Here is a 70095-nt window from a genome sequence, read left to right on the forward strand (position 1 = left end):
GCGTACCTATGCAAATACACTCTCTGAACTTCTTTCCACCAGATGTCAGTGTAGAGCTTATCCTAACTCTGCTTACATCTATATTTTGCGATCAGACAACGAACCTGAAAAGTCTGGGATAGAGATAACCCCGACGTTGGGTTGTTGTGGTTAAAGTTCCTGTCAGTTTTGGCTGTTGGAGCAGTGAAATGCTGTTAGCCTTATTGTGTGGCAGTGGAGCACGCGAACTGTACTGACTGTGCCCTGGACGAGGGGTCACCCTAAACAAAGTTGCAGCCAGTAGGTAGTGGAGCATGGAAGAGAGAACTGGGGATTTGTTTTTTCCAGCGGGGGGGTGCTCTGGGTCTGCGCCTGTCTGCTGCAGCACGGAGTGACTCTGCTAAAGATTTTGCAAAGTCAGAAAACTCTTCACTGGGAGGCTGCACCAAAGTAGCCCTTTGTGAAAGCAGAGACACTAAGGGGCAGGACTGGGTGTTTACTTATTATTCATAACTACAGAGAGGTAAGTTGTTATTGCTGTGCTCTCCCCAGTTGGGTGTTGGTTTCCCTGTCCCTGCTAACAAAGCGCTTCTTGTTTCATACACACTCAGCACTTGTGAGTGAGGAAGCGTTTGCTCTTAAAGTCCCCCCAGGGAAGATATTTAGTGGTCTCAGAAAGTTGTGGGGTGGCTTCAACTGGTATTGGTTACTTTTCAAAAGGAAGCCCTTGACATTTGACCCTGACCTTAATTGTTGCAGAAACCACCCCGCAGACTGGGTTATGCACCCAGAAAACTGGTTTTCAGACCCTCAGTATTTTGACACAAAGCCGACGTTTTCTGGGAACAAGCAGAAGCTTTTTTAAAAAAATTTCATTTGAAAATCTGGTTGAAAATTGGGAAACTGTTGTGTGGCCCTAGCTGTAATTCTGCCTTCCCCCTTTGCCCGTGTGGTCCCAGCCGTGCCAGGGAGTGCTGCCGCAAAGGGGAAATACTCAAAGGTGTCTTCAACAATCAGTTTAATTGCAGCTGGGATCACAAAGCCCAGAATGCTTCCTGCTATTGGTCAATGTTGGTGGACAGAGTTAAGGGGATTTGGGCGTTGTAGCTGTGTGGTGCTGAATTTAACATATCTGGATTGCTTTTGGGTGTGACCTCAGTCTGGGAATCTTTGGGGATAGTGAATTTTGGTTTGAGGATTATCAACATCCCCAGGAGGTATTTAACCCTTGGGTTACTGATTCAGACTGGTCCTTGAGGGAGTTCTTGGCATGGGAACACTTTTGGACTGGTTAGTATCAATGTGGAACAGCCAGATGCATTGTGTGCTCAAGGAGATATTGCTGAATGGGGACCTCTTGCACAGCCCCTTCAGCCCCGTTTAAAGCTGCTGGGTTTGTATTGTCCAGGAGAGAGGAAAAGAGCTGATGAGTGCAGACTTCAATGCTGAGAAATGTGGCAAGCCCCAGGGAAGTGGGGGAGAGAGAGATCCTGGGGAGATGACTCTGGCAGGGTGTGGGGAGGGTGACACCAGAGGTGAAAGTAAGCCTGTATTGTATGGTACAGCATACTGGCAAGCCAGCTTCTCCGGCAGTGATTTAAAGGGCCCAGGGCTCTAGCCACTGTGCGGAACCCTGGGCCCTTTAAATCCCCACCGGAGCTCCGGCAGTCGGGCTCAGTTCTATGCAGTGCTGCATTGTGGACGATGAAGTGGCACAAGCTGGGCTGGTGCTGATAGCCCTTCCTCTCCTGCAGCCTTTACATGGGGTAGTTGTCCGTGGCTGTGTGGCTGTAGCTGGAATAGCCCTGTGCATGCATCTGCTTGGCCATGACATTCATCAGCACCTGCATGCAGCCACACCCCCTGTGCTGGGGCAGGGTGTAGCCGTGCCTCATGAGGCCTAGCGGGTCTGAAATTGTCCAGCTGACAAGGCATCCAGCAGCATCTAGCAGGCAGACACTGGGGAAGCGGCGGATCAGGTTGGTCAGGTACCTCCTGCTGTTCTCATTGCCCCCAAAGGCCTACATCTCATTCAGCAGGACGGTGTGGAAGACATCCAGGGATGACAGCCTCATAGCCGGGTCCAGCCTAGGTGGGCAGAGAGCAGCAGGGCCAAGCCCCAAGGGCCAGTGATCGGGAGTCAGACCCCAGAATCATTAGGTTGGCCCTAAGATCATAAGGCTTTTTTAAAAATTATGCTGTGACTGCTGGTGTCCCTTGATAGTTGAGCTCCTTCCACCTTTGGGTGTTGCCAACACTCCCAGATTTATTATGGTGGTATGGGCCCCCCATCTTTCATACAGCAATTCATCTTGCCCCATCAGTTCTGTCCCCAGCCCCACCTCATAGAATTGGAAGGTACCTCAAGAGGTCATCTAGTCCAACACCCTGCTCAAAGCAGGACCAATCCCCAGATTTTTACCCCAGTTCCCCAAATGGCCCCCTTAAGGATTGAACTCTCAACCCTGGGTTTAATAGCCCAATGCTCAAACCACTGAGCTGTCCCTCTCCAGCCTCCCCTCTGCCCCTCATGGTGGTGTTCCACCCCTCCCAGCCCTGTGGGGGTTGCAGCAAGCTCCCCTCTCCCAGGCCAGATCTCTCAGAGAATGGGGAAACCTAAGCACTGTCCTGTCCCCATTGCTCACAGCAAGGGATGGGGAATGGAAGCATGTCACCCTGAGATGCTGAACAATTCCTGTTGCCTCTCCCCTCCCCATCCCCACCCCATGACATGGGTGTCACATTACTGCGGGGAGGGCAGGGGCAGGGGCAGGGAACTCTTACTGCAGCAGCTCTGAGAGGCAGCCAATCAGAGGAGGCTTCCCCCACAGACAGAGGGGAATTCCCATGAAAGTGATTGTGAGACCCAGTCAAACTCATGGGACACAGGAAAGGGGCGTGCTGTAGCCAAGTGGAGGGGGGAGTTGGCTGCTCAAGCGGTGGGGAATGGGACACTAATCCACACAGTGGCAGCTCTGCCAAATGTCTCATTAGAGCTGAGTGTCTTATTTCCCTTCCTGGTAGTGACTCCCCTTGTACAAAGTGCCCCCGGGAATCGGCTCCTCCCGGGGTTCTGGGTGAGGAGCTGAGGTGTGAACAGGCAGTGGACAGGGAAGGTTCCTCTCCATTCTGGGCCAGGAGAGATGTGGTGAAGGGACACAGTGAGCAGAGTCACTCACAGCCCAAGCCCTGCCAGGGCTGATAGCTTTTTGCAAGAGTGCCCTTCCCCAGGGGCTGCAGGTGGGGCCCCATTGGTGGCACAGAAGCCATTTACATCAGCCTATTCTGGCAGAGGCTGGGACCCTGTGCAGCAGCTGAACAGGGCCCTCCCCATGGCTGGCACCACTCAATGGCTACGCTCCCCAGCCTGGCAGGGTCCCTGAGGAAGGTTGGGCTCAGCGCCAATTTCACTGGGATTCTGCTGGTGGAAACAGGACCCCAGTGCCCCAGGCCCTGCATGGGGAATAGCCAGCCAGAGTGTGGATATCCCAGTACCATGCTGGCCAATGCCCCAGCCTTTCAAGCTGTCCCCTTCCTTACCACATCCACTGTTAGGCCCTGAGATGCAGGCAGACACTGATCAGACCTCGGGCATGGTGCTGACAGGGCCGGTGCAACCATTTAGGCGGACTAGGCGGTTGCCTAGGGCACCGAGATTTGGGGGCACCAAAAAGTGCCCCCCAATTTTTTTTAAATGGTTGAGCAGCCACTGCTGCTGGGACAAAGAGGGAGTCTGAGCTGCCAAGGGCAGCCGGCAGCCCAGGGTGTCCCCTGGGTCAGAGCGCCACCGCGGCAGCCAGCAGCCCAGGGTGTCCCCGGGTCAGTGCGCCACCGTGGCAGCCAGCAGCTCAGGGTGTCCCCTGGGTCAGGCCGCCACCGCGGCAGCCCGCAGTCCAGGGTGTCCCCTGGGTCAGGGCGCCGCCGCGGCAGCCGGCAGCCCAGGGTGTCCCCTGGGTCAGGGCGCCGCCGCGGCAGCCGGCAGCCCAGGGTGTCCCCTGGGTCAGGGCGCCGCTGCGGCAGCCGGCAGCCCAGGGGCCCCCTTGGTCAGGGCGCTGCCGGAGGGGGCGGCAGGCAGCTCCCGTGGAGCTGCTGCAGTGGTGCCTGTGGAGGGTCTGTTGGTCCACGGCTCCGGTGGAGCTGCCGCAGTTGTGCCTGCGGACGGTCCGCTGCTCGCGCGGCTCCAGTGGACCGCCCGCAGACACCACTGTGGCAGCTCCACCGGAGCCACGGAGCACTGGACCCTCCGCAGGCACCACTGCGGCAGCTCCACCGGAGCTGCGGGACCAGAGGGCTGGGCGGTGAAATTGCTGTCCACCTAGGGCGCTCAAAACCTTAGCGCCGGTCCTGAGTGCTGAGATCTAGGTGGAGGTAAGTGAAGTAGCAGGACTCTTCCAACTGGATTCCCTTAGCCTCGGTGATGTCCCTGGAGGCCTGTACACCCCATTCTGGAGCCCTGCAGGCGGCAGGAATGCACTGGGAGAAGTGGGAATGGTGGTGAGAAAAGGGCCCATATGTGTGGGAAGCCCAGCCTGGGACAGGAGTCTGAACTTCCAATCCCCTAGCTTTGGGGCAGGCACAGTAGGGCGGGATCCAGCGGTTGGGCCCAGACATGACCTATATGTTCAGTTGCTGTGGGGCTCATGTTACTGTGGATGCAGAAGGCCTGGCCCCAGTTGACAGCGCTGCTCAGCAGGGCCCGGTGGATGCAGGGGCAGCTCCAGGCCCCCAGCACACCAAGCGCGTGCTTGGGGCAGCAAGCCACTGGGGGGGCTCTGCCAGCACTGCGAGGGCAGCAGGCAGCCTGCCTGCCTGCCATGCTTGGGGTGGCAAAATCCCTAGAGCCACCCCTGGGTAGGTGCCAGGTCCCAGTAGAACACCACATATGTGTTGGTATAGAAATCAGAGTTGTCTGATGCCACCTGCCAGAGGAGACATGGAGCAGAGTGGGGAACTCTCCATGGAATGACCAATGTGCCTGGCCACCCTGGAAAGGCCCCAAATCCCAATCCCACCTCAACCAGCCACTTTCCCAGGTGCAATGCAGTGGCACCTCTCCATGTGGTCAGGTGAGGATAGCTTTGAACTCAGGCCACATATCCACCAGAACCTCATGTCCAGCCGGGTTCATAGATTATTAGGGTTGGAAGGGACCTCAAGAGATCATGTAGTCCAACCCCTTGCTCAAAGCAGGACCAATCCCCAAATTGCCCCCTCAAGGATTGAACTCACAACCCTGAGTTTAGCAGGCCAATGCTCAAACCACTGAGCTATCCCTCCCCATGCATTATGTTCATCACGATGCTGTGAACCTGCCAGAGATACAAGGCCGTTTGGAGGGGAGGAGCTTGAAAAGGGACAGCAATTCCCACTCTCACGACTGTGTCAGGAGCCTCCAAATGTTTGTGTGGTTTCAGCGTCTTGCAGTCTTCTGTGCCTTCTTTGGGTGTTTTTTGCCCTTCTCCAAAATGGCTGCCCTCTCCGTCCCTGCCAATGTAGCTGACACCACAAGCTGCCCTTAGCGAAGATGGCCACTACCTCACAATGATTTCATAGGCCTAGGCCGGAAAGAAGGTTTCCTCAGGCTCTGGGAAGCGGAGACTGGGGAGCAGCAAAGAGAAGCAATAGGGGGTTGGGGGGGGGAGATGTGGGGTGACACTAGGGTTGGGTGTGAGAGGCAGAGAGGGAGTTGGGATGTGGAGGGCATGAACGTTGGGTGGCAATACGTGGCAGGGCCTATGCGGAGTGAGGGCTAGGGGGCTTCTCTCCCCCCCCCCAGTTTATTCTCCTGATTTGGGGTCTGACCCCTGAGTTGTTTTGTGGCTCCTGAGCTGCTTTCTCAGGGGAGTTCCTGAGTGTGGGGGACAGGGGTCAAAGTGGCTGGTGACCCCCACACACATACTTGAGCCATGTGATGGGCATGGAACCATGGAGGGAGCCAGAGCTACCCAGCTCTCTGATTAGCTGTCACGGTGCCTGCCTGTAGTGTGATTGGCTGACACGGAGCCAACTTTCCCTATGATTGGTTGGGAAGTTCCCACTGGCTACGGTGGGTGAGCAGCAGGAATTGGTACTGGGTTTGGACTTTGGGAGGCATGAGGGGTGAGGAAGGAAGTGGCTGGGAGAGCAGCCAGCATCTTCAGGGGAGGGGCCTGCCCCTCCAGCCTGATCTCTAACCCATCTCCCAGGGGAGTCAGAGGGACCTTCACCTGCTCTCTGCCACATGGATGGGGGTGGGGAGGGTTGAGTCCTGGCCTTGGGCTGTGGGCAGTGTGGCTAGGAACAGGCATGTCATCTGCAATGTCTAAAGCAGGTGCCTTCATAGTGTTCCCTCCAGCAGCCGTAGCTTGGAGGAGCAGCTGAGGATCAGCATCTCTTTGGAGATGGGTCCTTGGCAGCTTCCAGTGGGGGGCACCTGCCCAGGTGGAGGAGAGAAACTCGTCAGTTACCTGTGTCTGTCACCACAGCATCACTCCAGAAGCAGGCAGGGTGTGCGTAATCTCCCACCCTGCAATAACAAACTAACAAGTCGGAGTGCAGGCTCTGTGCTCTCCAGAGACCCTACAATAATAAACCAGTCTGTGTGCAGCCTCTGTGCTCTCCAGAGACCCTACAATAACAAACTAGTCTGTGTGCAGCCTCTGTGCTCACCAAAGATCCTACAATAGCAATCCTTGTCTGTCTGTCTGGCTCCTGCCATGCCAGGCTGGTCTGCAGGACTCAGGTGGCCCCAGTACCCCCCACTCACCTGAGAAGTCTCTGTGCCAGGGTAAGGGGCAGCCTCTGGGAAGATAGGGGACAGGGTGTCTGTGAGGCAGTGAGGTCCCTGCCTGGCAGCAGCTGTTTCTGTCCCTACTGGGTCTCTCCCCTGGAGGCTGCTCCACCCTCTTATCCCTGAGCAAATGAACCATTAACAGAGTCTGTGGCTGGCCCAGAGCTGGGGCAGCCAGGTCCCTGCAGTCACAAGGCACCACTGGGTTCCTTCCCTGCACAGGGAGGGGCAAGAGGGTTTCCTGGGGACAGCGGAGTAGAATTCTGAGGAAATACGAGCACTGCCAGGATTGGGGCATGGGCAAACCAGTTCTGCTTGTGCCCCTCAATCCAGACCCACAGCCCCTGCTGTCCCAACGCGGACCTTCCCCACTCCAGCTCTGCTGATGCCCCTCAATGCCTAACCACACTATCTGCTGTCCCAGGCATGGGCTCTCTCATAGCAACTCCTTCCTAACTCTCAGTTTCTGTTTATTCCTTTGGCTCAGGGTTGTGCTAGGAGCTCCCAGGCTGTGCCCTCTCCTTGGCTTTCTGCTTGCCTCTGCTCTGTGTCTTCCCCAGCCTTGTCCCCCAAGCATGTGTGCCCTAGGAGGTTCTGTGCCTCTTTTGCCTATGCTCTGGCTGAGACCTCATACTGGTCCCTATAGACATTGGGGAGTAGCCATGGGCTCCAGGCTGAGCAGGTTTCTACCTCTGATTGAATCTCTTTGACAAGGGGCTGTCACAGTTTGTTACCTGCAGGGAGCAATGCAATTCATATCTACAGCAACTCAGCATCACATTTGTTACCTTAACTGCAATCTGGCATCAGAGAATCCTCAGGTTAGCTTGGCAAAGCCGAGTTGAAGGCAGAGGTTGTGTTGGCAGCAACAACTGCCTCAATACCCCCAGCTCTGTGGGATCTGTCTTGGCTCTCCCTCCTTTTGTCTCTGCATTCCTATTTTATTTCCTGGGATGCTGAGTCTCTGGGGTTCTCACAAACACAGTCACCTCTCTCGCACCCTGTGACTTTGTTCCAAGCTACAGCAGAGCTGTGTCCACATCTCCTACTCCCCTGTATGCCAGGCAGTTAGTGCTAAGTCACTGGCAAACCGTGGAATTAACATTGTGGAAGGGCACATGGCACCTCTAGGCCAGTGGTCCCCAACCTTTTCCGGGTGGTGGGCGCCGGACAACGAGCCACCGAGGACCGTGGCTGGTGGACAAGCATCTGCCAAAATGCTGCAGAGAGGCAGCAACATCAAGAGGTGTTGCTGCGAAAATGCTGCCGAAAATCTCTTGGTGATGCCGCTTTTTGGCGGCATTTTGGTGGATGCTTGTCTGCCAGCTAGTAAGCGGGCGCACATAAATGCCCCGGTGGACGTCATGGTGACCGCCGGCACCGCATTGGGGACCACTGCTCTAGGCAATGTTGAGCCCAGCAAAATTCACACATCTGAAAACCAAGCAATGAGGAGTTAAGGTGCCTGCCAATGGTCCTTATCTCTGTCCCTGGAGCTTCCAAGAACCCCCAGGCTCCAACTGTCCTCAGAGCTGAAAGTGTTGCTGTATTGAATGCGGGAGGGGTTAGCTGGACCAGCTCGGCAGAGCTGTGACTGAGTCAAAGTGATTTTGGGGGCTGTTCCCTCGGTGACAGTGAGAATCATAGAATCATACAATATCAGGGTTGAAAGGAACCTCAGGAGGTCATCTTGTCCAACCCACTGCTCAAAGCAGGACCAATCCCCAATTAAATCATCCCAGCCAGGGCTTTGTCAAGCCTGACCATAAAAACCTCCAAGGAAGGAGATTCCACCACTGCCCTAGGTAACCCATTCCAGTGCTTCACCACCCTCCTAGTGAAAAAGGTTTTCTTAATATCCAACCTAAACCTCCCACACTGCAACTTGAGACCATTACTCCTTGTTCTGTCAACTGCTACCACTGATAACAGTCTAGATCCATTCTCTTTGGAGTCCCCCTTCAGGTAGTTGAAAGCAGCCATCAAATCCCCCCTCATTCTTCTCTTCTGCAGACTGAATAATCCTAGTTCCCTCAACCTCTCCTCCTAAGTCATGTGCTCCAGCCTCCTAATAATTTTTGTTGCCCTTTGCTGGACTCTGTCCAATTTTTCCACATCCTTCTTGTATGGTGGGGCCCAAAACTGGACACAGTACTGCAGATGAGGCCTCACCAATGCTGAACAGAGGGGAATGATCACGTCTCTTGATCTGCTGGCAATGTTCTTATGTATACAGCCAAGACCGGCGCTAGGGTTTCTCGCGCCCTAGGCGCACACCCATTTCGTCACCCCCCGCGCTGATCCCACAGCTCAGGTGGAGCTGTCGCAGTGATTCCTGTGGAAGGCCCATTGGTCCGTGGCTGCGGTGGAGCTGCTGCAGACATGCCTGCGGGCGGTCCACCAAAGCTGCGTGAGCAGCCGACCCTCCGCAGGCATGCCTGTGGCAGGACAACCGGAGCTGCCTGCCGCCCCCCACAAAATGCTGCCCACCGAATAATCCTGGCGCCCTAGGTGATTGCCTAGGCTGCCTAAATGGTAGTGCCGGCTCTGTATACAGCCCAAAATGCTGTTAGCCTTCTTGGCAACAAGGGCACACTGTTGACTCATATCCAGCTTCTCATCCACTGAAACCCCTAGGTCCTTTTCTGCAGAACTGCTGCCTAACCACTCAGTCCCTAGTTTGTAGCATTGCATGGGATTCTTCTGTCCTAAGTGCAGGACTCTGCACTTGTCCTTGATGAACCTCATCAGATTACTTTTGGCCCAATCCTCTAATTTGTCTAGATCCCTCTTTATCCTATCCCTACTCTCCAGCAGTCCTCTCAGTTTGTCCTGTCTATATGTCTGTGGCCTCAGCCATGCCAGGGCTGGTCTGTGCAGGACTCAGGTGGCCCCACTAGCTCCCACTTACCTGGACAGTCTTCCTGCCAGGGTTAGGGGCAGCCCCTGTGAAGATAGAGAGACAAGGTGTCCGTGAGGCAGTAAGGTCCCTGCCTGGCAGCAGCTGGTCCTGTCCCAGCTGGGTCTCGCTCTCCTTCAGAGGCTGCTCTAGCCTCTTATCCTTGAGTGAATGAACCATTAACAGATTCTGTGCCTGGCCCGGAGCTGGGGGCAGCCATATCCCTGCAGTCACGGGCATTCCTTCCATGGGCAGGGAGAGGTGAGATGATTTCCTGGGGCCAGTGGAGTAGAATTCTGAGGAAACGTGAGCATAGCCAGGCATGGGACAGGGGCAAACCAGTTCTGCTGGTGCCCCTCAATCCTGAGTCCGACCCACAGCTCCTGTTGTCCCTGCCCTGGGTTCCCCCACTGCAGCTCCTTCCTAACTTGCAGTTTCAGTCTATTGCTTTGATTGAGGGTTGTGTTGGGAGCCCCCAGTCTGGGCCCCTCTCCTTGGCTTCGTCTTTGCCTCGGCTCTGTGTCACTCCCAGCCCTGTCCCCCCAAGGGTTGTGTGCCCTGGGACATTCTTTCCTCGTTACACCATGCCATGGCCTGGATCTCGCATGGTCCCTATCAGCATTGGGGAGCAACCATGGGTTCTGGGCTGGGCAGGTTTCTACCTATGACAAGATGGAAACCCCTTGGCATGGGGCTGTCAGTTCGTTACCTGCCGGGAGCAATGCAATCTGTATCTGCAGCAACTTGGTGTCACGTTTATTATTCAGCTGGAATCTGGCATCAGACAAGCCTCAGGTTGGCTTGGCAAAGCTGAACTGAAGGCAGAGTTTGTGTTGGCAGCAACAACTGCCTTAGTATGCCCAGCTCTCTGGGATCCATCTTTGCTCTCCCTCCTTTAGGCTGTACTTTCCCATGTGACTTCCTGGGATGCTGAGTCTCTGGGGTTCTCACGAACACAGTCGCTTCCCGCACATGCTGTGACGTTGTTCCAAGCTGTAGCAGAGCTGTGTCCACATCTCCTGCTCCCTTGTGTGCCAGGCAGGCAGTGCTAAGTCACTGGCAAACCATGGAGTTAACATTGCCCAGAGGTTCCGTGTACCCTTCCACAATGTCGAGCCCAGCAAAACTCTCACATCTGAAAACGAAGCAATAAGGAGTTAAGGTGCCTGCCCATGGTCCTTAACCTTGCCCCTGCAGCTGCCAAGAGCCCCTGGGCTCCAGCTGTCCTCAGAGTGTCGCTCTACTGAAGAGGGGAAGGGTTAGCTGGAGCAGCTTGGCAGAGCTGTGACTGAGACAAGGTGGTTTCGGGGGGCTGTTGGCCTTGCGGAGGTGAGCCCCTCTTCCTGCCCCCAGGTGTGTGATCAAAGGAAAGGTGCCTGGGTACCCTGAGAGATCCATTTCACCTCATTATAGCACCGAGTTGTGCACGTTGTCACTAATGGGGCACAGGATCTTCCTGCCTGGGGGATTGTTATCAGTGAGGTGGACACGAATGAAAGGTAAATGACAGGGTAGTGTTAGATGGCATCATGTACCTGAGGGGGACGAGGTTGAAGGGATTGTAAAATTGAGCAGATGTGATATGGAGCAGGATCAAGCTGTGTCTACACTGAAAACGCAGCAGCAACAGTTCTTACGCCTTACTAGCGCTGTCTGCATGGGGACTTTTCACTGGCTCTATCTACCTCAGTAGTGTAGACCAGCCCTTAGTGTTTGTGTTCAGGGTAAGGGTAGGGAGTCAGTGCAATGACAGAGTGTGAGTAGGTGTGTTATGGGTGTCTTGGGGCATTGCTTTCCCCCCTTCACCACACAAACTTGGTAACAGTGGAATGGGAATAATGCTTGTGCTTTGTAATGTTTGGAGCATGTAGTTGTCTATGACCCAAAAGCTTGGTAGCTATTTATTACATGTGTAATTCCATCTCGCCTCCTCCACCATCTCCTGCAACTTACAGCCCCCATCCCCTGTCCTCCCGCCAGAATTTCACTCACCCTCTCCTTCCCATCCCATTAAGGAATCAGCATTTCTGAAGGCAGGTGTGCACAAAAACCATTGGTAAAAGCTGTGAACTTGAAGAAAAGCTGTTTTTTCAGATGGCAGGTGGTTGTAGTTCAGGAACCTGTTCAAATGATCTCACATGTGGGTCGCTACCCCTACGTCAGACCTGCAGGAGGCACCCCAAATTTCAAGACTATCCAAGTAAGCATGGGGATTTCAGAGCACTTAGAAAAACTGGTTTTAAACAGAAGCCTTCTCTATTTTACCCATAGCTGACCTGGGACTCAGCTATAAAATTGTATGAAATTAATCATCAGCAGCTGCTTTGCTATCTCCAGATCCCCAGGCTGGGACAATCCTGAAGGTACAGGGGGCTCTGAGCAGTGTGACGGGATCGATGGATCTCGCTGTGATGGTATCCGCTGAAGGAGAGCACCCAGTGAGACAATACAGCCTGGGATAATAGTTCCATTCATCTCAGTGGGTGTTCTCAGCCCTTCTCCCCGGGTAAATGCTTAGGAGCTTGTGTTATGCAACAAGCTTTCCTGTTCTTAGTTCCTCATCCCGATCTAGTGGTGTGGTTTTGGTGCATGCTCCTGCGATAGCTGTACTCATCTCCCCACCAGAGAGACAGGGCTTTCCTAGGTGCTGGCTTCCACGGGAGATAGGGAAGAACATCAGATACCTCCTAGTGGGGCAGCATCCCCATATCCCAGCACACATGAGAGGAGGCCAGGAGAGGGGCCAGACACCATTTAAAGGTGCATGGACCCCCAGATCTCGGCACACATCAAGGGGCAGGAAGTTGGGCTTGGACATCATCAGAGAGACATTCCCCCCAGATCCCAGCACATGCACTGGGGCAGGGAGAGGGGCTTAGAGCCCCCTAAGCTGGGAGAACCCCGTATTCTGGCTCACATGATGCCTCCAGACATCCTCAGAGGGACAATACTACCTGATCCCAGGGCAGATATGGGAGGGAAGAATGTGGGCGTGACTGAGACCCACTCAGCCTCCCTCCCACCATCACATCACCTGAACCCAATATCCCTTACCTGAATCCCCTAACCCCTCTGATCTCCTCATAATCCCCGTCCCTTTGCTGAAGTCCCAATCCCCTATACCCCATTCCCCGCCCCCCCACCTCCTAATTCCATCTCCCAGCAAACATTCACATATGGCATTTCTTTATTTGTTCTTCAGAGTCTTCTGCCATCCTGCAATTACATTTCCCCCAGTCCCCCAAATAATAAGATTAAAACCCGCTTTGGCAGAGTCATGTTGTAGCAGCAAGAATGGTTTGTTCTCAGACTTATCCCAAGGGTTGGATATGAATTTACAGCCATTCAACCACATTGATAGTGGCCTGTGAGCTGTGGCTGGCATATAGCTTTATTGGTTGGGAGATTGGTATAGTTGCTAGGATGTCTACAAACTAAGGAAGGGGCAGCAAAAGGGAACTGTGCTGCTATGTTTATAGGATTTAGGGTAAGTTCCACCCCAGTAGGTTGTGAAAAATGCATTCGAGACCATGAAATCTGCCCTACCCCAAGAAATTTGGCTATTGTAGGGGAATCATGGAATTTCCACACATAGTTTTATGCAGTTTTATGGCAGCAGTACTGCCTTACAAGTTGGGCGGCTGGAGAGTGGTGGCTGCTGGCCAGGAGCCCATCTCCTAAGGCAGCGCGGCTGCCAGCAACAGCCCGGAAGTGAGGGTTCATGGTATGGTATTTCCACCTTCACTTCTGCACTGCCACCACAAGCAGCTTCCTGCAGCCAGGAGAGGTTCTGGAGTTTGGAGTGTAGAGCCCAGTGCACAGGAGGAGCCCTCGGCTGGGGTGCCCTAGACCTGCCCCTTCCCGGATCTAGAACTAATGCTCAGTGGTTAAAGGGACCTTGCGCTGGCTGTGTGTGCGCCACAGCACCCCAGGGATTGTCCACTCATAAGGCTGGACCTGTACCATCCCCCCAAAAGTGACAACCCTCCCCATACTATGCCACCCTTACTTCTCTGCTGCTGGTGGTGGCAGCTCTGCCTACAGAGCTGGGCTTCCAGCCAGCAGCCACTGCTCTTGGGCCTTCCAGCTCTGAAGGCATCGTCACCACTAGCAGCAGTGCAGAAGTAAGGGTGGCATGATACGGTATTGCCATTCTTACTTACTTCTGCGCTGCTGGTAGTGGCCATGCTCACTTGAGTGCTGTTGCTGGCTGTGGTGCTCCCTTCAGAGCTGGGCACCCAGCCATCAGGCACAGAGCATCCTGCCACCAAGGGAGAATCCCAGAGGTGGGTCTGACCTGGCCCAGGGAGTGGCCCATGCAATGGAAGAGGAAGATCCATCCTTCCCCAGCCTGACTGAGATTAGTAGCTGGAGCTCAGTATGTGGTAGGATTCCCTGGCTGTGGAGCCCCCAGCCCTGCCCATCAGTGACTCTGGTCCCAGCACTCAGGCCTGGTCTACACTACGCGTTTAAACCGATTTTAGCAGCGTTAAACCGATTTAACGCTGCACCCGTCCACACTACGAGGCCCTTTATATTGATATAAAGGGCTCTTTAAATCCGTTTCTATACTCCTCCCCAACGAGAGGAGTAGTGCTAAAATTGGTATTACCATATCGGATTAGGGTTAGTGTGGCCGCAAACTGACGGTATTGGCCTCCGGGCGGTATCCCACAGTGCACCACTGTCACCGTTCTGGACAGCAATCTCAGCTTGGATGCAGTGGCCAGATAAACAGGAAAAGCCCCACAAAATTTTGATTTTCATTTCCTGTTTGCCCAGCTTGTAGCTCTGATCAGCATGAGTGACAATGCGGTCCCAAATCCAAAAAGAGCTCCAACATGGACCATACAGGAGATACTGAATCTGATTGCTGTATGGGGAGACAAATCTGTTCTATCAAAGCTCCATTACAGAAGACGAAATGCCAAAGCATTTGAAAAAAAAATCTACAGGCTACAAAGCGCTGCTGACAGGCATAACGGGAAGCCAGAGACTCAAATGGATGCTCATGGAGGGAGGGAGGGGGTACTGAGTACTCCAGCTATCCCACAGTCCCCAGCAGTCTCCAAAAAGTATTTACATTCTTGGCTGATCTCCCAATGCCTGTAGGTTCAAACACATTGTCCAGCGTGGTTCAGGGAATAGATCATCAATTTACCCCCCCCACACGTGAAAGAAAAGGGAAAGAAATCATTTCTTGACTTCTTTCAATGTCACCCTATGTCTACTGAATGCTATTGGTAGACGCGATCCTGCAGCAGTGAAGAGCAGTATCTGCTCCTCTCCCCTCCCTGGTGGCAGATGGTACAATACAACTGATATCTATCATCACCATCTAGCCTGTGAGTGCTCGTGGCTTGCCTCAGGTGAGGTTGGCTGGGGGCACCTGGGTAAAAATAGGAATGATTCCCGGTCATTCCCGGTAGATGGTACAGAATGGCTGGTAACCGTCTTCATCATAGCAACTGGGGGCTGAGCTTCAATCAGCCCCCTCCCTTTCATGTGAAAAGAAAAGAGTCTGTACTGCCTGGACTATCATAGAAGTGGGATGCTGGGCTCCTCTCCCCCACACTGCTTAATGTTCTGCCTGGACTATCATAGCACCAGGAGGCTGCCTCCCCCTCATTTTATGTCACTAAAAACTCAGTGTTTCTTATTCCTGCATTCTTTATTATTTCATGACACAAATGGGGGGGACACTGCCACAGTAACCCAGGAAGGTTGGGGGAGAAGGGAAGCAACAGGTGGGGTTGTTGCAGAGACACTCCCCATGAATGGCATGTAGCTCATCATTTCTGCAGGATCTGACACAGAGCAGCTGTACTCTCTGATACACTGCTTCTCTAGTACATTTGCCCCATTCTAGGCAGGACCGACTCTACTTTTAGAAACCATAAAGAAGAGATTGACTTAGGAAGTCATTCCCAGTTTTGCTTTTGCATCCCCAGCCAATCTCAGCCAGGGGTACCTATGATAGTAGCAGACAGTACAGAAGGAAAGATAACCATCATCTCATTGCCAAATTACACTGACAGCAAACAGTACAGAACAACTGGTAACCATCTCTGCTATCATACAAAAGCAAATGAATGCTGCTGTGTAGCGCTGGAGTATCGCCTCTGTCGGCAGCATCCAGTACACATACAGTGACTGTAAAAAAAAAGGCTGGACAGGCTCCATGGTTGCCGTGCTATGGCATCTGCAAGGGCAATCCAGGGAAAAAGGGCGCAAAATGATTGTCTGCCATTGCTTTCCCGGAGGAAGGAATGACTGATGACATTTACCCAGAACCACCCACGACAATGATTTTTGCCCCATCAGCCACTGGGGGAGACTGCAGGAACTATGGGATAGCTATGGAATAGCTACCCACAGTGCAACGCTCCGGAAATCAACGCTAGCCTCGGACCATGGACGCACACCGCAGAATTAATGTGCTTAGTGTGGCTGCGTGCACTCGACTTTATACAATCTGTTTTATGAAACCGGTTTATGTAAAATCAGAATAATCCTGTAGTGTAGACGTACCCTCAGAGGTTTAAGGAACTTTGGGATGGCTGACTGTAGGGGGAGTGTCACAGGATTCTTCGCTGACTCTCCCACTTTTGTTCCTGCACCCTGTGTTTAGGCTGGTATAATAAAGAGCCTTCCACGCCTTCTTTTGCTGGATCACCCAAGTGTCTTTATTTACAACGTTTGTGCAGTTCCCTGGTCTCCCAACAGCTAGTGCCCCACAGACTCTCCCCAGGGTCTCCTATCCCAGAGGCTTCCCCCTTTGGTAAGGCAACAGCAATAGTAGCCTCCTGTCTCCTCCCTTTCTAGCCTCCTCTGAGGTTTTTTCAGAGTTTATATAGTCTCTGGTGGCTCAGCTCAGCTGTCAGCGAGCAGACTGCAGCTAGCATTTTGGCAGGGCTTTAAAGAGGTTTTTACCCTTGCCCTGCCACACATCTGCCCCCTTCAAGGAGCCACCAGGCTCACCCTGTCCCTGCCCCTCCTTGGGCAGACAAACCTGCTCCACAGTGGGAGTGCCTGTGTCCCCACTGGGGACTCCCGTGGGCTCTCCCTGGGTTTTACAGGTCCTTCCCCACATCCCTGGTAGAGACAGGCCACCCCTTCATGCCCCTTGGCCCCAGGGGACCCCCCCCTCGCAGCAGCTACCTCCTCTTGAAAGCCCTCCCTCCACAGCAGCTAACCCAGCCCGGGGAGCCCCCCCCCCGTGGAAACTAACCCCTCCCACCTCCGCAGCAGCTAACACCACCCCCTTTCATGGCAGCTAACCCAGCCTGGGCAGCCCTCTCCCATGGAAGCTAACCCCATCCCCCTCCACAGCAGCTAACACCGCCCCCCTCCGTGGCAGCTAACCCCACCCGGGATATGGGACGGGAAGCGGTTCTCCTGTGCGCCACCCCCCGTACTGCGGGTGGCCCTGCGCACGCCTCCCCCATGCCCCAGCTCACCTCCACTCCACCTCCTCACCTGAGCGGGCTTTTAGGCACCCTCAACCACTAGGTGCCCTAGGCGACCGCCTAGTTTGCCTAAATGGTTGCACCGGCCCTGCTTGGCCCAGCAGAGACCACAGACCCTGGGCTTTGGATTACCCAATAGGCAGATTAAGCATGTATTTAGGGCATCAGCAAACCAGGGGGCACACAAAAAAAAGAGATTTTTTTTTAAATTGATATTTGATATTTCAAAAAAGCATCAAAGTAGTCATCATGGGAAAAATCAGAACTTTGTTAGACTTCCTTACACTCCACTACACACTCTTTCCCTTCCCCCTTCTCACTGTCCTCTTTTTATTACTTATCCCCACCTAAACCAGGGGGGCGTCCTACTAACATAGATTGAAATAATGTGAGGAAATCAGAGACTGTAACGGATCATCCTACTCCTGGTGGTAAAACTGACATTGTTATAGTTCTAGAAGGTGTGGATGTGTCAGAGACTGAACCTGCTCATGCTGTAAATAATAGGAGAAAAGATCCTGGTATGTGGGTTGATTTTAGTACTGATGATGTAGCTTACTGGATAGATCATGGACCAAATAACTGTCAACACCACACTGGGCCATTTGAGAAATCACGTTGGACTTTTGCCAATGGCAGACAAATAAGATATTGTCCACAAAAAATATTTTTCGGCATAAAAGCAAATGCTGAGAAATACACTCGCGAATGGCGACTATATTCACCATCAGCAGGGTCTGTGTACTGTTTTGTTTGCAAATTTTTTGAGCATAAACCTTCAACATCCTAGTTTGCTGCAGGTGGATTTAGTGACTGGCGGAATACTGTTTTAATTGTACAACATGAAAATAGCACTACTCACAGAGATTCAATGTTGACATATTTAAATCGAAGACAGGGCTTTGGATTGACACAAAAATTGGAAGAACAAATTAAAGAGGAGTGTGAATACTGGCAACATGTCTTGCAGCATATTATAGCTTTATTCAAACATTAGGTGAACATGGTCTGCCTTCCGGGATCAAATGACACATTTGGATCATCGCAGAATGGAAATTTCTTGGGATTGTTGGAGCTTGTGGCTCAGTTTAACCCATTTTTAGCAGGCCATATTTAAAAATATGGGAATGCTGGCAAAGGTAACCCATCATACTTATCCAAGACAATATGTGATGAACTCATTGGTCTAATGAGTAACAAAGTTCGTTCAGCTATTGTGGATGAAATAAGTGCTGCTGGGCACTTCAGTTCCTCTGTTGACTCTTCACCTGATTTTTCACATGTTGATCAATTGAGTACTGTACTAAGATCTGTGTCTCCCACAGATGGAAAACCAGTTGAACGATTTATAACATTCCTCAATTTGAAAAGCCATGCTGATGAAGAAATGGCAAATCAAGTAATGCATTATCTGTGCCAAGTTTGCAAAATAGATTTCTCAAAGTGCAGAGGTCAGTCTTATGTCAATGCTGCCAACATGTCAGGGCGTTATCAAGGAATGCAGAAGAAGCTTTCAGAACAGAACAAATATGCCATATTCATACCATGTGTTGCATACGCTCTCAGTCTTGTTGGCCACAATGCTGTTGATTGTTGTCTGGTGGCAGTAAGGTTTTTCTTAACAGTGCAGTTTCTTTATACTTTTTTCTCTTTCTAATGCTCACTAGGAGGCACATGCAGTGGCAACAATTGCAATTCTGGAGTCCTACTCAAATATTGTGGATGCATTAGAACAGTGGTCCCCAACCTTTTTTGTCTGGTGGGCGCCGGATGATGAGCCACTGAGGAACATGGCCAATGGACGAGCATCTGCCAAAATCCCGCTGAGAAGTGATAACGTCAATAGGCATTGCTGCCAAAATGACGCCAACAAGCGGAGTCATCCAGAGGCGTCACCGCCAAAATGCTGCCGAAAATCAGCGGCATTTCGGCGACGATACCTCTGGATGACGCTGCTTCTCAGCAGCATTTCGGCGGATGCTCTTCGTCCGGACAGTATGCAGGCACACATAGATGCCCCAGCGGGCGCCATGGCCCCAGCGGGCACCATGTTGGGGACCACTGCATTAGAAAGTATAGCTGTAGACCAATCACAAAAGGGAAAAGCTATACGAGAGGCAGAAAACATTGCAAACAAGATGCAAGAACTATATTTTGTATTCATGTTGACCATGTGGAATGAAATTTTACAACACTTTTACCACACAAATCAAGCTCTCTAAGAAAAAGAATTGGATTTGAAAACATGTGCAGACCTCTGTCAATCATTAGCAGACCACTTACACAATTTGAGGAATGATTTTGAAAGATTTGAAGACATATCAAAAGATATCTTGCCTGCACTAACTACAAAGAAGCCCAGTCCCGCAAGCAAGTCAGGAAAAAACAAGCAAATGATAGCAGTGCAACAGAAACAGCATTGAATCCTAGAGACAAATTTCACGTATTTACTTATAGACTCATAGATTTTAAAGTCAGAAGGGACCATTATGATCATCTAGTCTGTCCTCCGGTAACCAGTTAAACCCTGAGCATGTGGGCAAGACTTACTACGCTATAGTTGATACACATGAATCTCATATGAAAAGGAGAGGTGAAGTGTACAAAGAAGTATCAAGTAGATTTTCTTTTCTAAATGATATGGGTTTATCTGATGAACAATATTCACAAGTATCAGAGGGGTAGCTGTGTTAGTCTGGATCTGTAAAAAGCGACAAAGAGTCCTGTGGCACCTTAGAGACTAACAGATGTATTGTAGCATAAGCTTTTGTGGGTGAATATGCATGCGTCTGATGAAGTGGGTATTCACCCATGAAAGCTTATGCTCCAATATGTCTGTTAGTCTATAAGGTGCCACAGGACTCTTTGTCAATATTCACAAGATTCCCAAAAGCTAGTTGACTCTTATCCTGTTGACTTGAACATGAATCTCTGTGGAGAAGTATGGCAGTTCCACTGTTATACATGCGCAAAGTTTAATGAAACAGGAAAAATGAAATTCAGTCACATTGATCTTCATGACACAATATTGAAAGATGGAATACAGAGAATTCTTTCCTGAGTGCTGGCTAGTCAGTCTTGCCCACATGCTCAGGGTTTAGCTGATCGCCATATTTGGGGTCGGGAAGGAATTTTCCTCCGGGGCAGATTGGCAGAGGCCCTGGAGGTTTTTTGCCTTCCTCTGCAGCATGGGGCATGGGTCACTTGCTGGTGGATTCTCTGCAGCTTGAGGTCTTCAAACCACAATTTGAAGACTTCAATAACTCAGACATAGGTTAGGGGTTTGTTATAGAAGTGGATGGGTAGGGTTCTGTGGCCTGCTTTGTGCAGGAGGTCAGACTAGATAATCATATTGGTCCCTTCTGACCTTAAAGTCTATGAGTCTAATACAATGTGCATTTCCAAATGTAGAGATCACACTATGTATTTTTCTAACATTGATTATTACTAACTGCTCCACAGAATGCTCTTTTTCTCAGCTGAAAAGAATAAAAAGCCCTCAGAGAACAACAATGTGTCAGGACAGTCTTGATTCACTTTCCGTATTGTGTATGGAAGCAGACATGCTTCATCGACTCAGCTTCAATGAACGTATCCAGAATTTTGCAATCAGAAAATCTAGAAAGAAGCTATTTTAATTTCATCATACATGTAAGTTTTGTGTCATTTCAAAAAATAAAATTTTATTTTACAGTATAGTATTGTTCTTATTTTGAATTACATATGGGGGGCACCATAATCTTTTCAGTGGTTAGGGCCTCTAAAGTTCTTAATCTGGCCCTGCACAGACCTGGTCCTCCAGTTTCTGGGTTCAATTCCTGGGCTCCCCGGGCTCCTGAAAGCCACACTCTTGGCACTCCTGCCCCGCAGGTCTATTATTCCCACATAGACAACACTCCTTAAGGGGCTCGGCTTGTTGTCTGGGAGTTTTCTGTCCCATGTCCCGCCCTTCCCCGGCACCACAGGAGAGAGGAGGGTTCCCTTCCGTAACTGGAATTCGACCCTCTCCTTGCCCCCTTCTGTTCTCTCAGTTAGGTATCCCTGGTCTCCTTCCTCCGGCTCCCTGTTCCGACTCTGGGCTTCGCCCAACGGGGGTCCCCAATCACCTCCCAGTAGGACCGAATAGGGCAAGTTCTTTACCAACCCTACCTGCTGCCACCAGAAGTGCCCATGGACTTTCAAAGGTACCCGGGCCAGTTGACATCTCTGGGTATTCCCATGGATGCACCGTAGGGCCATGGTTGCCCCTGGAATCACCCAGCACAGTTTAACTAATCCTGTCAGTACCAGTGAGCTGGTGGAGGCAGAGTCTACCACCCCCTTTTGGGGCTCCCCCCCAGCAACACTGGTACCGTAGCCAGGGGTTGTCCTCTGCTCTCCTTCGTCCACCAGGCCACCCACAAAAGTCTGCCAGCCCACACTCCATTTGTGGGCAGTCCTGTTTCTTATGGCCCAGATGTCCCCACTGCCAATAGGTCAGTTCTCGACTGTGGACAGGCCCTGGGTCTGACCTCTTCTTGGGAGCAGGATCCGGTGGACTTCTTACCTGGCCCCTTTACTGGGCTTCATCACCCGCTTGGGCCCTTCAGCCTCAACAAATTCCTCTGTTAGCCAGGCAGCATTTGCCACCTGGGCCAGCTGATGTTCTCGGACCCATACCCTCACCAGGTCCATAACTTCCTCCATAGTTTGGGTGGTAGGTCTCAGCCAGCGGGTAGCCCAATGGGTGAGTCTTTGGGCCAATGCCTTGGGCCGTGAAATTTCAGATTTAAATATCTAGAACCATGAAGTTTACAATTTTAAGAATCCCCTAATGTTGACTCAAGTGGAGCATGAATTTGGTTCCCCCCGCCCCCTCCACCCCAAGAAGCTGGTATGTGCTATGTTACAGAGAGGTGCTGGAGAGATGGGAGATGTTTCTAGTTCCATGGGGCCCAATGCAGAGCCCTGGATTTTCCTGCCCACCCTGTTGTGCCTCAGCCCTGCCCCCTGGAAGTTGCTGGGGAGAGGAAGATGGTGGCTGGTGCTGGGTCAGGGGGCTCAGGCAGGAGTTGTCCGTGTCTCTGGGGTGTGGCTAATGATGGCACAGGCTGGGCTGGCGCTAGAAGCCCTGGTTCTCCTGCAGCCTCTCTATAGGGAGCTTGTCTAGGGTCACATGGCCAAAGATGGGGCAGCCTCGTGCTTGTGTCCGCTTGGCTGTCGTGGTGCTGAGCACCTGCAAGTAGCCACACCTATGGTGCTGGCGCAGGGTATAGCCATAAGCCATGGCACCAAAGGGGTCTATGAGGCTTCAGCTAACAGGGTGGCTGGTGGCATCCACAGGGCCAATAGAGGGATAGCTCAGTGGTTTGAGCATTGGCCTGCTAAACCCAGGGTTGTGAGTTCAATCCTTGAGGGGACCATTTGGGGCTTGGTCCTGCTTTGAGCAGGGGGTTGACCTAGATGATCTACTGAGGTCCCTTCCAACCCTCATATTCTATGATTTAGGCAAACTAGGCAGCTGCCTAGGGCACCTAAAAGCCTTCTCAGGTGGAGTGGAGGAGAGCTGGGGTAGGGGTCACAGGGAAGGCCACCTGCAGTAACGGAGGGGAGTGCAAAGGGGAACTGCTCCCAGCCCCAGATTACCTCCACTCTGCCTCCTCTGCTGAGCACAAGACCCTGCTCTAAGTCTCCTCTAATCGGCACTGCAAGCCTGGGAGGGGAGAAGAATTAGAGCAACGCTGGTGTGCTCAGTGGAGGAGAGCTGGCTGGGGTTAGCTGCTGCGGCAGGTGGTGTCAGCTGCCATGGAGGGGGATGGGGTTAGCTTCCACAGGGGTGCTCACCAGGTGGTTGTAGCTGTCGTGGAGGGGGGCAGAATTAGCTTCTGCCAGTGGGGATCCCTGGGTGGGGTTAGCTGCTGTGGAGGTGGGGCTTTCAAGGGGGAGTAGCTGCTGCAAGGGGGGGCTCCCTAGGTGGGGGGCGTTAGCTGCTGCCCTGGGGGGGCTGTGGGCAGGGTTAGCTGGGGGAGGGGTGCAAGGTGAAAGTTTCACCTAGGGTGCAAAACTTCCTTGCACCAGCCCTGGGCATCCAGGAGGCAGAAGCTGGAGAAGCGACAAATCAGGTTGGCCAGGTACCGCCGGCCCTGCTCAGTCCCCACAAAGGGCCATGTCTTGTTCAGCAGGTTGGTGTGGGAGATGTCCAGGGACAAGAGTCTCAAGGCAGAGTCCAGCCTGAGGAGCACAAAGCGGCAGGGTAGAGCCAAGGTGTGGGAGGGACAGGCTGGCTCAGGAGGTGGGGAATGGGACATGGGGCCTTTCCCCTTAATGGGTGCTGGCTCCTATCTGGTTGTGGGGCTGGGGAACTGACTGGCTCAGAGAAGTGAGAAGCATGGGACCTTTCCCTGGTAACACAGGTGGGAGCAGCACGGTGTCATGTCCCTGCTTGGCAGGTCTCAGAGGGGGTATCTTGTTCCTCAGGGAAGCTTCTTCCCATTCTCACAGCATCCCCTGGAGCCAGGCCCTTTGCTGGGGGCCTGAATGACTGAACCAGCTTTGGAGAGGGAAGATGCCCCTGCCTTCGGGGGGTCCTGTTGGCTGGTGGAGCCACGACATGGGGCAAGTGGCTAGTAGCTGTAGGTGCTCTGCCTGGGCTGCTTGCCAGGGTGCAGATCTCCAGGGTGCAGGTTGGGCAACTGTTGGGCAGGGCCATCATGTGCTGTGGAGCAAGGGAGGCCATTGCCCCTCTAGACCTTGGCTTGCCCTCCCCTCATAGGTCTGTCTGCTCCACTTTTTGCCCCACCTGGCTTTGCAGGATACAGGATCACCTGTAATAGTCAAACACAGCTTTGCTCTTCCTCTCCCCTGAGATTTTCTGAAATTACACCTCTGGTGTTGGGGAATCTGGAGTCCCACACACATATACCCATGCCTGAGATATGCAGTGTCTGCGGGGTCCCAGAGCAGCCAGAGAGCAGGCTCTGTGGGCAGTGCCAATCCCAGTGGGATACTGCCATTGGCATCACGAGCCCCTGTGCCTGCGGCCTAGATGGGGTGAGGAACAGGGCCAGTTGGCCAGTCTGTGGGACTTCCAGTGACTCTTTCCACCCCACTGTTCACACCCCCCAGGCAGACACTGACCAGATCTCAGGCATGGTGCTGGGATCCAGTGGAGGTAGGTGAAGTAGTTGAATGTCTCCAGCTGCACCCCCTTGGCCCTCGTGATGTCCCTGAAGGCCTCATATACACCATCCTGGAGCCCTGCAGGAGGTGGTGACAGGCCCTGAGCAGTGACAGTCCTGATGGGGAATGTGGCTGTTGGATGCCCAGCTTGGAATGTGGGAGGAGAGGGGACCAAGCTGACCCACTGGCATGCTGGTCTCTTGAAAGGAAGCCTGCAGCAAGTGAGGCAATCCTTTCCTGAGACCATGGGGCACATGGGAGCAGCCTGGTCGGAAATGTGTGGACCTGGAGACTTAGGGTCTGGCAGTGTTGGGGCTGGCTGGAGTTTGGCCCCAGATGGTAGGGGGGCATGCAGTGACTGTGGGACTCAGGAGGAGGCAGCCCCAGACATTACCATGGATGCAGAAAGCCTAACCTCAGTTGATCATGCCCACGCTGCCCAGAAGGGCCTGGTAGAACTCTGCGTACATGTTGGTGTAGAAGTCAGAGTTGTCTGATGCCACCTGTCGTGGGAGACACAGAGCCGCAAGGCTAAAGGAGAACTCCCAATGGAATGATCGATTTGTCCGCTTCTCCTCCCCACCCCCTCCCTGTCAGCCGGGCCTCTGTCTGGAGGTCCCCTAGAGGGAAAAATGGCCCCATGTCCCACTCCTTGTGTCCCACTCCTTGAACCAGCCTGGCCACCTGGGTGCAGCATGGTGGCTGAAGGGGGACACTTCTGTCTGTCGCTGGGTAATAATGGCTTTGAACTAGGGTTGTGAATCCTCCAGCACTTTGTGCCCAGCGGGTTCCCGCAGTTTATGTTCATTGCAGTGCCGTGGATCTGCTGGAGATATGGTGACGGGGAGGAGGGAGTAAGATTTGCAGTTAGAAAACGCTTCTTTGGGAGGCAGCACTGAGGTGGCCCTTTGCCAAAGCAGCAGAGGTTGGCACCAGAAATGAGGGAGCCCTGGGCAGCCCTCCCTTACCCCACGCAAACGAGGCTGAAATCACCAGAGCTGGCTGAGGAATTGGAGCCCGGAGGCTAGCCCAGCTGGCATTTCTCAAAGAATAGGGCACAGGCCTGTCTGATGCCAGGCTCTGGGACAAGGCCAACAGCTGACATCAAACCGTGAGTGGAGCATAGCGGAGGAGGAAACCACTGCTGAAGGGGCATCTGTTCAGTGGTTGTGGGTGGGGAACTAAATCAGAGGACACAGCTAGAGACACTAAGGGGCAGGACTGGCTGTTTACTTATTATTCATAAGTGCAGCGAGGTGAGTTGTTATTGCTGAGCTCTCCCCAGGTGGGTGCTCATTTCCTCGTCCCCTCTAACAAAGCTCTTCTTGTTTCATACACTATCAGTTTGTCTCTTAATGTCCCCCCAGGGAAGATATTTAGTGATCCTAGAAATTTGATAGGATGGCTCCAACTGGTGCTATTGCTTAGCTTTCCAAAGGAAGCCCTAGATATTGGACCTGACATTTGTTGCTGCGGACACGACCCCACAGACCAGGTTCCGCACCCAGAGCACTTTGGTCTTCTGACCCTCAGTATTTTGACACAAAGCCAACATTTTCTGGGAACAAGCAGAACCTTTTTTGGGAAAATTTCATTTGAAAAGTGGTTGAAAAATGGGAAACTGTTGCATGGCCCTAGCTGTAATTCTACCTTCCCCCTCACCCACGTGGTCCCAGCCGTGCCAGGGAGTGCTGCCCCAAAGGGGAAATACTCAAAGGTGTCTTCAACAATCAGTTTAATCACAGCTGGGATCACAAAGCCCAAAATGCTTCCTACTATCGGTCAATGTCGGTGGGCAGAGTTAAAAGGTGTCTTGGCTGTGTGGTACTGAATTTAACATGTCTGGATTGCTTTTGAGTGTGACCTCAGGCTGGGAGTCCTTGGGGATAGTGAAGTTTAGTTTGAGGATAATCAACATCACGGGGAGGTATCTAACTCTTGAGTTACTGAGACAGACTAGCCCTTGAGGGAGTCCTTTGCAGGGGAACACCCTCGGGCTGGTTAGTATCAATGTGGAACGGCCAGATCCATCATGGGTTAGAAGCATCATGGGTTAAAGCACGCTATGCTCAAGGAGATGTTGCTGAATGGGGACCTATTTCCCAGCCTCTCCCACCCTACTTAAAGCTACTCCAACTTGTATTGTCCATGAGATGGGAAAAAGAGCTGATGAGAGCAGAGTGGAACAGCAAGAGACATGACAAGCCCCAAGGAAGTGGAGGAGAAAGAAATCTAGGGAAGATGTCTCTGGCAGGGGATGGGAAGGGTGACACACTGACTGTGGAAGAGTTAGAGATGCAATACGCTGAGCAGGATGTCCCAGGGAAAGCAAGGGAGGAGGAGCAGAGCAGATGCAGGAGACAGATAAACATGCAGCTAGATTGGGTGGAAGATCATTGAGCCGTTGCTAGAGTGTCTGGAAGAGGAACTGAGATGGGGCAGTGCAGGGAAGTGGGATGGGAGTGCTGTGTGTATGGGTCGAGGGTGGTAGGGTCCATCAAGAAGGGCAGGTTATGGACCCCGGAGATTAGGACAGAACCTCTAAAGATGCGTATAGGGCTGCGAGGGAGAGGAAGGCCTGTGGGGCTGGGGGTAGCAGGCCCCATGTGAGGCTGGACTTGGGAGATGTTACTGATTCCACTTGGCCAGCAATGATCCCCAGACTCCCCTACACCCCCTCCCTTGTCAGGTCCCCTGGCCGGTTGGGCTGGGGACTCATGCGGGGGCTGTGCCTGGTGCTGGCCTGGGGGTTAACGTGGGGGCTTTCACCGGTGCTGGGTTGTGAAGAATGATGTACCACAGGTTGGGCTGGTGCTGGAAGCCCTGACTCTCCTGTAACCTCTGCATGGAGTAGTTCTCTACGTCCACCAAGCCGTAGCTGGGATAGCCTAGAGCATGCAACCGCTTGGCTAACAAATTAATCAGCATCACCATGTAGCCGCGCCGCCGGTGCTCATGCAGAGTGTAGCCAGGCCCCATGGCACCAAACGGGTATGAAGCGATCCAGCTGACCGGATGGCCAGCAGCATCCAGCAGGCAGATACTGGGAAAGTGGCGGATCAGGGTGGCCAGGTACTTCCTGCTTTTTTCGTTCCCCCCAAAGCTCCATGTCTCATTCAGCAGGTCAGCGTGGGAGACATCCAGGGACGAGAGTCTCATGGCCGGGTCCAGCCTAGGAGGGCAGAAAGCAGCAGAGCAAAGCCCTAAAGGTCAGCAATCAGAGTGACACCTCAGTATCATGACATGGCCCTAAGACCATGAGGTTTGTTAGAACTATGACACTGTGATTGCTGGTCTCCCTTGACAGCTGAACTCCCCTGCCCACAACCCCTGGATGTGACATGATCAGTACTGTCAACACTCCCAGATATATTATGGTGATGTGGGCCTCACTGCAGAATCTCCTATCCCCATATCTGCCCATCCGTTGCCCAGCAAATCATTCTGCCCCATCAGTTCTGCCCTCACACAAGCACCCATCAAGTCTGTCTCCAGCCCTGCCCACCCTAGCCCCCTCCCAGCTTCCCCTCTCCACCTCCTGGTGTTCTTCCATGCCTCCTAGCCCTGTGGGGGCTGCAGCAGGCTCCCCTCTGCCCTTCCCAGGCTGGGTGTCCTAGGGAAGGGGTGAACAGGGAGACCACGCTGTCCCATTGCTCACAAGAGGGGTGGGGGAGCAGGGAGTGGAACCACCTTGAGATGCTGAACACCCTCATATTTAGGGCTATATCTTATATATAGGTGCCTATTACCCCCCACTTTCATCCCAATTTTTCATGCTTGCTTTCTGGTCACCCTAATCCCAATGCCATGCTGGCCAATGCCCCCACTTCTTAGGCTGCCTCCTTCCCTAGCACATCCCCTTTGGGGCCCTGTGACACATGCAGACACTGACCGGATCTCAGGCATGGAGCTGGGATCTGGGTGAAAATAGTTGAAGTAGCGGAACACCTCCAGCTTGATCCCCTTAGACTCGGCGACGTCCTTGGAGACTTCGTACACTCCACCCCGGAGCCCTACAGCGGGCAGAGATGGGCTATGAGCAGTGAGAAAAGGGACTGAATGGTGATGACAAAAGGGCCCATATGTGTGGGGAGCCCAGCCTGGCACACGGGTTGGGAGGGGCAGGAGTCTGACATTCCAAATCCCCAGCCCCAGCCCTCGGGGAAGAGGATGTGGTCAGGTGAGCTGACCCCAGCCCAGCACTGTCAAGGGGCTACCCCATATGTTCCTGCCCTGCATAGGGTTCCTGGGAGCAGCCTTGCAACCTGGGGGGACCAGAGGGCTTTGGGGCTGTCATTGTAGGGTGGGATCCTGGGGTTGACCCAAACAGGACATATATGTTCAGTTGCTGTGGGGCTCTCCCAGATGCTTTGGGGCACAAGTTACCAAGGATGCAGAAGCTCTGTCCCCAATTGACAGCACCCGCACTGGCCAGCAGGGCCTGGTGGTCACCTAGGTCCCGGCAGTACACTATGTATGTGTTGGTGTACAAATCAGAGTCATCCGATGCCACCTGTGGGGGGAGACATACAGCGAAGATGGGGGAATTCCCAGTGGAATGACTGATCTGCCTGCCCCATCTCCCGTGAGCCAGTCTGGTCCCCCCTAGAAGGGAAGGGCTGCGTGTCCCATTCCCAGCCCCAAAGCCAGCTTGCCTCAAAGCTGTGGCCCCTTGAAGAGGAAGGGCCCCGAATTCCAGTCCCTGTCTCCTTCCTGAGCCAATCTGGCCCCCCGTCCTGGAGTCCCCTAGAGAGAAAAGGCCTCAGGTTCCATTCTACATCCTCCCGAGCCATCCAGGTCCCCAGGTGCAGCGCAGTGACAGAGGGGCTTCACCTCTCTCCGCGGCCGGGTGAGAACGACTTTGAACTCGGGCCATGAATCCACCAGCACCTCCTGCGCAGCCGGGTTCCCCCGGTTTATGGTCATTACAGTGCCATAGACCTGCCAGAGACATGGAGGTGTTGTTGTCAGAGCTGGATGGGAGGCAGCAATTCCCACTCCCACAGCTCTGTTTGGAGTCACTCAGTGTTTATTGGGGAGTTTCAGCATCTCATGATCTTCTGCACATTAGGTGGGTTTTTGCCCTTCTCCAGCATGGTCTCCCTCTCCCATCTCTGCCAATGGGGCTGACACCAGATCCTTCCTTTAGTTAAAATGGCCACCACCTCACAATGATTTCAGGGGTCTGAGGCCTGGGAAGACGGGTGTCCCAGGCTATGGGTACCAGAGATGGGGGGCAGGAGAATGTGAGGAGCAGCTAACAGAGGCGAATGGGGAGCAAGTGCTGGATATGGGGGATGCTAGGGATTGGGGTGAGGGACAGGGAGGGGGCAGGGGTATGGAGGGGAGAGATATGGGGAAGAGTATGAGGGACAAGGCAGGGCCTGTCTCTAACCACCACCCCAGGATTACTCTCCTGATTTAGGGGTCTGACTCCTCAATTGTGGGTCCTGGCCTGGTATCGCAGGGGAGACCCTGAGCGCGGAGGAGGGGCGACAAAGGGGCTGGTGACCCACACGCACACTTGAGCCCTGTGATGACATGGAATCATGGAGGGAGCCAGAGCTACATAGATCTTTGCTCAGCTGGCACAGAGCCTGCTCATGCAGTGACTGGCTGGCACAGAGCCTGCCTGTGCTGTAACTGTTTGATATGGAGCCAATCTGCCCTGTGACTGGCTGGGGAGGTCCCGCCAGCTACACTGGGTGAGCAGCAGGAATTTGCTGGATTTGCAGTTTGGGAGACAGGAGATGTGAGTGGGGAGAGGGCAGCTTGGAGAGCAGCCAGCACCTGAGGGGAGGGGCCTGCCCCCCCAGCTAGCCTTTGACCCAGGGGTTGGGTCTTGTCCCCAGCCAGCCCAATCTCATCACCCCATCACTCTGGGGAGAGAGAGCTTTCTGCCCTGCTCCCATTCCCGGAAAAAAGATCAGTCCTTGTCACCAGCAATGTATCAGGCAAGCTCCTCCGTAGTGTCCCCTCCAGCAGCCGCAGTTTGGAGGAGCAGCTCAGGATCAGCATCTCTGGAGTGGATGGGCCCTTGGCAGATTCCAGCAGGGGTGGCACAGGGGATACCTTTGTGGGAGAGACCCATCAGTTCCCTGTGACCTTCTCCCAGCCACCTCCTCCCCCACATCCCTAGTGACACGAGGGGTGTCTGCAACCTTCCAGCCCTGCCAAAATAACAAATGCTGTGGGTACAATAACAATAACAATAACAAACCACTCTGGTTCAATACCTGTACCCACCAGAGACCCTACAATAACCACCCCAATGGTTATGTTGTCAGTGAAGCATTTCCTATGGATTTTCCTCTCCTCCTAAGTATCAACACTTCCTTGCTGTTAATGTTTCAGCTTTTCAATCTAAAAATTACTTCTGATGAGAATTTGCACAAGTGGTGCTTGGAAGTTCCCAGAGCTCAAGCAATGGCAGGTCAGTACCTCAACTGAGTCTAATTTCTTTTGTAAGGGGCAACAAATCTTCACAACATTTCCCCCACAATTTGCTAAGCTCTGTTTCTGAGAGTCAAGACCCTACAAAAACATACCAGTCTGGATGCTTCTCCCTTGCTCACCATAGACCCTACTATAGAATATCAGGGTTGGAAGGGACCTCAGGAGGTCATCTAGTCCAACCGCCTGCTCAAAGCAGGACCAGTCCCCAACAAATCATCCCAGCCAGTGCTTTGTCAAGCCTGACCTTAAAAATCTCTAAGGAAGGAGATTCCACCACCTCCCTATGTAACCCATTCCAGTGCTTCACCACCCTCCTAGTGAAAAAAGTTTTCCTAATATCCAACCTAAACATCCCACACTGCAACTTGAGACCGTTACTCCTTGTTCTGTCATCTGGTACCACTGAGAACAGTCTTGATCCATCCTATTTGGAATCCCCGTTCAGGTAGTTGAAAGCAGCTATCAAATCCTCCCTCATTCTCTTTTGCAGACTGAATAATCCCACTTCCCTCAGCCTCTCCTCCTAAGTCATGTGCTCCAGCCCCCTAATCATTTTTGTTGCTCTTCACTAGATTCTTTCCAGTTTTTCCATATCCTTCTTGTAGGGTGGGCTCCAAAACTGGACACAGTACTGCAGATGAGGCCTCACCAATGCCGAAGACAGGGGAATGATCACGTCCCGTCATCTGCTGGCAATGTTCCTACGTATACAGCCCAAAATGCTGTTAGCCTTCTTGGCAACAAGGGCACACTGTTGACTCATATCCAGCTTCTCATCCACTGAAACCCCTAGGTCCTTTTCTGTAGAACTGCTGCCTAGCCACTCAGTCCCTAGTCTGTAGCATTGTATGGGATTCTTCTGTCCTAAGTGCAGGACTCTGCACTTGTCCTTGTTAAACTTCATCAGATTTCTTTTGGCTCAATCCTCTAATTTGACTAGATCCCTCTTTATCCTATCCCTACCCTCCAGCATATCTACCACTCCTTCCAGTTTGTCCTGTCTATGTGTCTGTGGCCTCAGCCATGCCAGAGCCGGTCTATGCAGGACTCAGGTGGACCCAGTAGCTCCTACTTACCTGGACAATTTCTCTGCCAGAGTAAGGGGCAGCCCCTGTGAAGGTAGAGAGACAAGGTGTCCGTGAGGCAGTGAAGTCCCTGCCTGGCAGCAGCTGGTCCTGTCTCCGCTGGGTCTCGCTCTCCCTCAGGGGCTGCTCCAGCCTCTTATCCCTGAGTGAATGAACCATTAACAGAGTCTGTGCCTGGCCCGGAGCTAGGGGCAGCCACATCCCTGCAGTCACGGGCACTCCTTTCCTGGGCAGGGAGAGGTGAGATGATTTCCTGGGGCCAGTGGATTAGAATTCTGAGGAAACATGAGCACAGCCAAGCGTGGGACATGGGGAAACAAGTTCTTCTGGTGCCCCTCAATCCTGAGTCCGACCCGCAGCTCCTGCTGTCCCTGCCCTGGGCTTCCCCCTGCAGCTCCTTCCTAACTTGCAGTTTCTGTCTATTGCTTTGATTGAGGGTTGTGTTGCGAGCCCCCAGTCTGGGCCCCTCTGCTTGGCTTCATCTTTGCCTCAGCTCTGTGTCTCTCCCAGCCCTGTACCCCAAGGGTTGTGTGCCTTGGGACACTCTTTCCTTGTTACACCATGCCATAGCCTGGATCTTGCATGGTCCCTATCAGCATTGGGGAGCAACCATGGGTTCTGGGCTGGGCAGGTTTCTACATTTGACAAGATGGAAACCCCTTGGCATGGGTCTGTCACGGTTCGTTACCGGCCAGGAGCAATGCAATCTGTATCTGCAGCAACTTGGTGGCACGTTTATTATTCAGCTGGAATCTGGCATCAGAGAATCCTCAGGTTGGCTTGGCAAAGCTGAGCTGAAGGCAGAGTTTGTGTTGGCAGCAACAACTGCCTCAATACCCCCAGCTCTGTGGAATCCATCTTGGCTCTCCCTTGTTTTGTAATGTTTGGATTGTGTAGTTGGTCTATGACCCAAAAACTTGGTGACTATTTATTACATATGTAAAAAGATGAGCGTGTCTCTCTCCCCCTCCCGCCCACCATCCTCTGCAACATGCAGCCCCCCTCCCCTGTCCTCCCACCAGTATTTCCATTTCACCCTCTCCTTCCCATCCCATTAAGACATCAGCATTTTTGAAGGCAAGTGTGCGTAAAAACAGTTGGTAAAAGCTGTGAACTTGAAGAAAAGCTGTTTTTTCAGATGGCGGGTGGCTGTAGTTCAGGAACCTGTTGTTCAAATGATCTCAAATGTGGGTTGCTAACCCTACATCAGACCCGCAGGAGGCAGTCCAAATTTCAACACTATCCAAGTAAGCATGGAGATTTCAGAGCACTTAAAATAATTGGTTTTTAACAGAAGTCTTCTCTATTTTACCCATAGCCGACCTGGCACTCAGCTGTAAAATTGTATGAAATTAATCATCAGCAGCTGCTTTGCTATCTCCAGATCCCAGCCTGGGACAATCCTGAAGGTACAGGGGGCTCTGAGCAGTGTGATGGGGCCCATGGATCTCGATGTGATGGTATCTGCTGAAGAAGAGCACCCAATGAGACGATACAGCCTGAGACAATAGCTCCATTCATCTCAGTGGGTGTTCTCAGCCCTCCTCCCGTGGTCAGTGCTTGGGAGCTTGTGTTATGCAACAAGCTTTCCTGTTCTCAGTTCCTCATCCTGATATAGTGGTATGGTTTTGGTGCATGCTCCTGGGATGGCTGAACTCAGCTCCCCACCAGAGGGACAGGGTTTCCCTAGGTCCTGGCTCCCACGAGAGGGAGGGAAGAACCTCAGATACCCCCTAGTGGTGCAGCGTCCCCAGATCCCAGCACACATGAGGGGAGGCCAGGAGAGGGGCCAGACACCATATAAAGGTGCTTGGACCCCCAGATCTCGGCACACACCAAGGGACAGGAAGTTGGGCTTGCACACCATCAGAGAGACATTCCCCCCAGATCCCAGCACATGCACAGGGGCAAGGAGAGGGGCTTAGAGCCCCCTAAGCTGGGAGAACCCCATATTCTGGCTCACATGATGCCTCCAGACACCCTCAGAGGGACAATAGTGGCCGATCCCAGGGCAGATATGGGAGGGAAGAATGTGGGCGTGACTGAGACCTGCTCAGCCTCCCTCCCACCATCACATCACCTGAACCCAATATCCCTTACCTGAATCCCCTAACCCCTCTGATCTCCTCATAATCCCCCACCCTTTTCTGCAGCTCCAATCTCCTTTACCCCTATTCCCCTATTCCCCCCGCCTCCTAATTCAATCTCCCAGCAAACATTCACATATGGCATTTCTTTATTTGTTCTTCAGAGTCTTCTGCCATCCTGCAATTACATTTCCCCCGATTCCCCAAATAATAAGATTAAAAACCCCATTGGCAAATTCAGGTTGTAGCAGCAAGAATAATTTGTTCTCAGACTTATCCCAAGGATTGGATATGAACTTACAACCATTCTACCACATTGATAGTGGCCTGAGAGCTGTGGCTGGTATATAGCTTTATTGGTTGGGAGATTGGTATAGTTGCTAGGATGTCTACAAGCTAAGGAAGGGGGCAGCAAAGGGGAGGTGCGCTGCAGGGTGCTATGTTTATAGGATATAGTGCAAGTTCCATCCCAGGAGGTTGTGAAAAATGAATTCGAAACCTTGAAATCTGCCCTACCCCAGGAAATCTGGCTATTGTAGAGGAATCATGGAATTTCCACATGTAGTTTTATGCGGTTTTATGGCAGCAGTGCTGCCTTATGAGCTGCGCGGCTGGAGAGTGGTGGCTGCTGGCCAGGAGCTCATCTCTAAAGGCAGCGCGGCTGCCAGCCACAGGCCTTAAGTGAGGGTTCATGGTATGGTATTTCCACGCTCACTTTCACACCACCACCACCAGCAGTTTCCTGCTGCCAGGAGAGGTTCTGGAGTTTGGAGTGTAGAGCCCAGTGCACAGGAGGAGCCCTCGGCTAGGGTGCCCTAGACCTTCCCCTTCCTGGCTCCAGACCTAGTGCTCAGTGGTTAAAGGGGCCTTGGGCTGGCAATGTATGTGCCGCAGCACCCCAGGGATTGTCCACTCATAAGGCTAGACCTGTACCATCCCCCCAAATGTGACAACCCTCCCCATACTATGCCACTCTTACTTCTCTGCTGCTGGTGGTGGCAGCTCTACCTACAGAGCTGGGCTTCCAGCCAGCAGCCACTGCTCTTGGGCCTTCCAGCTCTGAAGGCATCGTCACCACTAGCAGCAGTGCAGAAGTAAGGGTGGCATGATACGGTATTGCCATTCTTACTTACTTCTGCGCTGCTGGTGGTGGTGATGCTCACTTGAATGCTTCTGCTGGCGGTGGTGCTCCCTTCAGAGCTGGGCACCCAGCCATCAGCCACAGAGCTTCCTGCCACCAAGGGAGAATCCCAGAGGTGGGTCTGACCTGGCCCAGGGAGTGGCCCATGCAGTGGAAGAGGAAGATCCATCCTTCCCCAGCCTGACTGGGATTAGTAGCTGGAGCTCAGTATGTGGTAGGATTACCCAGCTGAGGAGCCCCCTGCCCTGCCCCTCGGTGACTCCTGTCCCAGCACTCAGAGGTTTAAGGAACTTTGGGGTGGCTGACTGTAGCGGGAGTGTCACAGGGTTCTTCGCTGACTCTCCCACTTTTGTTCCTGCACCCTGTGTTTAGGCTGGTATAATAAAGAGCCTTCCACGCCTTCTTTTGCTGGATCACCCAAGTGTCTTTATTTACAACGTTTGTGCAGTTCCCTGGTCTCCCAACAGCTAGTGCCCCACAGACTCTCCCCAGGGTCTCCTGTCCCAGAGGCTTCCCCCTTTGGTAAGGCAACAGCAATAGTAGCCTCCTGTCTCCTCCCTTTCTAGCCTCCTCTGAGGTTTTTTCAGGGTTTATATAGTCTCTGGTGGCTCAGCTCAGCTGTCAGCGAGCAGACTGCAGCTAGCATTTTGGCAGGGCTTTAAAGAGGTTTTTACCCTTGCCCTGCCACATATCTGCCCCCTTCAAGGAGCCACCAGGCTCACCCTGTCCCTGCCCCTCCTCGGACAGACAAACCTGCTCCTCAGTGGGAGTGCCTGTGTCCCCACTGGGGACTCCCGTGGGCTCTCCCTGGTTTTTGCAGGTCCTTCCCCACATCTCTGGTAAAGACTGGTCACCTCTGAATGCCCCTTGGCCCCAGGGCTGGTGCAAGGAAGTTTTGCACCCTAGGCGAAACTTCCACCTTGCACCACCCCCTGCCTACCCCACCCACTGCCCCTAGTGGCAGCTAACTCCACCCACCCACCCCTCCCACCTGAGAAGGCCCTCTCCCCACTGCAGTTAACCCCACCCGCCGTGACAGCTATCCCACCCCCCCCAGGAACTCCACCCCTCACAGCAGCTACCAGCCCTTGAAAGCATCCCCTCCACGGCAGCTAACCCAGCCCAGGGAGCCCCCCCCATAGAAGCTAACCCCTCCCACCTCCACAGCAGCTAACACTGCCCCCCTCCGTGGCAGCTAAACCAGCCCGGGGAGACCCCCCCCTTGGAAGATAACCCCACCTCCCTCCACAGCAGCTAACACCGCCCTCCTCCGTGGCAACTAACCCCGCCCGGGATCTGGGGCGGGGAGTGGTTCCCCTGTGCGCCACTCCCCGTACTGCGGGTGGCCCTCCCCAGGCCCCCCACACGTCCCAACTGACCTCCGCTCCACCTTCTCGCCTGAGCGGGTTTTTAGACACCCTCAACCACTAGGCGGCACCTACTTTGCCTAAATGGTTGCACCAGCCCTGCTTGGCCTGGCAGAGACCACAGACCCTGGGCTGTGGATTACCAAATAAACAAATTAAGCATGTATTTAGGGCACCAGCAAACCAGGGGGCACACAAAAAAAAGAGATTTTTTTTAAATTGATATTTGATATTTCAAAAAAGCATCAAAGTAGTCATCATGGGAAAAATCAGAACTTTGTTAGACTTCCTTACACTCCACTACACACTCTTTCCCTTCCCCCTTCTCACTGTCCTCTTTTTATTACTTATCCCCACCTAAACCAGGGGGGCGTCCTACTAACATAGATTGAAATAATGTGAGGAAATCAGAGACTGTAACGGATCATCCTACTCCTGGTGGTAAAACTGACATTGTTATAGTTCTAGAAGGTGTGGATGTGTCAGAGACTGAACCTGCTCATGCTGTAAATAATAGGAGAAAAGATCCTGGTATGTGGGTTGATTTCAGTACTGATGATGTAGCTTACTGGATAGATCATGGACCAAATGACTGTCAACACCACCATATGAGAAATCACGTTGGACTTTTGCCAATGGCAGACAAATAAGATATTGTCCACAAAAAATATTTTTTGGCATGAAAGCGAATGCTGAGAAATACACTCGAGAATGGAAACTGTATTCACCATCAACAGGGTCTGTGTACTGTTTTCTTTGCAAAATTTTTGAGCATAAACCTTCAACATCCTAGTTTGCTGCAGGTGGATTTAGTGACTGGCGGAATACTGTTTTAATTGTACAACATGAAAATAGCACTACTCACAGAGATTCAATGTTGACATATTTAAATCGAAGATAGGGCTTTGGATTGACACAAAAATTGGAAGAACAAATTAAAGGGGAGTGTGAATACTGGCAACAGGTTTTGCAGCGTGTTATAGCTTTATTCAAACATTAGGTGAACATGGTCTGCCTTTTCGGGAATCAAATGACACATTTGGATCATCGCAGAATGGAAATTTCTTGGGATTGTTGGAGCTTGTGGCTCAGTTTGACCCATTTTTAGTAGCCATATCTCAAAATATGGGAATGCTGGCAAAGGTAACTCATCATACTTATCCAAGACAATATGTGATGAACTCATTGGTCTAATGAGTGACAAAGTTCGTTCAGCTATTGTGGATGAAATAAGTACTGTTGGGTACTTCAGTTCCTCTGTCGACTCTACACTTGATCTTTCACATGTTGATCAATTGAGTACTGTACTAAGATCTGTGTCTCCCACAAATGGAAAACCAGTTGAACGATTTATAACATTCCTCAATTTGAAAAGCCATGCTGGTGAAGAAATGGCAAATCAAATACTGCATTATCTGTGCCAAGTTTGCAAAATAGATTTCTCAAAGTGCAGAGGTCAGTCTTATGTCAATGCTGCCAACATGTCAGGGCGTTATCAAGGAATGCAGAAGAAGCTTTTAGAACAGAACAAATATTCCGTATTCATACTATGTGTTGCATACACTCTCAGTCTTGTTGCTCACAATGCTGTTGATTGTTGTCTGGTGGCAGTAAGGTTTTTCTTAACAGTGCAGTTTCTTTATACTTTTTTCTCTTTCTAATATTCACTGGGAGGCACATGCAGTGGCAACAAGTGCAATTCTGGAGTCCTACTCAAATATTGTGGATGCATTAGAACAGTGGTCCCCAACCTTTTTCGTCTGGTAGGCGTTGGATGACAAGCCACTGAGGACCATGACCGGCGGACAAGCATCCACCAAAATCCCGCTGAGAAGAGGTAACATCAGTAGACATTTCCCCCAAAATGACACCGACAAGCAGCGTCATCCAGAGGCACCACCACCAAAATGCCGCCAAAAATCAGCGGCATTTCGGCGTCGACACTTCTGGATGATGATGCTGCTTCTCAGCAGCATTTCGGTGGATGCTCTTCCTCCGGACAGTACTCGGGGGCACATAGACGCCCCAGCAGGTGCCATGGCCCCAGTGGACACAATGTTGGGGACCACTGCATTAGAAAGTATAGCTGAAGACCAATCACAAAAGGGTGAAACTATACGAGAGGCAGAAAACGTTGCAAACAAGATGCAAGAACTATATTTTGTATTCATGTTGACCATGTGGAATGAAATTTTACAACACTTTTACCACACAAGTCAAGCTAAGAAAAAGAATTGGATTTGAAAACATGTGCAGACCTCTGTCAATCATTAGCAGACCACTTACACACTTTGAGGAATGATTTTGAAAGATTTGAAGACATATCAAAAGATATCTTGCCTGCTACTAACTACAAAGAAACCCAGTCCCGCAAGCAAATCAGGAAAAAACAAGCAAATGATAGCAGTGCAACAGAAACAGCATTGAATCCTAGAGACAAATTTCACTAATTTACTTATAGACTCATAGACTCGTAGATCTTAAGGTCAGAAGGGACCATTATGATCATCTAGTCTGACCTCCGGTGACCGGTTAAACCCTGAACATGTGGGCAAGGCTTACTACACTATAACTGACACACATGAATTGCATATGAAGAGGAGAGGTGAAGTGTACAAAGAAGTATCAAGTAGATTTTCTTTTCTAAATGATATGGGCTTATCTGATGAACAATATTCACAAGTATCAGAGGGGTAGCTGGATCTGTAAAATGTGACAAAGAGTCCTGTGATACCTTATAGACTAACAGATGTATTGTAGCATAAGCTTTTGTGGGTGAATACGCATGCTTCTGATGAAGTGGGTATTCACCCATGAAAGCTTATGCTCCAATATGTCTGTGTCAGGGACTCTAACCCCGACGGCAAAGTTCGTTGTCTGACCGCAAGAGAGACAGGCAACACCAGCAAGGTCCGATCAAAAGCTCTTTATTGACAAGTGCACGCATCAATAGAGAGCAGCTCGTCTCCAGAGAGAACCAGCCCCCTTTTACATCTTAGTATAAGCCTATATAGACAGTTTTATTGCGTCATAAATTATTCACTGGAGCAACCCACCCCCTTCTTCTAACAACTAGAAACTAGACACCTTTAGTATACATGCATGCCTAAAGTTAGAAATGTAGGGGAGTTAAAAACAAACAAAGAACAAAACCAGGGAGTGAAAACAAGGAGGCTGGGAAACTAGGGCTCTTATCACTTCTTCGAAGGAGCTGCCCAAACACAGCACATCTGGTACTATGCCAGGAATGCAGCTTCTTTTTTATTTTACTTTTTCCCAGCGCTTGTGAGACATGCTGCTGCTTTTTAGTGTTTTCCACTCAGGGATTACCCACAAACCTCTGTTAGCCTGACTTTGGTCAGGTTGGCATACCTGGTTTTGTTTGCTATATTTTTATTCAGGCCTAACATCTGTTAGTCTATAAGGTGCCACAGGACTCTTTTGTCAATATTCACAAGGTTCCCAAAAGCTAGTTGTCTCTTACCCTGTTGACTTGAACAAGAATCTCTGTGGAGAAGTACAGCAGTTTCACTGTTATATGAGAGCAAAGTTTAATGAAACAGGAAAAATGAAATTCAGTCACATTGATCTTCATGACACAATATTGAAAGATGGAATACAATGTGCATTTCCAAATGTAAAGATTGCACTATGTATTTTTCTAACATTGATGATTACTAACTGCTCCGCAGAATGCTCTTTTTCTCAGCTGAAAAGAATAAAAAACCCTCAGAGAACAACAATGTGTCAGGACAGTCTTGATTCAATTTCTCTATTGTGTATGGAAGCAGACATGCTTCATCGAGTCAGCTTCAATGAACGTATCCAGAATTTTGCAATCAGAAAATCTAGAAAGAAGCTATTTTAATTTCATCATAAATGTAAGTTTTGTGTCATTTCAAAAAATAAAATTTTATTTTACAGTATAGTATTGTTTTTATTTTGAATTACATATGGGGGGCACCATAATCTTTTCAGTGGTTAGGGCCTCTAAAGTTCTTAATCTGGCCCTGCACAGATCTGGTCCATCAGCATCTGGGTTCAATTCCTGGGCCCCCCGGTCCTTGTCTCCCCCGGGCTCCTGAGAGCCGCACTCTTGGCATTCCTGCCTGGCAGGTCCATTATTCCCACATAGACAACACTCCTTAAGGGGCTCGGCTTGTTGTCTGGGAGTTTTCTGTCCCATGTCCCCTCCTTCCCCCGGCACCGTAGGAGAGAGGGGAGTTCCCTTCCCTAGTCGGGGTTTGACCCTCTCCTCGCCCCCTTCTGTTCTCTCAGTTAGGTATCCCTGGTCTCCTTCCTCCGGATCCCTGTCCCGGCTCCAGGATTCTCCTGACAGGGGTCCCAAATCACCTCCTAGTAGGACCGAATAGGGCAAGTTCTTTACCAACCCTACCCACTGCCACCGGAAGTGCCCATGGAAGTTCAAAGGTACCCAGGCCAGTTGACATCTCAGGTATTCTCATGGATGCACCGTAGGGCTGTGGTTGCCCCTGGAATCACTCAGCAAGGCTTAACTAATCCCTTCAGTACCAGTGAGCGAGTGGAGGAGGAGTCTACCACCCCTTTCCGGGGATCCCCTCCCAGCAACACTGGTACCATAGCCAGGGGTTGTCCTCTGCTCTCCTCCGTCCACCAGGCCACCCACAAAAGTCTGCCAGCCCACACTCCATTTGTGGGCAGTCCTGCTTCTTATGGCCCGGATGTCCCCACTGCCAACAGGTCAGTTCTTGACTGCGAGTGGGCCCCGGGTCTGACCCCCTTTTTGAAGCAGGATCTCGTGGGCTTCTTACTTGGCCCCTTTACTGGGCTTCATCACCCGCTTGGGCCCTTCAGCCTCGACATATTCCTCTGTTAGCAATACAGCCTCTGTCTCCTGAGCCAGCTGATGTCTTCGGACCCATACCTTCAATGAGTCCATAACATCCTCCACAGTTTGGGTGATAGGCCTCAGCCAGTGGGTAGCCCAATGTGTGAGTCTTTGGGCCAGTGCCCTGAGCCGTGAAATTTCAGATTTAAATATCTAGAACCATGAAGTTTACAATTTTAAGAATCCCCTGATATTGACTCAAATGGAGCATGAATTTGGTTCCCGCCACCCCCTCTCCCTCAAGAAGCTGGTATGTGCTATGTTACAGAGAGGTGCTGGAGAGATGGGAGATGTTTCTAGTTCCATGGGGCCCAATGCAGAGCCCTGGATTTTCCTGCCCATCCTGTTGGGCCTCAGCCCTGTCCCATAGAGGTTGCTGGGGAGGGGAAGGTGGTGGCTGGTGCTGGGTCAGGAGGCTCAGGCAGGAGTTGTCCCTGTCTCTGGGGCATGAATAATGATGGAACAGGCTGGGCTGGCGCTGGAAGCCCTGGCTCTCCTGCAGCCTCTCTATAGGGAGCTTGTCTAGGGCCACATGGCCAAAGATGGGGCAGCCTCGTGCTTGTGTCTGCTTGGCTGTCGTGGTGCTGAGCACCTGCAAGTAGCCACACCTATGGTGCTGGGGCAGGATATAGCCATAAGCCATGGCACCAAAGGGGTCTATGAGGCTCCAGCTAACAGGGTGGCTGGTGGTATCCCCAGGACCGGTGGAGGGATAGCTCAGTGGTTTGAGCACTGGTCTGCTAAACCCAGTGTTGTGAGTTCAAACCTTGAGGGGACCGTTTAGGGATTTGGGGCTTGGTCCTGCTTTGAGCAGGGGGTTGGCTTAGATGATCTATTGAGGTCCCTTCCAACCCTAATAATCTATGATTTAGGCAAACTAGGGCGCCCTCTCAGGTGAGAAGGTGGAGTGGAGGTGAGCTGGGACAGGGGTCACAGGGAGGGCCACCTGCAGTAATGGGGCGGGTGCACAGGGGAACCGCTCCCTGCCCCAGATTACCTCCACTCTGTCTCCTCTGCTGAGCACACAGCCCCTGCTCTAAGTCTCCTCTAATCAGCGCCGCAAGCCTGAGAGGGTAGGAGAATTAGAACAACGCTAGCGTGCTCAGCGGAAGAGAGCTGGTGTGGGCTCTCTGGGCGGGGTTAGCTGCTGCGGCAGGTGGTGTTAGCTGCCATGGAGCGGGGCAGTGTTAGCTTCCATGGCAGGGGGTCTCCCCAAGCGGGGTTAGCTGCAGAGGAGGTGGGGCTTTCAAGGGGGAGTAGCTGCTGCGGGGGGGGGGGGGTCCCTAGGTGCGGGGCGGTTAGCTGTGGGGGTGGTGCAAGGTGAAAGTTTCACCTAGGGCACGAAACTTCCTTGCACTGACCCTAGGCATCCACGAGGAAGAAGCTGGAGAAGCGACAAATCAGGTTGGCCAGGTACTACCGGCCCTGCTCAGTCCCCACAAAGGGCCTCGTCTCGTTCAGCAGGTCAGCGTGGGAGATGTCCAGGGATGACAGCCTAAGGGCAGAGTCCAGCCTGGGGAGCATAAAGAGGCAGGGTGGTAGAGCCAAGGGGAGAGAGGGACAGGCTGGCTCAGGACGGGGGGAGTAGGACCATGGGGCCTTTCCCCTCAATAGGTGCTGGCTCTGATCCGACCCTGGGGCTGGGGAACTGACTAGCTCAGAGAAGTGAGATGCATGGGAGCTTTCCCTGGTAACACAGGTGGAAGCAGCACTGTGTCATGTCCCTGCTTGGCAGGTCTCAGAGAGGGTACCTCGTTCCTCAGGGAACCTTCTCCCCATTCTCAGAGCATCCCCTGGAGCCAGGCCCTTTGCTGGGGGCCTGAGTGACTGAACCGGCTTTGGGGAGGGAAGATGCCCCTGCCTTTGGGGGGTCCTTGTGGCTGGTGGAGCCGCGACATGGGGCAAGTGGCTGGTAGCTGTCTGTGCTCCGCCTGGGCTGCTTGCCAGGGTGCAGGTCTTCAGGGTGCAGGTTGGACAAGTGTTCAGCAAGGCCATCATGTGCTGTGGAGCAAGGGAGGCCATTGCCCCTCTAGACCTTGGCTTGCCCTCCCCTCATAGGTCTGTCTGCTCCACTTTTTGCCCCACCTGGCTTTGCAGGATACAGGATCACCTGTAATAGTCAAACACAGCTTTGCTCTTCCTCTCCCCTGAGATTTTCTGAAATTTCACCTCTGGTGTTGGGGAATCAGAAGTCTCATGCACATATACCCTGTGCCTGAGATGTGCAGTGTCTGTTGGGTCCCTGAGCAGCCAGAGAGCAGGCTGTGTGGGCAGGGCCAATCCCAGTGAGATGCTGCCATTGGCATCACAAGCCCCTGTGCCTGGGGCCTAGATGAGGTGAGGAATAGGGCCAGCTGACCAGTCTGTGGGACTTTCAGTGACTCTGTCCACCCCACAGTGCCCACCCCCAGGCAGACACTGACCAGATCTCAGGCATGGTGCTGGGATCCAGTGGAGGTAGGTGAAGTAGTTGGATGTCTCCAGCTGCACCCCATTGGCCCTGGTGATGTCCCTCAAGGCTCATACACGCCATCCTGGAGCCCTGCAGGAGGTGGCGACAGGCCCTGAGCAGTGACAGTCCTGATGGGGAACGTGGCTGTTGGATGCCCAGCTCGGAATGTGGGAGGAGAGGGGACCAAGCTGACCCACTGGCATGCCGGTCTCATGAAAGGAAGCCTGCACCAAGTGAGGCAATCCAGTCCTGAGACCATGGGGCACATGGGAGCAACCTGGTGGGAATGTGTGGACCTGGAGAATCAGGGTCTGGCAGTGTTGGGGCTGGCTGGAGTTTGGCCCCAGATGGTGGGGGAAACATGCAATGACTGTGGGGCTCAGGAGAAGGCAGCCCCAGACATTGCCGTGGATGCAGAAAGCCTAACCTCAGTTGATCATGCCCACGCTGCCCAGAAGGACTCAGTAGAACTCTGTGTACATGTTGGTGTAGAAGTCAGAGTTGTCTGATGCCATCTGCCATTGGGGACACAGAGCAGAAAGGCTAAAGGAGAACTCCCAATGGAATGATTGATTTGCCCGCTCCTCCTCCCCACCTCCTCCAAGTCAGCCGGGCCTCTGCCCGGAGGGCCCCTATAGGGAAAAATGGTCCCACTCCTTGTGTTCCACTCCTTGAACCAGCCTGGCCACCTGGGTGCAGCATGGTGGCTGAAGGGGGACACTTCTGTCTGTCGCTGGGTAAGAACAGCTTTGAACTATGGTTGTGAATCCTCCAGCACTTTGTGCCCAACCAGGTTCCTGCAGTTTATATTCATTGCGGTGCCGTGGATCTGCCGGAGATATGGGCGGGCGGGGAGGGAGTCAGATTTGAAGTTGGAAACTCTTTATGGGGCGGCAGCACTGAGATGGCCCTTTGCCAAAGCAGCAGAGGGTGGCACCAGAAATGAGGGAGCCCTGGGCAGCCCTCCTTTACCCCATGCAAACGAGGCTGAAATCACCAGAGCTGGGTGGGGTGGTGGAGCCTGGGGGCTGGCCCAGCTGGCATTTCTCAAAGGATAGGGCACAGGCCTGTCTGATGCCAGGCTCTGGGACGAGGCCAACAGCTGACAGCAAACGGTGAGTGGAGCATAGCGGAGGAGAAACCACTGCTGAAGGGGCATCTGTTCAGTGGTTGTGGGTGGGGAACTAAATCAGAGGACACAGCTAGAGACACTAAGGGGCAGGACTGGCTGTTTACTTATTATTCATAAGTGCAGCGAGGTGAGTTGTTATTGCTGAGCTCTCCCCAGGTGGGTGCTCATTTCCTCGTCCCCTCTAACAAAGCTCTTCTTGTTTCACACACTCTCAGTTTGTCTCTTAATGTCCCCCCAGGGAAGATATTTAGTGATCCTAGAAATTTGATAGGATGGCTCCAACTGGTGCTATAGCTTAGCTTTCCAAAGGAAGCCCTAGATATTGGACCTGACATTTGTTGCTGCGGACACGACCCGGCAGACCAGGTTCCGCACCCAGAGCACTTTGGTCTTCTGACCCTCAGTATTTTGACACAAAGCCAACATTTTCTGGGAACAAGCAGAACCATTTTTGGGAAAATTTCATTTGAAAAGTGGTTTCAAAAATGGGAAACTGTTGCATGGTCCTAGCTGTAATTCTACCTTCCCCCTCACCCACGTGGTCCCAGCCGTGCCAGGGAGTGCTGCCCCAAAGGGGAAATACTCAAAGGTGTCTTCAACAATCAGTTTAATCACAGCTGGGATCACAAAGCCCAAAACGCTTCCTACTATCGGTCAATGTCGGTGGGCAGAGTTAAGGGGATTTGGGTGTTGTGGCTGTGTGCTGCTGAATTTAACATGTCTGGATTGTTTTTGCGTGTGACCTCAGGCCGGGAGTCCTTAGGGATGGTGAAGTTTGGTTTGAGGATAATCAACATCACGGGGAGGTATCTAACTCTTGAGTTACTGAGTCAGACTGGCCCTTGAGGGAGTCCTTTGCAGGGGAACTCTCTTGGGCTGGTTAGTATCAATGCAGAACAGCCAGATCCATCATGGGTTAGAAGCATCATGGGTTAAAACACGCTTTGCTCAAGGAGATGTTGCTGAATGGGGAGCTATTTCCTAGCCCCTTCCACCCCACTTAAAGCTGCTCCAACTTGTATTGTCCATGAGATGGAAAAAAGAGCTGATGAGAGCAGAGTGGAACAGCAAGAGACATGACAAGCCCCAAGGAAGTGGGGGAGAAAGAAATCTAGGGAAGGTGTCTCTGGCAGGGGATGGGGAGGGTGATACACTGACTGTGGAAGAGTTAGAGATGCAATACGCTGAGCAGGATGTCCCAGGGAAAGCAAGGGAGGAAGAGCAGAGCAGATGCAGGCGGCAGATAAACATGCAGCTAGATTGGGTGAAAGATCATTGAGCCGTTGCTGGAGTGTCTGGAAGAGGAACTGGGATGAGGCAGTGCAGGGAAGTGGGATGGGGGTGCTGTGTGTATAGGTCGGAGGTGGTAGGGTCCATCAAGGAGGGCAGGTTATGGGCCCTGGAGATTAGGACAGAACCTCTAAAGGTGCGTATAGGGCTGTGGGGGAGAGCAAGGCCTGTGGGGCTGGGGGTAGCAGGCCCCATGTGAGGCTGGACTTGGGAGATGTTACTGATTCCACTTGGCCAACAATGATCCCCAGACTCCCCTACACCCCCTCCCTTGTCAGATCCCCTGGCCGGTTGGGCTGGGGACTCATGTGGGGGCTGTGCCTGGTGCTGGCCTGGGGGTTAATGTGGGGGCTTTCACCGGTACTGGGTTGTGAAGAATGAAGTACCACAGGTTGGGCAGGCACTGGAAGCCCTGACTCTCCTGCACCCTCTGCATGGGGTAGTTCTCTACGTCCACATAGCCGTAGCTGGGATAGCCTAGTGCATGCAACCGCTTGGCTAACAAATTACCCAGCATCGCCATGTAGCCACGCTGCCGGTGCTCATGCAGAGTGTAGGCAGGCCCCATGGCACCAAACGGGTATGAAGCGATCCAGCTGACCGGGTGGCCAGCAGCATCCAGCAGGCAGATACTGGGGAAGTGGCGGATCAGGATGGCCAGGTACTTCCTGCTTTTCTCGTTCCCCCCAAAGCTCCATGTCTCATTCAGCAGGTCAGTGTGGGAGACATCCAGGGATGAGAGCCTCATGGCCGGGTCCAGCCTAGGGGGGGGCAGAAAGCAGCAGAGCAAAGCCCCAAAGGTCAGTGATGAGAGTGGCACCTCAGAATCATGAGATGGCCCTAAGACCATGAGGTTTGTCAGAACTATGACACTGTGATTGCTGGTCTCCCTTGACAGCTGAACTCCCCTGCCCTCAACCCCTGGATGTGACATGATCAGTACTGTCAACACTCCCAGATATATTATGGTGATGTGGGCCTCACTGCAGAATCTCCTATCCCCATATCTGCCGATCTGTTGCCCAGCAAATCATTCTGCCCCATAAGTTCTGCCCTCACAGAGGCACCCATCAATTCTGTCTCCAGCCCTGCTCACCCTAGCCCCTCCCAGCTTCCCCTCTGCACCTCCTGGTGTTCTTTCATGCCTCCCAGCCCTGTGGGGGCTACAGCAGGCTCCCCTCTGCCCTTCCCAGGCTGGGTGTCCTAGGGAAGGGGTGAACAGGGACATCACGCTGTCCCATTGCTCACAAGAGGGGTGGGTGAGCAGGGAGTGGAACCACCCTGAGATGCTGAACAAATTCTGCTTCCTCTTCCCCCAATCCGTCCCATGAGAAGGTGTCATGTTACCTCAGGGAGAGAGAGGGGCAGGGACCTCTTACTGCAGCAGCTCTGATTGGCTGCTCTTCTCCCAGCAGGGTGTGTGGAAGGGGCAGTCAATCAGACAGGGCTAACCCCCCAACCCTGGCAGGGTGCGATTCCCATCAAGATCATTGTAAGATGAGCTCCAGACCCAGCTAAACTTGTGGGACTCAGAAGTGGGGGATAACAGATCCAAGTGGAGGGGTGAGGAAGCTGCCTTGCTTGGGGGATGGGAAATGGGACACGGGGCCTTTTCCCCTTACCCATACGGTGGCAAGGCTGTCTAATATCTCGTCTCATTAGAACTGAGTGTCTCATTCCCCTTCCTGATAGAGATCCCCCATTCCTAAAGTGCCCCTGGGGTATCTGCCCCTTCCTGGGTCCTGGATGAGAATCCGAGGTCTGCACAGGCTGTGGACAGGGAAGGCTCCTCTCCATCCTGGGCAAGGTGAGATGTGGTGCAGGGATGGGGTAAGCACGGTCTCTCGCTGCCCAAGCCCTGCCAGGGCTGGCTGGCTGAAGGAGTACCTGGTCCCCAGGGGCCATTTCCATCAGGGTTTTCTGGCACAAGCTGGGGGCCCTGTGCAGGAGCTGAAGAGAGATACCCCTCCCCATGGCTGGCCCCACACGAATCCGGCTATGCTCCCCAGTCCCTGAAGGAGATTGGGCTCAGTGCCAATCCCACTGAGATTCTGCTGGTGGCAACAGGACCCCAGTGCCCTAGGCCCTGCATAAGGAATAGTCGGCCAGATCTTTGGCATCCCAGTTAGGGTGACCAGATGTCCCGATTTTATAGGGACAGCCCTCATATTTCGGAGTTTGTCTTATACAGGTGACTATTACCCCCCACCCTCATCTCAATTTTTCATGCTTGCTGTCTGGTCACCTTAATCCCAGTGCCATGCTGGCCAATGCCCCCACTTCTTAGGCTGCCTCCTTCCCTACTACACCCCCTGTGGGGCCCTGTGACACAGGCAGACACTGACCGGATCTCAGGCATGGAGCTCGGATCTGGGTGAAAATAGGTGAAGTAGCGCAACACCTCCAGCTTGATCCCCTTAGACTCGGCGACGTCCTTGGAGACTTCGTACACTCCATCCTGGAGCCCTACAGGGGGCAGAGATGGGCCATGAGCAGTGGGGAAAGGGACTGAATGGTGGTGACAAAAGGCCTCTTTTGTGTGGGGAGCCCAGCCTGACACATGGGTCAGGAGGGGCAGGAGTTTGAGCTTCCAAATCCTCAGCCCCAGCCCTCGGGGAAGAGGGCGTGATCAGGTGAGCTGACCCCAGCCCAGCACTGTCAAGGGGCTACCCTATATGTTCCCGCCCTGCACAGGGTTCCTGGGAGCAGCCTTGCAGCCTGAGGGAAGCAGAGCGCTTTGGGGCTGGTTTTGTAGGGTGGGATCCTAGGTTTGGCCCAGACAGGACATATATGTTCAGTTGCTGTGAGCCTCTCCCAGATGCTTTGGGGCACAAGTTACCAAGGATGCGGAAGCTCTGTCCCCAGTTGACAGCACCTGCACTGGCCAACAGAGCCCGGTAGGCACCTATGTCCCGGTAGTACACTGTGTATGTGTTGGTGTACAAATCAGAGTCATCCAATGCCACCTGTTGGGGGAGACATACAGCCAAGATGGGAGAATTCCCAGTGGAATGACTGACCTGCCTGCCCCATCTCCCCTGAGCCAGCCTGGTCTCCCCTGAGCCAGCCTGGTCCCCCCTAGAGGGGAAGGGCTGCGTCTCCCATTCCCAGCCCCCAAGCCAGCTTGGCTCAACCCTGTGGGCCCCTGAAGTGGAAGGGCCCAGAATCCCAGTCCGTTTCCTCCCTGAGCCAATCTGGCCCCCCATCCTGAAGTCCCCTAGAGAGGAAAGGCCTCAGGTTCCATTCTACATCCTCCTGGGCCATCCAGGTCCCCAGGTGCAGCGCAGTGACAGAGGGGCTTCACCTCTCTCCGCGGCCGGGTGAGGACGACTTTGAACTCGGGCCATGAATCCACCAGCACCTCCTGCGCAGCCGGGTTCCCCTGGTTTATGGTCATTACAGTGCCATAGACCTGCCAGGGACATGGAGGTGTTGGGGTCAGAGCTGGATGGGAGGCAGCAATTCCCACTCCCACAACTCTGTTTGAGGCCACCCAGTATTTATTGGGGGGTTTCAGCATCTCGTGATCTTCTGCACATTAGGTGGGTTTTTGCCCTTCTCCAACATGGCCTCCCTCTCCCATCCCTGCCAATGGGGCTGACATTAGGTCCTTCCTTTAGTTAAAATGGCCACCACCTCACAATGATTTCAAGAGGCTGAGGCCTGAGGGGGGGAAGACGGGTGCCCCAGGCTATGGGTACCAGAGATGGGGGGCAGGGGAATGTGAGGGGCAGCAAGGAGAGGCGAATGGGGAGCGAGTGTGGGATATAGGGGATGCTAGGGGTTGGGGTGAGGGACAGGGAGGGGGCAGGGATACGGAGGGGAGAGATATGGGGAAGAAAGTATGAGGGACGAGGCTGGGCCTGTCTCTAACCACCACCCCAGGATTACTCTCCTGATTTAGGGGTCTGACTCCTCATTTGTGGGTCCTGGCCTGGTATCACAGGGGAGACCCTGAGTGCGGAGGAGGGGCAACAAAGGGACTGGTGACCCCCACACACACTTGAGCCTTGTGATGACATGGAATCATAGAGGGAGCCAGAGCTACCCAGACCTTTGCTCGGCTGGCACAGAGCCTGCCTGTGCTATAACCGTTTGATATGGAGCCAATCTGCCCTGTGACTGGCTGGGGAGGTCCTGCTGGCTACACTGGGTGAGCAGCAGGAATTTGCTGGATTTGGAGTTTGGGAGACAGGAGATGTGAGTGGGGAAGGGGCAGCTTGGAGAGCAGCCAGCACCTGAGGGGAGGGGCCTGCCCCCCCAGCTAGTCTTTGACCCAGGGGTTATGTCTTGCCCCCAGCCAGCCCAATCTCATCATCCCATCACTCTAGGGAGAGAGAACTTTCTGCCCTGCTCCCATCCCTGGGAAAAAAGATCGGTCCTTGTCACCAGCAATGTATCAGGCAAGCTCCTCCGTAGTGTCCCCTCCAGCAGCCGCAGCTTGGAGGAGCAGCTCAGGTTCAGCATCTCTGGAGTGGATGGGCCCTTGGCAGATTCCAGCAGGGGTGGCACAGGGGATACCTTTGTGGGAGAGACCCATCAGTTCCCTGTGACCTTCCTCCAGCCGCCCCCCCCCCCCACCGGCCCTGCCAAAATAACAAATGCTGTGGGTAGACCTACAATAACAAACCACTCTGGTTACAACACCTGTACCCACCAGAGACCCTACAATAACCACCCCAATGGCTATATTCTCAGTGCAGCATTTCCTGTGGATTTTCCTCTCCTCCTAAGTATCAACACTTCCTTGCTGTTAATGTTTCAGCTTTTCAATCTAAAAATTACTTTTGATGAGAATTTGCACAAGTGGTGCTTGGATGTTCCCAGAGCTCAAGGAGTGGCAGGTCAGTACCTCAGCTGAGTCTTATTTCTCTTGTAAGGGGCAACAAATCTTCACAAAATTTCCCCCACAATTTGCTAAACTGTGTTTGTGGGACCCTACAAAAACATACCAGTCTGGGTGCTTCTCCCTTGCTCATCATAGACCCTACAATAGAATCATTGAATCATACAATATCAGGGTTGGAAGGGACCTCAGGAGGTCATCTAGTCCAACCCCCTGCTCAGAGCAGGACCAATTCCCAACTAAATCATCCCAGCCAGTGATTTGTCAAGCCTAACCTTAAAAATCTCTAAGGAAGGAGATTCCACCACCTCTCTAGGTAACCCATTCAAGTGCTTCACCTCCCTCTTAGTGAAAAAAGGTTTTCCTAATATCCAACCTAAACGTCTCACACTGCATCTTGAGACCATTACTCCTTGTTCTGTCATCTGGTACCACTAAGAACAGTCTAGATCCATCCTCTTTGGAATCCCCCTTCAGGTAGTTGAAAGAAGCTATCAAATCCTCCCTAATTCTCTTCTGCAGACTGAATAATCCCACTTCCCTCAGCCTCTCCTCCTATGTCATGTGCTCCAGCCCCCTAATCATATTTGTTGTCCTTCACTGGACTCTTTCCAATATTTCCACATCCTTCTTGAAGTGTGTGTAATGTGGGGCCCAAAACTGGACACAGTACTGTAGATGAGGCCTCACCATGCCCAATAGAGGATGTGCTGGAAATGTTCCTATGTATACAGCCCAAAATGCTGTTAGCCTTCTTGGCAACAAGGGCACACTGTTGACTCATATCCAGCTTCTCATCCACTGAAACCCCTAGATCCTTTTCTGCAGAACTGCTACTTAGTCACTCAGTCCCTAGTCTGTAGCATTGCATGGGATTCTTCTGTCCTAAGTGCAGGACTCTGCACTTGTCCTTGTTGAACTTCATGAGATTTCTTTTGGCCCAATCCTCTAATTTGACTAGATCCCTCTTTATCCTATTCCTACCCTCCAGCATATCTACCACTCCTCCCAGTTTGTCCTGTCTAGGCGTCTGTGGCCCCAGTCATGCCAGAGCTGGTCTGTACAGGACTCAGGTGGACCCAGTAGCTTCTACTTACCTGGACAATTTCTCTGCCAGAGTAAGGGGCACCCCCTGTGAAGATAGAGTGACAAGGTGTCCGTGAGGCAGTGAGGTCCCTGCCTGGCAGCAGCTGGTCCCGTCTCCACTGAGTCTCGCTCTCCTTCAGGGGCTGCTCCAGCCTCTTATCTCTGAGTGAATGAACCATTAACAGAGTCTGTGCCTGGCCCGGAGCTGGGGGCAGCAACATTCCTGCAGTCACCGGCACTCCTTCCATGGGCAGGGAGAGGTGAGATGATTTCCTGGGGCCAGTGGAATAGAATTCTGAGGAAACGTGTATCATAACCTTATTCCCAGATTCTGGACCTTAGCGTCCAAAATATGGGGGTTAGCATGAAAACCTCCAAGCTTAGTTACCAGCTTGGACCTGGTACTGCTGCCACCACCCAAAAAATTAGAGTGTTTTGGGGCACTCTGGTCCCACTGAAAAACCTTCCCTGGGGACCCCAAGACCCAAATCCCTTGAGTCTCACAACAAAGGGAAATAATCCTTTTTCCCTTCCCCCCTCCAGATGCTCCTGGAGAGATACACAGACACAAGCTCTGTGAAACTACGCAGAGTGATTCCCCCTCTCCGTTCCCAATCCTGGAACAAAAGCACTTTCCTCTTCACCCAGAGGAAATGCCAAATCAGGCTAGCAATCCAACACACAGCTCTCCCCTTGATTTCTTCCTCCCACCAATTCCCTGGTGAGTACAGACTTAATTTCCCTGAAGTAAAGAAAAACTCCAACAGGTCTTAAAAGAAAACTTTATATAAAAAGAAAGAAAAATACATACAAATGTGCTCTCTGTATTTAGATGATACGACACAGGGTCAATTGCTTAAAAGAATATTGAATAAACAGCCTTATTCAAAAAGAATACAAATCAAAGCACTCCAGCACTTATATTCATGCAAATACCAAAGAAAAGAAACCATAGAACTTACTATCTGATCTCTTTGTCCTTACACTTAGAAACAGAAGACTAGAAAATAGAACTACTTCTCCAAAGCTCAGAGACAGCAGGCAGACAGACAAAAGACTCCGACACACACTTCCCTCCACCCAAAGTTGAAAAAATCCGGTTTCCTGATTGGTTTTCTGGTCAGGTGTTTCAGGTGAAAGAGACATTAACCCTTAGCTATCTGTTTATGACACGCCCCCCAAATTGCAGACAGTGGGGAAGCTCACTGGCGGCAATTTCCTTCTAGAACTTGAAATTAAACAGATTAATACAACACATGCACCTTTACATATACTACTAAGTATATAACTAACAGACTTTTACATTTTAAGAACACTTTTTAACTACTGGATTCTGGGAAACTCTCACGGGAGAGTGCATCAGCAACTTTGTTAGAAGCTCCTGTGATGTGTTGAATTTCAAAATCAAAATCTTGGAGAGCTAAACTCCAACGAAGAAGTTTCTTGTTGTTCCCCTTGGCAGTATGAAGCCACTTTAGTGCAGCATGGTCAGTTTGTAGTTGGAACCGCCGTCCCCAAACATATGGGCGTAGCTTTTCCAGGGCGTACACAATGGCATAGCATTCCTTTTCACTGACTGACCAGTGACTTTTCCTCTCAGACAGTTTCTTGCTGAGAAACACGACAGGATGGAAGTTGTGATCTGTTGCTTCCTGCATGAGCACTGCTCCTATACCACGCTCAGATGCATCTGTGGTTACTAGGAATGGTTTGTCAAAATCCGGGGCCCTGAGTACAGGGTCAGACATGAGCGTTGCCTTAAGCTGGGTAAAGGCTTTTTGACACTCATAAGTCCACTTAACGGCATTTGGCTGGGTCTTTTTGGTTAGGTCGGTCAATGGGGCAGCGATTTGGCTGTAGTGTGGTACAAATCGCCTGTAGTATCCGGCCAAGCCTAAGAAGGATTGGACCTGTTTCTTTGACCTTGGGACAGGCCACTTTTGGATAGCATCCACCTTGGCCTGTAGGGGGTTTATGGTTCCTCGACCCACCTGGTGCCCCAGGTAAGTCACTCTGTTTTGGCCTATTTGACACTTTTTGGCCTTAACAGTTAGTTCTGCCTGCCTGATGCGCTCAAAGACCTTTTCCAGGTGGAGTAGGTGTTCGGGCCAGGAGTCTGAAAAAATGGCCACATCATCGAGGTAGGCAACTGCAAATTCTCTCAGTCCAGCTAGTAGACCGTCTACCAGCCTCTGGAAGGTGGCGGGTGCATTTCGAAGGCCGAAAGGAAGGACATTGAATTCATACACCCCCGTATGGGTGACGAATGCTGACCTCTCCTTGGCAGGTTCATCTAGCGGTACTTGCCAGTACCCCTTGGTTAAGTCTATGGTAGAGATGAACTGGGCACGTCCCAACTTTTCCAATAGCTTATCAGTACGTGGCATTGGATAGTTGTCCGGACGAGTTACAGCATTTAGCTTACGGTAGTCCACGCAGAAGCGTATTTCCCCATCTGGTTTGGGTACCAGAACCACTGGAGATGCCCATGCACTGGTAGATGGGCGGATTATACCCATCTGTAGCATGTTCTGGATCTCCCGTTCTATAGCAGCTTGGGCATGAGGAGACACCCGGTAGGGTGGGGTTCTGATTGGGTGAGCATTACCTGTATCAATGGAGTGGTATGCCCGTTCAGTCCGTCCTGGGGTGGCTGAGAACAGTGGGGCGAAGCTAGTGCACAGCTCCTTGATTTGTTGCCGCTGCAGACGTTCCAGGGTGGTTGAGAGGTTCACCTCTTCCACGCCACCGTCTTTTTTTCCGTCGTAGTAGACACCGTCAGGCCACTCAGCATCATCTCCCTGGACTGTAAACTGACAAACCTGTAAGTCTCTGGAATAGAAAGGCTTGAGAGAATTAACATGGTACACTTTAGGCTTTAGTGAGGAATTGGGAAATGCTATGAGGTAGTTTACAGCTCCCAGGCGCTCTTGGACCGTGAATGGCCCTTCCCATGATGCTTCCATCTTATGGGCCTGTTGCGCCTTCAAGACCATAACGTGGTCTCCTACCTTGAAGGAACGTTCTCTGGCATGTCTGTCATACCAGGCCTTTTGCTCTTTTTGAGCATTCTTTAGGTTCTCTTTAGCAAGGGCTAAAGAGTGTCGGAGGGTGCTTTGTAGGTTGCTTACAAAGTTCAGAATGTTAGTTCCTGGAGAAGGCGTAAACCCCTCCCATTGCTGCTTCACCAACTGTAATGGCCCCTTAACCTCGTGACCATACACAAGTTCAAATGGTGAAAACCCTAAACTGGGATGTGGTACAGCCCTGTAGGCAAACAGCAACTGCTGCAACACTAGGTCCCAATTATTGGAGAATTCGTTGATGAATTTTCTTATCATGGCCCCCAAAGTTCCATTGAACCTTTCCACCAGGCCATTGGTTTGATGGTGGTACGGGGTGGCAACCAAGTGATTCACCCCATGAGTTTCCCACAGTTTTTCCATGGTCCCTGCCAGGAAATTAGACCCTGAATCTGTAAGGATGTCAGAGGGCCAACCTACCCTGGCAAAGATGTCTGTTAGGGCCAGGCACACAGTGTTAGCCCTGGTGTTGCCTAGAGCTACTGCTTCTGGCCATCAGGGTAGCAAAGTCCACTAAAGTCAGTACGTACTGCTTTCCTCTGGGCGTCTTTTTTGGGAAAGGGCCCAGAATATCCACAGCTACTCGCTGAAATGGGACCTCAATTATGGGGAGTGGCTGGAGAGGGGCCTTGACCTGGTCTTGAGGCTTACCCACTCTTTGGCATACCTCACAAGACCGGACATACTTGGCAACATCCTTGCCCATCCCCTCCCAGTGGAAGGACTTCCCCAACCGGTCCTTGGTTCTGTTCACCCCAGCATGGCCACTGGGATGATCATGGGCTAAGCTTAAGAGCTTCCCCCGGTACTTAGTTGGAACCACCAACTGTTTTTGCGGCTGCCATTCTTCCCGGTGTCCACCAGAAAGAATTTCCTTGTATAAAAGTCCTTGGTTTATAACAAACCGGGATCGATTAGAAGAGCTGAGAGGCGGTGGGGTGCTCCGTGCCGCCGCCCACGCTTTCTGAAGGCTGTCATCTGCTTCCTGCTCAGCCTGGAACTGTTCCCTTGAGACTGGGGTCACCAGTTCTTCCTCAGACTGTGGACTTGGGCTTGGTCCCTCTGGAAGCGATGTAGGTGATGGGGTTGTTTCCGTTGCTGGTGAACCGCTCTCCGCTGGTGCACCTGAGGGTATTTCAGGCTCTGGCTGAGCCTTTTGGGTATGGCTGTCGTGTGCTTCTGCCAGTTCTGGCTCGCTGGCGCCCTCTGGCGTTGAGTTTGAAGATGTGGTTGCACTTGCTGGTGCTGGTTGCTGTTCCAGTTCCGGGCCTGGGACTGGAGATGCTGTGGCTGTTTCAGTGGTAGGCATGGAATCCGGGTCCACTACCTCTGTCTGGGTCTCTGGTAACACAGACGGGGCCTCTGTGGACGGCTCAGGAACAGGAATGGGTCTGGAAGCTTGCCTGGTTTGGCTACGGGTAACCATTCCCACTCTCTTGGCCCGCCTCACCTGGTTGGCCAAGTCTTCCCCCAGTAGCATGGGGATAGGATAATTGTCATAGACTGCAAAAGTCCACATTCCTGACCAGCCTTTGTACTGGACAGGCAGTTGAGCTGTAGGCAAGTCTACAGCTTGTGACATGAAGGGGTAAATTGTAACTTTGGCCTTTGGGTTGATGAATTTGGGGTCAACGAAGGATTGGTGGATAGCTGACACTTGTGCCCCCGTGTCTCTCCACGCAGTAACCTTCTTTTCGCCCACTCTCAAATTTTCCCTTCGCTCCAAGGGTATTTGAGAGGCATCTGGGCCTGGGGATCTTTGGGGTGATGGTGGTGTAATGAATTGCACTCGCATGGTGTTCTTGGGACAAGTGGCCTTGATATGTCCCAGTTCATTACACTTAAAGCATCTTCCATCTGATGGGTCACTGGGCCGAGGTGAGTTACTGGAGACTGGTGAGGTTGAAGGGTAGGGTATCTGTGGCTTTACTTGGGTGGTATGTGGGGTCTTTGGCTGTCCTCGGTTGTAGGGTTTATGGTTTGTGTGCCCCCTGGGGTAATCGTTCCCCTTGACAGTAGCTTTTTTGCTTTCTGCCAGTTCCATCCATTTGGCTCCAATCTCCCCCGCCTCAGCGATATTTTTGGGATTTCTATCTTGTATGTACCGTGTGATGTCTTCAGGAACACCATCCAAGAACTGCTCCATTTGTATGAGGAGGTTCACTTCTTCCAAGGTTTGAATGTTGTTTCCTGTTAACCAGGCCTCATAGTTTTTTGCAATGTAGTAGGCGTGTTTGGGAAATGACACCTCTGGTTTCCATTTTTGGGTTCTGAAGCGCCGACGGGCATGATCTGGGGTTATCCCCATCCTGTATCTGGCCTTGGTTTGAAAAAGTTTATAGTCGTTCATTTGCGGCTTGGGCATTTCAGCTGCCACCTCTGCTAAAGGTCCACTGAGGTGTGGCCTTAATTCTACCATGTACTGGTCTTCGGGGATGCTGTACCCAAGACAGGCTCTTTCAAAATTTTCCAAGAAGGCCTCGGTGTCATCACCTGCCTTGTAGGTGGGAAATTTCCTGTGCTGTGGAGCAATAATTGGCGCCGGGTTGTTAGGGTTGGCTGGCACATGCAGCCCAGCTTTTGCCATCTCCAGTTCATGTTTTCTCTGTTTTTCCTTCTCTTCATTCTCTTTTTGTTGTTTTTTCCATTTCTCGGCGGTGGGCCACCTCTTCTTCCTCTAGTTTTCTTTTGTGTGCTGCCTCTTGGGCTGCCTGTTCTCTTTGGAAGGCTGCCAGTTTGATGCTTTCTTCCTTTTCTTTTATCTCCATCTCTTTTTGTTTTATTTCCAGTTGTCGCCTGTGTTCAGCTTCTTTTAATTGGTCTTCAGCCTCCATTTTTGTCCTAGTAGACATGGTTCCTGTTTTCTTGTGTTGGGGTGCCCTCCGGTGTTTCTCTGTTGAACTGCAGGCTCTGTTGCCTCCTGAAGTCTGCCTAGCAACAGTGCTTTTTTCCCTTTCTCTCTCTAGCTAATGTTCAATGAAGGGAAACCAGAAAAACCACTTTATTTGCATGCATATAAGTGCTGGTACTTGCCTCCTAATGGGAGGGCTATTGCATGACAAAAGACCCTCAACAGTCTTCTCGCTTAACATGCAAACCACAAACTGCTAGAGAGAGCAGAAAAAAAAAATTCTCTCTGGTTCCCTTTTAAAACCAAACTGTTTCTCTCTGCTAAAAAGCCCTTAGCAGAGAAAAGAAAAATATAATATTCCTACTGGCTTCTGGATTCTGTCTATATCCCGCCGCTGCACACCATATCATAACCTTATTCCCAGATTCTGGACCTTAGCGTCCAAAATATGGGGGTTAGCATGAAAACCTCCAAGCTTAGTTACCAGCTTGGACCTGGTACTGCTGCCACCACCCAAAAAATTAGAGTGTTTTGGGGCACTCTGGTCCCACTGAAAAACCTTCCCTGGGGACCCCAAGACCCAAATCCCTTGAGTCTCACAACAAAGGGAAATAATCCTTTTTCCCTTCCCCCCTCCAGATGCTCCTGGAGAGATACACAGACACAAGCTCTGTGAAACTACGCAGAGTGATTCCCCCTCTCCGTTCCCAATCCTGGAACAAAAGCACTTTCCTCTTCACCCAGAGGAAATGCCAAATCAGGCTAGCAATCCAACACACAGCTCTCCCCTTGATTTCTTCCTCCCACCAATTCCCTGGTGAGTACAGACTTAATTTCCCTGAAGTAAAGAAAAACTCCAACAGGTCTTAAAAGAAAACTTTATATAAAAAGAAAGAAAAATACATACAAATGTGCTCTCTGTATTTAGATGATACAACACAGGGTCAATTGCTTAAAAGAATATTGAATAAACAGCCTTATTCAAAAAGAATACAAATCAAAGCACTCCAGCACTTATATTCATGCAAATACCAAAGAAAAGAAACCATAGAACTTACTATCTGATCTCTTTGTCCTTACACTTAGAAACAGAAGACTAGAAAATAGAACTACTTCTCCAAAGCTCAGAGACAGCAGGCAGACAGACAAAAGACTCCGACACACACTTCCCTCCACCCAAAGTTGAAAAAATCCGGTTTCCTGATTGGTTTTCTGGTCAGGTGTTTCAGGTGAAAGAGACATTAACCCTTAGCTATCTGTTTATGACAACGTGAGCACAGCCAGGCGTGGGACATGGGGAAACAAGTTCTTCTGGTGCCCCTCAAACCTGAGTCCGACCCACAGCTCCTGCTGTCCCTGCCCTGGGCTCCCCCACTGAAGCTCCTTCCTAGCTTGCAGTTTCTGTCTATTGCTTTGATTGAGGGTTGTGTTGGGAGCCCTCAGTCTAAGCCCCTCTGCTTGGCTTCGTCTTTGCCTCGGCTCTGTGTCACTCCCAGCCCTGTTCCTCCAAGGGTTGTGTACCCTGGGACACTCTTTCCTTGTTACATCCATGCCATAGCCTGGATCTCGCATGGTCCCTATCAGCATTGGGGAGCAGCCATGGGTTCTGGGCTGGGCTTGGCATGGGTCTGTCACGGTCCTTACCTGCCGAGAGCAATGCAGTCTGTATCTGCAGCAACATGGTGTCACGTTTCTTATTCAGCTGGAATCTGGCATCAGAGAATCCTCAGATTGGCTTGGCAAAGCTGAGCTGAAGGCAGAGTTTGTGTTGGCAGCAACAACTGCCTCAATACCCCCAGCTCTGTGGAATCCATCTTAGCTCTCCCTCCTTTTGTAATGTTTGGAGTGTATAGTTGGTTTATGACCCAAAAACTTGGTGGCTATTTATTACATGTGTAAAAAGATGGGCGTGTCTCTCTCTCCCATCCCGCCCACCATCTCCTGCAACATACAGCCCCCCTCCCCTGTCCTCCCACCAGTATTTCCACTTCACCCTCTCCTTCCCATCCCATTAAGGCATCAGCATTTTTGAAGGCAGGTGTGTGTAAAAACCATTGGTAAAAGCTGGGAACTTGAAGAAAAGCTGTTTTTTCAGATGGCAGGTGGCTGTAGTTCAGGAACCTGTTAAATGATCTCAAATGTGGGTCGCTAACCCTACCTCAGACCCACAGGAGGCACTCCAAATTTCAAGACTATCCAAGTTAGCATGGGGATTTCAGAGCACTTAAAAAAATTGGTTTTAAACAGAAGCCTTCTCTATTTTACCCAGAGCCAACCTGGCACTCAGCTGTAAAATTGTATGAAATTAACCAGCAGCAGCTGCTTTGCTATCTCCAGATCCCCAGCCTGGGACAATCTTGAAAGTACAGGTTCCTGCAGTTTATGTCCATCACGGTGCTGTGATCTGCCAGAGGCATGGCGGGAGGAGTGTCAAATTTTGCAAAGTCAGAAAACTCTTCATTGGGAGGCTGCATCAAAGTGGCTCTTTTCCAAAGCGGCAGAGGATGACAGCAGGGTGGAGGGAGCTCTGGGCAGCCCTCCCTTACCCTATGCAAATGAGGCTGAAATCACCTATCTGTACTTATACCAGCCGGGCCAGTCCCCAGGCTCCATCACCTTGCACTACTGCCTGGGCAACCCTTGTGGCTGTCAGAGCTGTGGCATGTGGTGGCACCCAGCTGGCATTTTGCAAAGGATAGGGCACAGGCCTGTCTGATGCCAGGCTCTGGGACAAGGCCAACAGCTGACAGCAAACCGTGAGTGGAGCATAGTGGAGGAGGAAACCACTGCTGAATGGGCATCTGTTCAGTGGTTGTAGGTGGGGAACTGAATCAGAGGACACAGCTGGAGACACTAAGGGGAAGAACTGGGTGTTTACTTATTATTCGTAAGTGCAGAGAGGTGATTGGGTTTCTCAACCTCTGGGTCAGGACACAAAAATGTGTTGCCAGAATATTTGAAACAGTCACATGGCTGCTCCTGTGGCTACTGTCCATGGCACTGGCAGAACTCACTTCCCTGCTACAGGCACTGCAGCCTCTTGGGTCCCGGTGGCATTCAGGTTTGGCTCAACCGCTATGATGATGGGAGGCCAAATTTGAGTGAGTGGCACTGCAGCCCCATGAGCCAGGGCACAACTCCACTCTCACAAATTTGGTCCAGTCAGGGGGTTGGGACCAAACCTGAGTGGCACTGAAACCCTGGAGGTGGCAATGGCCAGAGGAAAGAGCCAAGCCCAGCCTTCCCCACACCACAGGAGCTGCCATTTTGAGGTGAGTGCTAGGCAGGACCCTACCCCGCACAGGGGACAGAATCCGACAGAAACTACTCCAGGGTCTCCACCCCCAGACTATTTACCGGGTCACAACAGTTACAAATGGGTCCTAAGCCCCAAAAGATTGAGAACTACTGCTGTAGAGTGGAAAGGTCTTTAATACCAATCCCTGCCCCTCTGAACCAGTTTGATCCCTACCCTGGGGCCACCTAGAGAGGAACGGAACTGAATCCCAATCCCTGCCCCCTGAGCTAGCCTGGCCCTCATACCATGGCCCACCCAGAGGGGAGAGGCCGCAGGTCCCACTCCCCAGCACCTGAGAGAGCCAGGACACCCAGGTGCAGCACGGTGTCTGAGGGCGGTACCTCTTTGCATGGCCATGTCAGGACAGCTTTGAACTAAAGCCACAAGTCCACCAGCATCTCCTGCGCTACCAGATTCCCACAATTTATGGTCATCACAGCGTCATGGACCTGCCGGTGACATGGATATGGTGGAGGTTAGAGCTAGGGGCTGGGCAGCAATTCCAGCTCTCATGACTCTGTCAGGAGCTTCCCAATGTTTATTGGGGGGGGGGTTCAGTGTCTTGTGATCTTCTGCACTTTGGCAATTTTTTGCCCTTCTTCAAAATAGCCACCCTCTCCAATCCCTGCCAATGGGGCTGACACCACAGGCTGCCCTTACTCAAGATGGCTACCACCACACAGTGATTTCAGTGTGCCGAGGCCAGGGAAGATGGTGGTCTCCTGCCCTCTACTCCGGCATTACTCTCCTGATTTTTGGTGTCTGACCCCTGGGCTGATATCACAGGGGAAAGCCTGTCTGTGACCCTGACCATGGCTGGGTCAGGGTTGCCAGGCATCGTTTTCACAGACCCTGGTGGCTCCAGTCAGCACCACTGACAGGTCAGTAAAAGTCCAGTTGGTGGCATGGTGGGGCTAAAGCAGGCTTCCTGCCTCCTCTGGCATCGTGCCCCACGCTGCAGAGGAAGGCAAAAAAAAACCCAGGGTCTCTGCCAATCTGCCCTGGAGGAAAATTCCTTCCTGACCCCAAATATGGTGATCAGTTAAACCCCGAGCATGTGGGCAAGATTCACCAGCCAGCACCCAGGAAAGAATTCTCTGTAGTAACTCAGATCCCACCCCATCTAACATCTCATCGCAGGCCATTGGGCATATTTACCACTAATAGTCAAAGATCAATTAATTGCCAAAATTAGGCTATCCCATCATATCGTCCCCTTCATAAACTTATCAAGCTTAGTCTTGAAGCCAGATATGTCTTTCGCCCCCACCGCTCCCCTTGGAAGGCTGTTCCAGAACTTCACTCCTCTGATGGTTAGAAATCTTTGTCTAATTTCAAGTCTAAACTTCCTGATGGCCAGTTTATATCCATTTGTTCTTGTGTCCATATTGGTACTGAGCTTAAATAATTCCTCTCTCTCCCTGGTATTTATTCCTCTGATATATTTATAGAGAGCAATCATATCCCCCCTCAGCCTTCTTTTGGTTAGGCTAAACAAGCTGAGTTCTTTAAGTCTCCTTTCATATGACAGGTTTTCCATTCCTCGGATCATCCTAGTAGCCCTTCTCTGTACCTCTTCCAGTTTGAATTCATCCTTCTTAAACATAGGAGACCAGAACTGCACACAGTATTCCAGATGAGGTCTCACCAGCGTCTTGTATAATGGTACTAACACCTCCTTATCTCTACTGGAAATACCTCATCTGATGCATCCCAAGACCTGCCTCATCTGGGCAGTCTCTGCGCTAAGGTAAGGAGCAGTCCCAGAGAAAACAGTGCGGTCCCTGCCTGGCAGCACCTGGTCCCGTCTCTGCTGGATCTCTCCGTTGAGTACTGCTCCAGCCTCTTAATCCTGAGCAAATGGGAGCAAATGAACCATTAGCAGAGTCTGTGTCTGGCCCTCAGCCAGGGGTATCTCCCTGAAGTCACAAGGCATGATGAGGTGCCTTCCATGGGCAGCCAGGGGTGAAATGATTTCCTGAGGCCAGTGGTGTACAATTCTGAAGAAACACGAGCACAGCCAGGAGTGGGGCATGGGCAAACCATCTCTGCTGGCGCCCCTCTGTCCTGACCCACAGTCCCTGCTGTCCCAGACCTGGGCTCCTGCATAGCAGCTCTGCTAACTCTGTCTCTTCCTTTGGTAGACGGTTCTGCTGGCATGGGAGCCTCCATTCTGGGCCTCTCTCCTTGGCTGCATCCTTCCCTCTGGCCTGTGTCTCTCCCAGCCCTGTCCCCCGAGGAGTGTGTGCCCTACACTCTGTGCTTGTTTTGCTTATGCAGAGGCTGGGATTTCACATGGGTTTCTATCAGCATTGGGGAGGGGTCATGGGATCCAGTCTGGGCAGGTTTCACCTACAACAAGATGGAAGCGCTCTGGGATGTGGCTGTCATGGTTCATTACCCGCCAAGAGCAATGCAATCAGTATCTGCAATGACCTAATGTCATATTTATTACTTAGCTGGAATCCAGCGTCAGAGAACCCGAGCTGAAGGCAGAGGCCATGTTGGCCGCAGCAACTCTGTGGGACTGATCTTGAATCGCCCTCCTTTTGTCTCTGCATCCCTCTGTGAGTTCCTGGGATGCTGAATCTCTGGGGTTCTCACAAACACAGTCGCCTTCCTCACACCCCGTGTCTTTGTTCTAAGCTGCAGCAGAGCTGTGTCCATGTCTCCTGCTCCCTTGCATGCTAAGTCACTGGCAAACCACGGAGTTAATGTTGCCCAGAAGTTCCATGCGCCCTTCCAGAATGCCAAGCCCGGCAAAACTCTCACATCTGAAAACCAAGCAATGAGGAGTTAACGTGCCTGCCCATGGCCCTTAACTCTGCCCCTGGAGCTGCCAAAAGCCCCTGGGCTCCAGCTGTCCTCAGCGCGTTACATGTTGCTGTACTGAATGGAGGAGTGGTTAGCTGGAGCAGCTGAGAAGAGCTGTGATTGAGATGAGGTGGCTTGGGGGGGCTGTTCCCTTCAACAGAGGTGAGCCCCTCTTCCTGCTCCTCCTCCACAGTGTGTGATCGAAGGAAAGGTTCACAGATACCCTGAGAGATGTATTTTGCCTCATTCCAGTGCTGAGTTGTACACATTGTGTCACTAATGAGGCACAGGGTCTTCCTGCCTGGAAGACGGTTATCAGTGAGGTGGGTATGCATGAAAGGTAAATGACAGTGTAGTGTTAGATGGCATCATGTACCTGAAGGGTTGGAGGTTGAAGGGGTTGTAAAATTAAACAGATGTGATGTGGAACAGGATCAAGCTGTGTCTACACTGAAAACGCTGCAGCGACAGTTCTTCTACCTGTAGCACTGTCTGCATGATGTAGACCAAAATGTGATGTGTGGTCACTCTATCACTCCCCCGACTCCATACCTCCAGGAGGCAGCCCAAATTTCAAGACAATCCAAGTAAGCATGGGGATTTCAGAGCACTTAGAAGAATTGGTTTTAAACAGAAGCCTACTCAATTTTAACTGTAGCCAACCCGGCACTCAGCTGTAAAATTGTACGAAATTAATCATCAGCAGCTGCTTTGCTATCTCCAGATCCCCAGTGTCACAATAAAATGCCCCCCCCCACCCAAGGGTCAGCACCAGCGTTGTATATTGTTAAGGTCTTTTTATGCATTGGAAAGTATCTTGGGAAGGGTTGAAGGTGTGAGACCCCCCCTCCCAGACCTCAGGGCACATATGGGAGGGAAGAATAGCGGCATGACTCAGATCTGCTCAGCCTCCCTCCCACCACCTTATATCCTGTCCCAATATCCCACTCTCCATAGTTCCCCTCCCTTTGCTGCAGCCCCAGTCCCTTCTACCCCTATTTCGCCCTGCCTCCTAATTCCCCGTCACAGCAAACTTTCACAAATAGCATTTATTTATTTGTTACTAGTTTAAGCACCTGCTGAATCTTCTGCCATCTTGCAATTATATTTCCCCCACAGCTCCAAATAACGAGATTAAAAACCCCTTTGGCAGAGTCAGATTGTAGCAGCAAGAATGGTTTGTTCTCAGACTTCTCTCTGGGTTTGGATATGAACTTAAAGCCATTCAACCACATTGATACTGGCCTGTGAGCTGTGGCTGGCATATAGTTTTATTGGGTGAGAGATTGTTACAGTTGCTAGGATGTCTACAAGCCAAGGAAGGGGGCAGCGAAGGGAAGCTGGACTACAGGGTGCTATGTTTATAGTACTCAGAGTAAGTTCCACCCAGGGAGGCTACTGAACCCTACCAAATTCACAGCTGGGAAAAATGCATTACAGATCATGAAATCCGGTCTACCTCAGGAAATCTGGCTATTGTACAGGGTTGCAGGATTTGGTATACCATATCATGAACCCTCAATTCTGGGCTGCTGTGGTGCCTCACAAGCAGGGCGGCTGGAGAGTGACGGCTGCAGGCCGGGAGCCCAGCTCGGAAAGCAGCACTGCCACCAGCAGCAGCCCAGAAATAAGTGTTCATGGTATGGTATTTCCACCCTCACTACTGCACTGCCATTAGCAGCAGCTTCCTGAGGGCAGGCGAGGTGCTGGAGGTTGAAGTGTAGAGACTGGCACACAGGAGGAGCCCTCGGCTGCGGTGTCCTAAACCTGCCCCTTCCCGGTTCCAGACCTACCACTCAGTGGTTAAAGGGGCCTTGGGCTGGCTGTGTGTGTGCCACAGCACCCTGGGGGTTGTCCATCCATAAGGCTGGACCTGTCTTGCCCTGTCCCCCAAAGTGACAGCCCCTCCAATACTATGCCAGCCTTACCTCTGTGCTGCTGGTGGTGGCAGCACTGCTCTCAGTGCTGGGATCCCAGCCAGCAGCCACTGCTCTTGGGCCTTCCAGCTCTGAAGGCATCACCACTGCAGGCAGCAGTGCAGAAGCAAGGGTGGCAAGGTATGATATTGCCAGTCTTACTTCTGTGCTGCAGGTGGTGGTAGCACAAATGTAAGGGTGGCCACCCTCACTTGAGTGCTGCTGCTGGCGGTCGTGCTCCCTTCAGAGCTGGGTTCCCAGCCATCAGGCTTGGTGCTTCCTGAAAGCAGGGGAAGATCCTGGAGGTGGCTCTAACCTGCCCCAGGGAGCGGCCCATGCAGGGGAAACGGAAGACCCATCTCACCCCAGCATGGATGGTATTAGCAGCTGGAGCTCAGTACATGGTAGGAACCCCCAGCCCTGCCCCTCCCTGCCCTGGTCCCAGCACTCAGAGGCTTAAGGGGCTTTGGAATGGCTGACCTCTGACCATGAAGACTGTTGCCCACCCCTAAGACCAGCCCTTCCTCTCCCAAAAAAGTGATGGTCCCTCTCATACTATGCCACCCTCACTCCTCCACTGCTGGTGGTGGCACCACTGCCTTCAGAGCTGGGCTCCTGGCCAGCAGCCACTTTTCTCTGGCAACCCAGCTCTGAAGGCAGTGACCCCCTCTACAATGGCCTTGCAACCTGGCCCCAAAGCTGCATTTTGAGTCAGGAATCCCTACGATTTCAACATCGTGAAATGTCAGATTTAAATATCTGGAACTGTGAAGTTTACGATTTTTAAAATCCCCTGATATTGACCCATATGGAGCATGAATTTGGTAGCCCCCGCACCATGAGGCTGGTATGTGTTATGTGTGATAGACCCAGGCCATTTGGGTACAGCAGAATAGCAGAAGGCAGATATACTGGCCACTGGATTAACAGTTTTCTGTTCCCTGACTGACCAAAGCAGGGGCTGCTCCAAGCTAATGAGAACACCTGACTCTAATTAACCTGCAAAGAGTCAGGTGAGGCCATTAAGTTAATGAGACCACCTGACTCTAATTAAGGCCCAGCAGATACTATAAAACGGGCTCACTCCAGTCAGGCAGGAGAGAGCCAGGGAGCCAGAGGAAAGGAAATGTGGTTAAAGGGCTGGTTAATGAAGACACCCTCAAACCATCGTTAAGGGAAACCTAAGGTAAAGGTGAAGAAGGGAGAAGCATGAGGGCTGTGGGGAAGTGGCCCAGGGAAATGTAGCAAGTCTGGCGGTGAAAGGTTGGCTGCCAACAGCTGCTACCATTAGGGTCCCTGGGCCAGAACCCAGAGTAGAGGGCGGGCCCGGGTTCCCCGCAACCCACCACTACAGGAACACCTCCTGGGAGGGGAAGTCAGGCCCCTGTCAGGACAGAAGGCTAAACTGTTCTGAAATAAGCTCCCAGGGACAACAGAGACTGTGAGAGTTCTCTCACCAACCTCCTTGCAGGCCTATGATGAAAAGGGCTTAGTAGACTGTAACCCTGGCCCTAGAGAGAGAAGGGCTACGTGGAGGGTCACAGTGCGCCACTGAGGCTAGCATAAACCGCCTAGAAGCGCAGGACCCATGGGAGCAAGGTCAAAGCTCTGCCATATGTTACAGAGAGGTGCTGGCGAGATGGGAGATGTTTCTAGTTCCATGGGGCCCAATGGAGTGCCCACCCTGTTGGTCCTCAGCCCTGCCCCATGGAGGTTGCTGGAGAAGGAGACTTAGGTAGGAGGTGGTGGCTGGTGCTGGGTCAGGGGTCTCAGACAGGAGCTGTCACTGGCTCTGGGCTGTGGATAATGATGGCACAGGCTGGGCTGGTGCTGGAAGCCCTGGCTCTCCTGCAGCCTCTATATGGGGAAGTTGTCCAGGGCCATGTGGCCAAAGATGGCTGCCGTGGTGCTGAGCACCCGCATGTAGCCGCACCTATGGTGCTGGGGCAGGGTGTAGCAGTGAGCTGTGGCACCAAAGGGGTCCATGAGGCTCCAGCTAACAGGGTGGCTAGTGGCATCCACAGGACTGCCCAGAGGATTCAGGGGGCCTGGGGCAAAGCAATTTCAGGGGCCCCTTCAATAAAAAAAAAGTTGCAATATTATAGAATACTATATTCCTGTGGGGGCCTGTGTGGGGCCCAAGACAATTACCCCACTTCACCCCTGCCCCCCCGCCACCCCCCCGGGCAGCCTTGGGGAAAAATAAACATTTAAAAACTTCCACATCTACGCACAAACCCAGTTTCGACAGAACTTCTTTTCAAGTCACCTTTACAAGGTATCACTGGTTCTCAGCATCAGCTAGTGCTAAAAGGCACTAAAGCTCTTTAAAAGGGCTGGATAAAAATTTTCTGTCAAAACTTCTTTTGGATCGAAAACTGGGGGTTTTTAAAAAACAGAAAAAAATCATGGACAATGTCTGCTTTCCTTCAAAATTTGTTGTGGTTTTTTTAATTGAAAAGCTGAAATTAGTCTGCCAAAACCTGAACATGGTTTGGGGTTTCAGAAGTGTGTGGCCAAATATTTGCTGCTTGCTGTGTTTGTTTAAAGAAACAATAAAGAAATTCTGTTTAAAAAAAAATCCAAAACTTTTGAACCACCTCAGCTTGTGCCCAAATGCCTGAGCCCATCCAGTCAGAGATTTTTCCACTTTTCTGATACTCTGCCGGCTTTCTTGACTTATATGTGTCTCCATAACTTTGGGTTCATTTAGCTTAGAACATAAGAATGGCCATACTGGGTCAGACCAAAGGTCCATCCACCCCAGTATCCTGTCAACCGACAGTGGTCAATGCCAAGTGCCCCAGAGGGAGTGAACCTAACAGGTAATGATCAAGTGATCTCTCTCTTGCCATCCATCTCCATCCTCTGACAAACAGAGGCTAGGGACAGCATTCCTTACCCATCCTGGCTAATAACTATTAATGGGCTTAACCTCCATAAAGGTATCTGTTTCCAAGAGACTGGCTCCACAGGGTCCCTCACAAACTGGAGATGGTTACTGTGGGTTTGTCTTTAGTATAGTGTATGTACATACTCCACGAACTGAGCATTTGAGCTTGTTCCAGAATCTGGGATGAGCCTATGTTGTGAAAACTGAAATGCTCAAAATAGAACATGCATGTGAATGGACACAGAGTGCTAAAATTAAATTAACCCAGGGGTTCTCAAACTGGGGGTCAGGACCCCTCAGGGGGTCATGAGGTTATTACTGGGGGTTGTGAGCTGTCAGCCTCCACCTCAAACCCTATTTTGCCTCCAGCATTTATAATAGTCCTACATATATATTTAAAAAGTGTTTTTAATTGATAAGGGGGGGGGGAGTTCACACTCAGAGGTTTGCTATGTGAAAGTGGTCACCAGTACTAAAGTTTGAGAACCACTGAATTAACCCCTCTGGAGCCTCGGTGAATGCAGGGGAGGGAGGAGTCTCCCTTGGTAGGATTGGGAAGGAGGTAGGTGGTGTAGGATATTGCTCTTCTCATGTGATCTCTTCCCCATGGAAAAGATAACAGCTTGGCTCTTTGTGTTAAATAGCTGCCTGCAAGCCTCAAACTGCCCCCATTCAACCTCCATCCACTTCCTGCCCCCCGACTTCCCTCCTCAGAATCCCTGACCCATCTTGCTCCTTGTCCCCTCACCACCCCCTGAGACTCCCTCCCCAACCACCACCCGAGACCCCACCCCCACCAACCCCTCTGTTCTCTGACTGCCCCGACCCCTATCTACCCCCCCCGCAGAGTCCTGACAGACCGCCAGAATGCCCACAATCCAACCCCCCATTCCCTGTCCTCTGACCGCCCCCCACGAACCTCTGCCCCTTCCCTGTCCCTGGGACTCCTTGCCTCTTATCCAACCCCCCTGGCCCTGCTGCTTACCCCCACCTCCCCCGTCTCTCGGGGGCTCAGCACGCCACATCCAGGAGCGGCCCTTGACAGCGCTGCAGCAGTGTCGCTTCAGAGGGGCCTGAGCTTCCGCCAGGCAGCCAGGAGCTTGCAGCTGCATCCCCTTACCACGTGACTCCAAGCAGGGAGGAGCTCAGGCCCT

General features: G+C 52.0%; 2 protein-coding genes and 3 pseudogenes across 2 annotated transcripts; all 5 read right to left on the bottom strand.

Annotated features, from left to right (window-relative positions):
- Positions 1 to 789: 789 nt before the first annotated feature.
- Positions 790 to 21802, bottom strand: LOC115651246 (annotated as a pseudogene).
- Positions 21803 to 22217: 415 nt separating this feature from the next.
- Positions 22218 to 26192, bottom strand: LOC115651247 (annotated as a pseudogene).
- A 797-nt stretch (positions 26193 to 26989) lies between these two features.
- Positions 26990 to 31836, bottom strand: LOC115651580 (glycine N-acyltransferase-like protein 3). Its single transcript, XM_030562651.1, has 6 exons — positions 31807 to 31836; positions 30215 to 30346; positions 29108 to 29215; positions 28661 to 28787; positions 28167 to 28287; positions 26990 to 27446 (listed from the first exon to the last, which is right to left on the bottom strand). The coding sequence occupies exons 2-6, from the start codon at positions 30290 to 30292 to the stop codon at positions 26990 to 26992; spliced, it is 891 nt and encodes a 296-aa protein (XP_030418511.1). The 5' UTR covers positions 30293 to 30346; positions 31807 to 31836.
- A 14622-nt stretch (positions 31837 to 46458) lies between these two features.
- On the bottom strand, positions 46459 to 50636 carry LOC115651248 (glycine N-acyltransferase-like protein 3). The gene is made up of 5 exons (XM_030562190.1): positions 50544 to 50636; positions 49459 to 49566; positions 48994 to 49120; positions 48500 to 48620; positions 46459 to 46915 (listed from the first exon to the last, which is right to left on the bottom strand). The coding sequence occupies exons 1-5, from the start codon at positions 50619 to 50621 to the stop codon at positions 46459 to 46461; spliced, it is 891 nt and encodes a 296-aa protein (XP_030418050.1). The 5' UTR covers positions 50622 to 50636.
- A 17269-nt stretch (positions 50637 to 67905) lies between these two features.
- Positions 67906 to 70095, bottom strand: part of LOC115651249 — a 10686-nt pseudogene continuing 8496 nt past the window's right edge.

The sequence above is a fragment of the Gopherus evgoodei genome, chromosome 4 (genome assembly GCF_007399415.2).
Source record: "Gopherus evgoodei ecotype Sinaloan lineage chromosome 4, rGopEvg1_v1.p, whole genome shotgun sequence".
NCBI classification, from domain to species: domain Eukaryota; kingdom Metazoa; phylum Chordata; order Testudines; family Testudinidae; genus Gopherus; species Gopherus evgoodei.

Coding starts and splice junctions, on each gene's coding strand:
- LOC115651248 (XM_030562190.1), bottom strand. CDS start 50,621: ATGCTGAACCTGAGCTGCTCCTCCAAGCTGCGGCTGCTGGAGGGGACA. Junction 48,621..48,993: donor ACAGAGCTTCCGCATCCTTG/GTAACTTGTGCC, acceptor TGCCCCCTGTAG/GGCTCCAGGATGGAGTGTAC. Junction 46,916..48,499: donor AGCTCCATGCCTGAGATCCG/GTCAGTGTCTGC, acceptor GCCCCCCCCTAG/GCTGGACCCGGCCATGAGGC.
- LOC115651580 (XM_030562651.1), bottom strand. CDS start 30,292: ATGCTGATCCTGAGCTGCTCCTCCAAACTGCGGCTGCTGGAGGGGACA. Junction 28,788..29,107: donor TCACCCGGCCGCGGAGAGAG/GTGAAGCCCCTC, acceptor CTCCCCCCACAG/GTGGCATCGGATGACTCTGA. Junction 27,447..28,166: donor AGCTCCATGCCTGAGATCCG/GTCAGTGTCTGC, acceptor CTGCCCTCCTAG/GCTGGACCCGGCCATGAGAC.